The 72,089-nt window shown below is 36.3% G+C and overlaps 4 protein-coding genes across 7 annotated transcripts in view; 2 read left to right on the top strand and 2 right to left on the bottom strand.

Moving 5' to 3' along the window:
- LOC145068322 (G-type lectin S-receptor-like serine/threonine-protein kinase At4g03230) overlaps nucleotides 1-2,114 on the top strand; it is a 4,344-nt gene extending 2,230 nt beyond the window's left edge. The window contains exons 3-8 of the mRNA XM_079015273.1: nucleotides 1-137; nucleotides 276-466; nucleotides 544-754; nucleotides 872-1,109; nucleotides 1,286-1,436; nucleotides 1,519-2,114. The exon at nucleotides 1-137 is cut by the window's left edge and continues 25 nt beyond it. Of these exons, the coding sequence (XP_078871399.1) occupies nucleotides 1-137; nucleotides 276-466; nucleotides 544-754; nucleotides 872-1,109; nucleotides 1,286-1,436; nucleotides 1,519-1,830 (1,240 nt within the window). The 3' untranslated portion in view covers nucleotides 1,831-2,114. The remainder of the gene's footprint in view (nucleotides 138-275; nucleotides 467-543; nucleotides 755-871; nucleotides 1,110-1,285; nucleotides 1,437-1,518) is intronic.
- A 15,762-nt stretch (nucleotides 2,115-17,876) lies between these two features.
- On the top strand, nucleotides 17,877-22,826 carry LOC145068321 (G-type lectin S-receptor-like serine/threonine-protein kinase At4g03230). The gene is made up of 8 exons (XM_079015272.1): nucleotides 17,877-18,351; nucleotides 19,510-20,478; nucleotides 20,687-20,848; nucleotides 20,987-21,177; nucleotides 21,255-21,465; nucleotides 21,583-21,820; nucleotides 21,998-22,148; nucleotides 22,231-22,826. Exons 1-8 carry the CDS (start codon nucleotides 17,994-17,996, stop codon nucleotides 22,540-22,542), a joined length of 2,592 nt encoding a protein of 863 aa, XP_078871398.1. The 5' UTR covers nucleotides 17,877-17,993; the 3' UTR covers nucleotides 22,543-22,826.
- Nucleotides 22,827-32,521: 9,695 nt separating this feature from the next.
- On the bottom strand, nucleotides 32,522-38,144 carry LOC145065883 (putative alkaline/neutral invertase B). Of its 3 annotated transcripts, none has more exons than XM_079012979.1 (5): nucleotides 37,798-38,144; nucleotides 35,823-36,252; nucleotides 34,901-35,332; nucleotides 33,930-34,488; nucleotides 32,522-33,019 (listed from the first exon to the last, which is right to left on the bottom strand). In XM_079012979.1, the coding sequence occupies exons 2-5, from the start codon at nucleotides 36,213-36,215 to the stop codon at nucleotides 32,721-32,723; spliced, it is 1,683 nt and encodes a 560-aa protein (XP_078869105.1). In that variant the 5' UTR covers nucleotides 36,216-36,252; nucleotides 37,798-38,144; the 3' UTR covers nucleotides 32,522-32,720. The 3 variants fall into 3 exon arrangements, with proteins under 3 accessions (XP_078869105.1, XP_078869106.1, XP_078869107.1); XM_079012980.1 differs by lacking the exon at nucleotides 37,798-38,144 and adding an exon at nucleotides 37,611-37,765; XM_079012981.1 differs by lacking the exon at nucleotides 37,798-38,144 and adding an exon at nucleotides 36,918-37,170.
- A 17,134-nt stretch (nucleotides 38,145-55,278) lies between these two features.
- Nucleotides 55,279-59,890, bottom strand: LOC145065704 (Sec23/Sec24 protein transport family protein). Of its 2 annotated transcripts, XM_079012753.1 has the most exons (6): nucleotides 59,682-59,890; nucleotides 58,497-59,042; nucleotides 56,101-57,915; nucleotides 55,905-56,021; nucleotides 55,735-55,806; nucleotides 55,279-55,622 (listed from the first exon to the last, which is right to left on the bottom strand). In XM_079012753.1, the coding sequence occupies exons 2-6, from the start codon at nucleotides 58,986-58,988 to the stop codon at nucleotides 55,485-55,487; spliced, it is 2,634 nt and encodes an 877-aa protein (XP_078868879.1). In that variant the 5' UTR covers nucleotides 58,989-59,042; nucleotides 59,682-59,890; the 3' UTR covers nucleotides 55,279-55,484. The 2 variants fall into 2 exon arrangements, with proteins under 2 accessions (XP_078868879.1, XP_078868880.1); XM_079012754.1 differs by lacking the exon at nucleotides 59,682-59,890 and having other exon boundaries at nucleotides 58,502-58,626.
- Nucleotides 59,891-72,089: the final 12,199 nt, after the last annotated feature.

Genomic DNA, 72,089 nt, shown 5'->3' with positions numbered 1-72,089 from the left:
ATCGGAGCCAAAGCCAACAGAAAAATCATCATTTGTGAAACGTGTTCTTGCTATTGTTATCATTGTTTCAACGCTGGTGCTTTTGTCATTGTGTGGCATTAGCTATATTTTATACAAAAGATTAATGAATAGAAGAGGTAAGTCATTATGCATACTCCAGATCGATGTAGACAATTACTTTTCTTTGAAACACTCTATGTATAATTATTTATCATGTGAAACTTAAAATCTGAATTTAAGGCTTACCCTTCACTTGTCCTATCATGAAAGCACAGAAAACAACGAATTGCATTCGAATGATACACGGAGACGTATGAAGGAGTTACTCGATCCAGATCACTCAAAAGAAGATGACAGAGAAGGCATTGATGTGCCATATTTTGAGCTGGAAAGCATAATAGCTGCTACTGATGACTTTTCAGAGAAAAATATGCTTGGACAAGGTGGTTTTGGGCCTGTTTACAAGGTAACAAATTAAGAAACTATATTTTCAAGTTAATTTTCTTCCAATTCAACCAATTATAATTAAGTACTTTATTATAGGGTAAGCTTCCTGGAGGCGAAGAAATTGCAGTGAAGAGGTTGTCAAGCCTCTCTGGACAAGGTTTGCAAGAGTTCAAAAATGAGGTTATGCTTATTGCTAAACTTCAGCATCGAAATCTTGTTAGACTATTGGGATATTGCATCAAGGGAGAAGAACAGATTCTTCTTTATGAGTACATGCCAAATAGAAGCCTAGATACATTTATATTTGGTTAGTTCATTTCTCCATTCATATGATTAATTATATCCGTAAATACATATATATAGACTGTTCAGTATAAATAGAATACAAAGAATTAATATGAAACTTTATTATTTCCTTTGCAAGATCGAACGCTGTGCGCATCACTGGACTGGAAAATGAGATTTGAAATCATTATGGGAATTGCTAGAGGACTTAACTATCTTCACCATGATTCTAGGTTAAGGGTTATTCACAGAGATTTGAAAACAAGTAACATTTTGTTAGATGAGGATATGAATCCAAAAATTTCGGATTTTGGCTTGGCCAAGATAGTTAAAGGTAAAGATATGGAAGCTATGACCAACAGAGTTATCGGAACCTTGTAAGTATTTTAATACTAGCACTCCTTTTTATTAAACAGGATTCCAACTTGATGTTGGAGATAGAAGTGGTTATCTTTCAAATTTAAAATTGCTATGGATTTTCCCCGTTTATGTCAATCCAGAACTTTACACATCGGGCTCTTCTAATTGGCAATATTCTTTCTTTGTTTCTCAGTGGCTATATGTCTCCAGAGTACGCACTAGATGGGCTGTTCTCAGTTAAATCGGATGTTTTTAGCTTTGGAGTAGTGATGCTTGAGATTGTAAGTGGAACAAAAAATACAGGATTCTATCAATCACAGAGAAGTCTAAGTCTTTTAGGACATGTAAGTTCTATAAGAACTTCGAAGTTGCTACCTACATTAATTAATTAGTAGTTATATATCTTTATGTCTACAAATATCTCAGGCATGGAATTTATGGAGAGAAGATAAGCCATTTGAGTTGATGGATAAAGTACTAATAGAATCATGCAATTCGAGTGAGGTATTGAAATGTATAAATATTGGACTCCTATGTGTACAAGGAGACCCTGATGATCGTCCTACCATGACCAAAGTTGTTTTGATGCTTGGAGGTGATATTGTCACACTCCCAACTCCAAAAGAACCAGCCTTCATTGCAAGAAAGGACAATGCTACTTCCTCTTCCTCTAGTTCTTATAAAACAGATACGCAATCCAAAAATATGTTGACAATCACTAAGTTGGATGGACGCTGAAAGGGTAATTAATTTGTCAATGGCCTGTGTTTTGGTTTATCGATTGATACTCACTTTTCTAGTATTCTACTGTGATCCTCAACTGTACAAAGGTATCTCTTGCATAAAGCATGTTGTTAAGTTGTTTTTCTGGGGTTAAATTTTTTAGGTCATTCCTTTTCTATCTAATGTACTTAATCACAATATGTACTTTAGTAAAAATGTTTAGTTTGTTGGAAGTTAATAGGATCAAATGTATATATGCTAATTATTAAAGGTAAATTAAATGCACAAATTATGAGCTATCTGATTGTGGAAAACTATATATAATTAAAGGGACAAAGTCTTGATATAACTTTCTACTCCTCACTAGGAGTGAAAACAAACTGTTACAATTGAGACCGCTTGGAGACTACTTCTATTTATAACCTACAATTCCTAATGTCAAATTGATATACCTACAATACATTATTTCATTGCAAAGTAACACAAGACATATCTCCTTATATCTTGGAAACATGAAAAATATTTAGAATAATATAAAAAGTACAAAGATATGTTAATTCTTTATTCAAAAAAAAAAGCTATCATTCCATAAAAGTATCATTCCTTATCCTTACTAAATTTATCATTCCTTAACTTATCCTTCCTAAAGCTATTCATTCCTAAGTTATCCTTCATTGAGCCATCATTACAAGGTTTAAACAAATGTTTTCGGTTTAATGTCACGTTCTCTCTCTCTTAAACTGGACCAAGCTCGATCCGTCACTTTGAGTACATTCACATGTGTATTCTTCACATGCATCAATGATAATGTGAAATATTCGTCTTTTGCTTTTTCAAAAAACTTTATAGTAATTTTATTCATTCCAATTGACATTTGATGATTAAATAAAAGTTATTGTTTATTTATAAGTAAAGTGTTGCTATCTTCTGTCAATTGTTTACTATTGTTTCAATTTTGCATGTTTGGACTTCCAGAATAATTACTTTATTCAAACTCTCCACAATCAGTCATATGTTGGAAGTAGGTATGAATCAAGACTGCCATGAATTGAGCTTGTAGATGTCTAAGATGTTAGACATAGAAAAAGTTGCTACAACATTCATGAGTGCTCATAAGTTCTAAGTATTGGATTCAACCCATGTTCACTTGTATCACTTCATGGAATTTATCTCGAGTGATCATGAGACGGTAATAACATATAACTCTTCAAACCTAGAGATATGAGTTGTGGATTATGAGTTGGTTGTGCATTGATTGTACGAAAACGCATCGGTAACTCGATGTTATAAAACGTGCTTTTGTGTATGATTCAACAAGTAGTTAGTACAAGCATATTAGTCGAAGTTTATATGTTCCTTTTAATCCTTGGAGGATTAAAAGCGGTATTTGGGCCCCTCGATGGTTTTGTTTTGACCTATGTACCGGGCCCGGTCAGAACCAAATTGATGTGTTCAGTTTAGTTCTATGTCAAACAAATCGGAAATCGGGAAACAAACTTCTGGACAATAAGTATGACATTGTTCATGTATTTGTCTGGATGGTATCTAGAATAGAGGATTATATGATCACTTATCTTAAATGGCAGGTCATCTTAGTTCCGCGAGACTTTGAAAGTGCTACGATTACTAGTCGGATCCTGAAGTCATACCTGTAACTATAGTTATTAGACTTATCCAAGTGGGAGACTATTGGATAAGGTGTCTAATTCCATAACTATATTTAGTATGTACTTGACCCGGCTTGGCATGGTTGGGTTGCAATGCATCTCAACAATTGGATAGATAAAATGAGAATAAGGACACTTGTGGTTTGTTAATATATTATAAGTTCTAACATATTAATATGAAATCATATTATTTAATTAGTATTGATCAAGAATTAATTTGGAATTAATGTTGTGATCAAAAGAGACTAATTAAATATGTCACGATTGACTATGTAAATCATTCATTCTTATATAGTAGGCTTAAGGTCCATGATTCACTAGATTGAGCTAGGACCCATTGGGTGCTCCATGGAGGTTGAAACCCATAGATCAGGGGGGGGGGGGGAATGAAAAGCTATGCACTTTAGGGTTTACATGGTGTAACCCTACATATGACACACTATATAAAGAACCTCATGGTAAGCAAAATCGGCCACTAAGACAAGAACAAGGAGGGCTAGCCGATTTTGAGTGAAAGTGTTCTTCTCTAAAGTTATTCTAAGAGTTGTGGTGTTGTTTGAACCATTTGAGGCATCACATTTGGGGTGCTAGGCTCACAAGGTCTTAAGGAATCCACACTACAAGAAAGGTATGTCATTCTACTAGCTTTTATATTACAAGTACCCATGCCATGCTAGTTAGGATGAGAACCTTGGAAAAATCAAATTTGCATGAATATTAGAGAAAACATAGATCCAAGGTTTCTAGGGTTGCACGTACACCATATGAGTGTTAGAATGCTCAAAACCCATCAGGGATATGGTTCTCCTGATGGTGTCACCTTGGAAAGGTGTCCTCCGATTCAGGAAGTGAGGCAAGTTGGGCCCCAGGTACGTTGGCCCTTTCAGAGTTGCAGCCCCAGTGGACAAGGTGGCGTATAGGCTGGATCTACCAGCCGAGCTTACCCAGATTCACAGTACTTTCCATGTCTCCCAGCTGCGGAAGTACCTGGTAGACGACTCGGCGGTGGTACCTCTCGAGGATATTCAGGTGGATGACAGTCTGAACTACATCGAGCGACTGATAACCATTCTAGATAGGAAGATGAAGGTGTTGAGGAACAAGGAGGTAGATCTGGTGAACGTGCAATTGCAGCACCGCAAGGGTTCGGAATGGACGTGGGAGTCGGAGGACGAGATGAGGGAGCATTACCTCAAGTTATTTTCAGCAGCAGCAACAAACTTCGAGGACGAAGTCTAATTCAAGTGAGGGAGATTTGTAACATCCAGGATTTGTAGGTATTAATATTATTTATTTTATTGATTAATGGGCTATTTTTGGTTTGGTCCAGGATTGTTGGGCCTTAAGTTTTAGGCTAAGAAAGGCAATACGCGCGGCGTACCATGCCTGGTACGCACAACGTACTCAAGAGGTTGGGGCAGGGAGGCCATGCACGTACGTCTAACATACCAAAGGATATGTGCAGCGTACATGCACAGGTTCTAAAACGCTAACTTTTAGGGTTGGACCCCTATAAAAGGATCTTATGCCTTTGGTCCAGCCTCCCTCTCATCTCTATACAGCCACCACGAAAACCATAACCCCTATTTGTGTATCTTTGTTATTTGAAAGCCATTTGATAGTACCTTGGTGTAGTTTTGGTGCTTTGGAAGAGAAATGAGCTTGAAGAAGAAGCAAGGATCGACCAAGAGCTTGTAGATCTAGGAGATTGGCATCATTTCTGACTCTTTTGAGGTATCAAGTTCCATAATTGGCCATTGTATGCTTAGATTTGTTTATGGGAGTGTTTAAGGTCACTTTTGGACTCCATTGTTGAGGCTTCTTGCATCTTTATGATTTCATACCATAATAGCTATCCTTTTGGGCGCTTAGAGGCACTATAAGTCATAACAATTAGACCTTGATGGTTAAGCCACAACCATGCAAGTGTTTGATGATCATAAAGCTTGTTAAAAAAACCAAAATCATGTTTTGGCCCCAACCATGCATGCAAGCACATAAAGTTTGTGACTTTATGGATTAAAAGGTCTTAAAGGACCTAGATCTACATTTTGCACGTAAAGACTTAATGGATTAAGTCACAAATGAAGTCCCAAGAAAGCTGGCCAGTACGCTAAGTGTACACCCTGGTACGCTACGCGTATTGGGTCAACTCTATGTTTTGGTCAAAGGCCAGCGTACGTTAGGCGTACGTGCCAGGTATGCCACACATACGCATGTAGAGTGGCTATATTGGACTTTTCGGCCTTAATGGACTGGGTTGGACTGTTGGGCCCCGTGGCCCACTATGGAGTATAGTTTTGGGCCTGGGAATTTGGAATTAGAAGCATTTGGCCTTTTGGGCCATATTGGGCCACTCAAGATTATTTCATTTTGGGCTAAGGACTTATGAGAATTATAAAAAGACCCATTTGAAGGGTTGGGCCAAATTTTGAAAATTGAGCCATTAGCGGACCCTTAGGGAGCCTTGATGGCCCATGGGTGGATTTGATTTAATAAGTTAGAATTAGGCCTTAAGAATATTTTAAGTTATGCCCAGGGGGTAAAATGGTCATTTTACCCTAAGTAATGTTATAAATTCTGATTGAGTGTTATTATGATTACGGTAGCCGGGAGTCATCGGAGCAGCTGTTAGAGATTACTTTCCATGAGATTTGACACTCAGCTTTACGAGGTGAGTTACCTTCCAGTAGAAGTGGGCCAAAGGCACCAATGCCCGCCCACTAGTAGTTGATTGTAGTTGAGATAATTGTCTTCGTGATAATTGTTTGGTTTGTCAATATCTGTTATGTTTTATTTGCTAGAATGATATAATGTATGTGATAATGGTAGTAGGGGGAATAGTCCCCTTATCCGGTCGATAAAAAGGGGGTAGGTTAGGCACCACGGTATGCCTGACAACAAGATTATGTTATGATTTTATGTGGTAGTAATAGGAGGTGAAATAGTCCCCATAACCGGTTGTGATAGACCAGAGGGGTAGGTTGGACACTCCGGTATGTCTGACATGGGTAAGTTAGGCACCCCGATATGCCTAGCAGGGGTAGCTTGAGCACCCCGGTATGCTCAGCAGTGGAGGTCGGGCACCTAAATATGCCTGGCAATATGTGTTATGCATGGTATGTGGTATGATGGGGGAACTCACTATGATTTGTGCTTACAGTTTTCAGTTTTGTTTAAGGTGCCTCTTCAACAAAGGGGAAGGAGTTGGCGCAGTAGCTGCACATCAGACGCACACCAGATTTCAACATTATGAGATTCTTGGGATTGTACCCTGACATTATTATTATTCCACGACATGTTTTATGACATTTTCCTTATGGGATTATGGATTGATATGATATTGATGATGTTTTTCAGTAAACTGTTTTACATGTAACATAATTAAAACAAAATTTTTGGCCTTGAAAATTGGGATGTTACAACTACCCATTCCCATGTGGAAGTGGGAAGAGATCACCATGGACTTCATCACGAAGTTACCGAGGACAGAAAGGGGTGTGGATGCCATATGGGTTATTGTGGATAGATTAACAAAGAGTGCCCACTTTATTCTGATCTTCGAGAGCATCTCCGCAGAGAAATTAGCAGATATTTACATGCGGGAGGTGGTGGTCAGGCACGGGGTGACAGTGTCAGTAGTCTTTGACCGGGATGTTCGATTCATATCTTGATTCTGGAAGAAGTTCCACAAGGAACTGGGCACTCAATTGCATTTCATGACGCATACCACCCCTAGACAAACTGCCAGAGTGAGAGGACGATCCAGACACTCGAGGATATGCTTCGGGCATGCGTGTTGGATTTTGGAGGAAGTTGGGATACTTAGCTCCCACTAGCAGAGTTTTCATATAACAATAGTTATCATGCTAGTATCGACGACCTCCGTTTGAGATTTTTTATGGTCGAAGATGTAGGACCCCGTTTGTTAGGGCGAGGTTGGACACAGATTCATGGGGAGCACCGAGGTAGTGCTCAAGACTACCAGGTTGATTCAGTAGGTATGCGACCGGTTGCGAGTCGTGCAGAGCCGTCAGAAAAGTTATGCTGACCGGCGTCAATCGGACCATGAGTTTCAGGCGGGAGACTTCGTGTTATTGAAGGTGACACCATGGAAGGGAGTCATCAGGTTCCGGAAGAGGGGCAAGTTAGGGCCCCGATATATTGGTCCGTTTAGGATTATCGCCTGAGTGGGCAAGGTGGCTTATTGTGACCTTTGTAACACTCGTTTCAGGTATCAAATTGCTTTTTGATTTTTAGGGTTTTAGTCTAGAACTCGGCAATTTGGGAAGCTCTAAGTCGTCGAGTAGAGTTCATTTATTAGACGCGAAATTTAGGACCTACTCGACGAGTTGGAAGGCCCAATTCGACGTGTAGGCGCTGTAAAGGGAAACCCTAATTTTAGGGTTTACATCCTATATAATCTCCTTAAAACCTTGAGGCTGACCTTCCATCAGCCTCCAAACCCTAAGAACGTCTATCCTAAACCCTAATCTCCATTTTCTCTCATATTGTGAGCTAAAGTGACTTTTAGAGCTTAAGAAGAAGAAGACAGTGAGAAGAAGGAGAAGATCCAACAAACAAAGGCCTCACTCTTGAGGTTGACCATCTTGTGGACTGTTGTAAGCATTCAAGATTCGATTTTTATCTTAGAGTACGGCTAGATCTTGAGTTTCCTCTTCATTCCTTATCATTCTTGTTGATTGCATGCATGAGGTTCATAAGGTTTGCAAATTTATGAATCTCCGGGGCAAAATGGTCCCATAGTGGGCTAGATCTAGCTTTTGGTCAAGCATGGATGCCATGCATGGGTTTTAGGGTACATTTGCCCTCTTTGGCCACTTTAACTTCAAGACATGCATTGGACATGCATGTCCATAAAGTCTCCATCTTTGCAACGTTTTGAGGATTAGAAACTCTTCTGGAAAGGAGGGATTCCAGATCCCTAAAGGCATTCAAAGTGGTTCTAGATGATAAAGTTGGAAACTTTATCCTTATAGACACCTTAAGATCTTAGATCTAAGCCCTAGCGTCCCTGCAATCGACGTATCATCCGAATGTGTAAACAGGGGAAAAAGTCGACGAGTTGCTCTGGTAACTCGACGAGTTGGATCAGGTTTTCCCGTCTACTGGATATTGAGTGAACTAGACAAGTTGATGAGACAACTCGGCGAGTTGGCTAGGGTTTGTCCCGGGTTTTTGGATACTGAAGGAACTCGACGAGTTGCTAGATGCACTAAACGAGTTGGGGTTAACATGGACTGTTGACCTTGACTGTTGACTTGGATATTGACCAGGGTTAACCAAGTTTAACCTTAATGGTATTTCTAGTATTTCGGGATTTTGACAAGTTGTCACATGATGATTGTAGACACTTGAGTTAGAGCTGCAAGTTGGGACTTATCTTATCAGCTTTGCATTTATTGAGAGGTGAGTCTTCTCACCATACCACACTACTAGAAAAACAGCCTTTTACGACGCGCAATCAATGACACGCGCTGATAGAGGACACGCATTTGTACGTGCCCTAAAAATTGTTGTTAGTTTTCCAAAATATGAAGCATAGAAGACATGCATTTATGTGTGCCCTACAATTAGTGTCCAACAAAAAAATTAAAAACACGGAGGGCACCTACAATAAAAAAGTGCGTCGTGTAGAATTGTCGCTTTATAATTTTTTTCATTAACGCGCGTTCTTCAATTCTTTAATTGCAAAGGGGGGAATGAAATACCAAAAAATTGAAAACCCCGCCTGATACTCTCCTCCTTCTTCTTTGTATGTTGTGAAATCCTCTTCGATCAATAGAAACCCTAAAAGCATTGTGTGGGTTCCTCATATGCGATTTTTAGTTGTGAAGTTCCTGAAATCATATTTTTGACTTCGATATGCGATTTTTCTGAATTGGTATTTGGTGTGTAGAAGATCGATATTCTCATATTTTTGAAGTTCTTAAAATAATCTTCCATCAAATGAAACCCTAAAACCCCGCCTAATACCCACCTCCACTGCCTCTAACCCACACCGAATCTTCAAACCTCGCATGATGACGATGTACAGGCGGTGGGGATTGTCATTCAATGCGGCGAATGAATCAGGAGCGAGGGGTCCTCGCTCTTAATGGCTGGTTTCCAGTTGCAATTGACTTGGCAAACGAGTTTGTTGTTGAAGAAACGAAAGAACGATCCTCCATTAGGGTTCAAGAATCTCGGTAATACCTGCTACCTCAACGCCGTTCTCCAGTGCTTAACCTATACTCCTTAATAGAGGGAAAAAGGAAATCCCCAAAAAATTAGAAAACCCCGCTCGTTTCTCCTCCACCTTTGTTTCCCTCTTTCATCTCACTCACAACGCCGCTGATTGAGGATTATGCGAATCCTCAATTTCCTCATTCGCTCCTCGCCGTTTCCATCTGCCGCCATCCCTTGCCGTCTCCTTCCATCTCCAGTCATGTCCTCACCAAATCGACAAAAGAATGCGTGCTTTGAACTGCACCTCAAAAAATTAGGTCATGTCCTCTCGCTCACAAAGCCGACGATTGAGGATTTTGCTACTCCTCAATCGCCTCCTTCTCTCCTCGCATTTTCCGTGTGTAAGCCTCCTTCAACGTCTCCTTCCATTTCCGACATTCTACTTCTCCCATGTACATTCTAATTCTCCCCTGTACATTTCTGTTACTTTGATAATAATTTGATCTCGTCCATCACTCTGTACAAATTCATGGCCAAATACAATTGTAAGAAGGTATGTACCCTGTCTTGTCTTTCACATTGATCTTGGATTCAAGATATATTCACCTAATTTTAAATGTTAGCAGTTGGTATTCTCTTCATCAACAACTGTGTATAGATAGCTGAAGAAAATTCCATGTGTTGAGGACTTTGAACTCAAGGCAATGAACCCATATGGGCGCACAAAGGTAGTAGCCAATGAAGAGTTTATATAATTGATACAAATGTTTGAAATTTTATTGTTTATATGTGTGTTGGTTAGCTGTTCCTTGAAGAGATTGCTCGAGATATTCATAATGCAGATTGGGAGTGGAAAATAATACTGCTGACTTCTCTTGTGGCTTCGTTTTTTGATTGATGGAAATCAAAGATTCCATTAAAGAAGAAAGGTTTTCCAGCAGCATATGAATCAACCTTTGAAGCTGAAAAAACACCAATGTATTTATTTGGAAGGAATGGAATTTGTGATTGGAGTTGAACTCTAGGGGAATTGGAATCTGAAGAAATTGTATTTTGTCATGTCTTTGGTTTGGCAAGAAATGGAATAGAATTCATAAAAGTCTCAATTTACTTTAAATGGAATGGAATTCAATAATTAAAACTGAATAATTTTTAGGAAATGGAATAAAATCCATCAAAGGTACTTAGACACTTAACTCTTTTTTTTTCTAGGGACAAAGTCGTCTTTTTATACTTTTCCTTTCCATGTAGGTAGTTGCAAGAGTCTGGAGAGACGGGCAGAAAAAGAGAGTATACATCTATAGGTTTTTGAGCACCGGAACTATTGAAGAAAAGGTAACAGAAAAATTACAAATATTTCTACTATTTTTGCATTTTCTATTATCAGTTTAGTTAAGAAAAGGGTAAAATTTATTCAACAAACACTAGCTAAGTAACATTCAGGTATTTCAGTATTTGTTACTTCTTTTTGAACATATGAAAATGCTTCTTGATGAATAATAATAAATATCACACCTCATGAATTCAGGGGACAAATCTCTCTACTGAGGATCTACGGGATCTATTTACATTTCATGAGAATGCAAGGCAAGTTTACTTTTTATAAACTGTATTCTTCATGCATTGGAGGTGTGTGTGGCATTTGATTCAAGTAAAGATATGTAAAAAATATATAGTCAACTTATATTTTAACAAGATATTAACAATAATGGTAATATTGGTTTTATAATGTTGTTATAGAATGATTTGGTGCACGGATGGGGTTTGGATTTTGCACTTCAACCATGAAAATTAAAAACTAATACTTGCAAAACTAGTAACTAGTAACAAAAGTAAAATCTATTTTTCAAATGTTGTTATAGAATGATTTGGTGCACGGATGAGTAGCTCCAAAGAAGGTGATGGACATTGTTAGACGCCTAGAAGAAGGCCTGCTCAAGACCGCAACCACAAAAGTAAAATCTATTTTTCTTTGCATTGAATTTTGAAAAAATCCATCTAGTTGATAACCGGAAACATATCCGACTAAAATATACAAATTATTATATGTTTTAGGAGGAATACATGAATTTAGATACATTGGAAAACCATTTACATATTCTAATCAGACGCCTCCCGTTGAGCAACCAAAATCAACATTATCAGCAACAAGGCAATACTCCTGTTCCCATGGGAACAATGATTCCAAATCCAGGCATGGCACAAAGTGGGAACTCAAATATAATGGCCACATGATGCCATCACCTGTGCACACAGGAAACCTTTTACCTAATACCACCCGAATTTCCAGTGGGATGCAAAATGGTTCCTTGGGGTCGTCTGATGGTAAAATTTGTCTCTTATTATTTTATATTATCGACTTTTCTTCTACTCTGTATCAAAACATTGGATCCACTTTGGCAGGAGGTTTGATGAATGATTATCAACAGTCAACATCAAATTTTTCGAGTGGAAACAGTTTCATTTCATCAATGGGGGCACAAAGAATGGACAGCCAGATGATACCTACTCCTAGATTTAATAATAGTAATACTAATCAGTCTTACATGAACAAAGATATGTCCAACAATGTTGTTGGGCTATCGACTATTGACTCAACAATGGTATCTCATTCTCAGCCACTGAACCAGAAGTAGCAAGTCGGTGGCCAAAACATTCGCATATTACATAGCCTTGGGAGCCATATGGGTGGGGGAATCAGGTCTAGTTTACAACAGAAAGCTTATGGCTTTTCAAATGGCTCAATAAACAACGGATTAGGAATGATGCCCAATAATTCACCTATGATGAATGCTTCAGGAACCTCAGAAAGCTATGTAACACCTTCTCATTATGGGAACATGAATGTCCATCAACAACAGATGTTACAGGGTACTCTCTCTTTCTATCTCTCTCTCTCTCTCTCTCTCTCTCTCTCTCTCTCTCTCTCTCTCTCTCTTTTCTTTTGGCATTGTAGTATCCTCTTTAATGTTGATGGGGTACTTAATATGTATACTTTGCAGGTGATGGTTATGGGAGTAGCACCACTGATTCTTCTCGAATAGGAAACTTTTATGTTCCCACAACCTCAAATACATCAATGATGAATAATCAAAACATGAATCCAGTAAGCTTGCATGCACTACATACACGAGTGCTCCTTTGATGGTCAATCAGTCAAATTTCGTCAATACTCAGCAGGCAGAAAAGATGAATTTCAGGTCTCAGCATTCACTACATGAGACTCCTATGCAATCTCAGCAGCATGTTCATTTTCAACAACTTGTTCAAAATCAAAGTCAACAGATGCAACAGAATCGACATTTGTCATATGGTTAGTCTCAGTTGTTGGCTTTCAATGGCATGTTTAAAATTTTAGTTTGTAAACAATTATTTTTTTCAGTAATTATAGTAAAATAATATACAAAGTAGAGCTACAGATATACATTGTTTTTATATTATAATCTTATTTCGGTTTTAATGAGCTTTCAGTGTCTTATTTGTATTTTTAACTAAATTACAATTTTATTTTCTAAAAATAACTAGAAAATACATTTTTTTTATTAATCTTATTTGGATTTTAGTGAGCTTTTAGTATGTTTAATTTTTTTAGTTTGTAAATAAAAGTTCCATTAATTATATTTACATAATTAATGAAATTACATCACTTGTTAGTCGCAAAAGGAAAAATGAAATTACATCACTTGTTGAGGTAATCTTTATCTGGATTCTTGTAAAATTAAGTCAACTCTAATTTAACTTTTGATTCTAAAGACTAAAACAAGTTTAAATTTTGATGTGAATATGTTAAGATACACTAACTCAATCAAACTTTGAGAATTATAGCTCAAAAGCTCGTGATTCTCTAAGTAAGTTACCTTTTTACCTTTTGATGCCTTGAAAAACACTCCTTGTTTGTTTCCTTCATGCATATCACAAGCATCTGCTCGCCAAGTAAGTTACCTTTTTACCCTTTGACTTTCTTGGTCAAGGTAGTTGACTAATTTCTGTGTTGCATGGAAAAGAGTATTGACTATTGAACCCTATTGATTTTAAATCAAATTATCAAATCATATATAAACTACCCAAACAATATTCAAATTTTATTTTATCGCCTCAATTTTGCAGACGAGCATTGTGTTTACATTAGAAGAAGGCCCTAGGGTCTTGTTCAATGCTTTAGCTGTGTTTGCTCTAAAGGAGATCAACTTATCAAAAGTAAGTTATTTTTTCACCCTTTTATTTAATATTTTTGTGATTGAATAAAAGTCTTAATGAAAGTAATTAACAATCCTTTTTCTGTAAATGATGTTGTGATTGTGGGAGAGGTGTTGTGTTTTTCTCTGTTGCTAGGTAACCTTCTCAACAACAACATTCTACTTAAGCAGGTGAGTAATCAAGATTAAGGGAGACTTGTAATCATGTTTGGCATTCCTTTCCAGCACACATTAAGCAGGTGGTACGCACACAAGGCATTGGCAGAAACAAATAACATGAAATGTTTCCAGTAAGAAACAGAGTTGTATGATTATTTGTTAGTTTTATAGGAATGTATAACCCATCTTAGCAATGTATTATTTTTGTTTAACATTTGAATGATTTTTTGTATGACATTATAATTTGTTCAATTTACTTTATTTTTTGAGTATGAAATTTTATTTTATATTATGCAAATTTATAAAAATTAACAAATATATAAATTTTTTTTAAACATTTAAATTTACGATACGCAAAAATATGTGTCATCTTCATTTATGACATGGCCTTTCTTGACAGGGGCTTTCTTGATACACACTGCGTGTCATTAACACGTGTGTCGTAAGGTTACGACACGCGAATGCGTGTCATCTTCCTTTATGACACGACCTTCCTTGATAGGCATTGCGTGTTGTAAACGTGCGTCGTAATTACGCGTCGTAAATGAGCGTCGTTAAGCGCGTCGTCTCTCTTTATGACAGGGCCTTCCTTGACGCGCTTTTACGCATCGTCTGAGCCTTTTACGACGCGCAATGAGCATCGTAAAAGGCTATTTTTCTAGTAGTGCCAATGGGTCCAAGGCACCAAGGCTGACCCATTTCATGATATATGGACTGATAGTTGATTATGTGATATGTCACTATGACATTTGTATGGAAGTCCCCAGGGGTTTCCCGTGGAAGTATATTAAGACCATGAGGAGGTTCCTATGGTATTTGGTATAAGTCCTTGGAGGGTTTCCACGAATTCCTAGTATGTTTACATGTTTAGCTCGTATTATATTTCTATGGTTGTTGTAGACCGTGTGGAGGTTCCCACGACAGTTAGCCAAGACCACTTGGAGGTTCCAATGGCGACTAGCAAAGACCATTTGGGGGTTCCCATGGTAGATAGTTAAGTCCACGTGGGGGTTTCCAGTGGCACTTGGTGTAAGACCTTGGATGGTTTCCATTACATCCTTATATGTTTGCATACATGGATTATATGTTGTATGTAGCTTATAAAGCTATTATGGATTATATGATTATGTGGTTGTGTGTGGTATGCTCTGAGGAACTCACTAAGCATTAGCTTACAGTTTGTTAATTTTTTTCAGATACATCTGAGCCTAAGGGAAAGCGCAAGGCTTGATGGCGCAACATGCACTCTCCGCCATTTGATTTGATGGGACACTATGATGTTTGAAATAAAATGTTAATGTTATGGATTTTTAAAACAATTGTCATTTTTACTTCATATTTTATGAGAATGTTTTGGTTAATTAAAAATCAAATTTTTATTTGACAATTTGGGCGTTACAATCCTGGTCCTTAGTTTTTCTCCATGCATGGTCTTAGATGTCTTAATGGGTTAAGAAGTTAGGGTTTTTGGATGATGAAGATTTAATAGCCATGCAAGATTATAAAGTTAGAAACTTTATGGTTACAGATATCATTTGAGGGTTAGATCTGGATTTTGGATGAAAGAGCTTAAAGGATTAAGCTCTTGATGGATTGGGAGGATGGCAGTCGTGTACGTTGGGTGTACCAAAGGGTATGCTGCGCATACGTGGTTAACCTCTCGACTTATGGTCAACACATAGTATGCCCCACGTACATGTTAAGTGCGTCGAACATACTCAACTGAGCTAAGTCGGTCAACTCGGTTGACTTTTGACTTTGTCCAGGATTTTGACCAAGTTTGAACTAAGGGCATTTCGGGTATTTTGACTTCTAATTTGATATTTGGGTTCCTTTTAATTGTATAAGTGACCAGTAGAGATAAATTTTAGATCAATGATCAGTGCAACTATTCTTTCAGACTGTGAGGTGAGTTTTCTCACTATATCCATGGGTCGAGGGCACTAATGTCCGCCCATTACTTGTTATGTGGAATGCTAGTTGTCTCTGTGATGCTTGCATAAAAGACTAGGATCTAGACCCTGGCAATTGTATGAATAACCAGGATCTGGCCCCTGAAACTTGTATGTAAGACCAGAATTTGTCCCTCAACATTGCAAGGAAAGACCATGGGGGTAGCCCATGGCACTTTTATGTAAGATCGAGATTTGGCCCTCGACATTGCAAGGAAAGACCATGGGGGTAGCCCATGACACTTGTATATTATGGTATGTGGTATTTTAGGGAACTCACTAAGCTTTGTGCTTATGGTTTAATATTTATGGTTTCAAGTACTTTCAGTTCGAAAGAGAAGGGCCCAACGTGACCCGACCTAGGACTTTTCTCTTTCTACCCTTCGGCCCAAAACACAATTCAAGGGTAAAATTTGTTAACTATCATTACCTCCTTCCACAAGAACTAAACTTTGCCTCCTTAAGGCCCAAAACCTTACACAATCGACTTGCGGTCCATGGCTCAGAAATGGTAAGAAATAGGATGTTACACACCAAATTTTCTTTCGTTTTCCCATTTGTCAAGTTTCTCCGTAAAGTGCTCGATTGTGGTTGCCAAATGATTAACAATGCCCATTAACTTGTCTATTTTACTGTCTTGTGAGGTGATGTGGTCTGCTTCCAGAACATGAGAGGGTGAGATGATGTAATCTGCTTGCTGAAACTGATACGGTTGAGGTGATGGGGACCGATGTTTAAGGGGACTCTATTGTATTGGTGGAGACTGCACTCTGTGCAAAGCCCAAGTCAGATAACATGTATAGAATGGCAATTAGATCTCAAAATTTGTTGCTTCAACAGCACGTGAAATGTTGTTTTCCTACAAAATAAAAACATTAACTTTAACTGCATATAACTTTTGTGATTTTTAACTATATATAACTTTATAAGGAATGTATAACTATACCAGTAACAAGTCTAATATATGTAAACATTGCTCGGCAATTAATTATGTTTTTATTCTCCATGCCCTCATTATTGGAAATTCATTTGCGGTGTGATGCGTATACCTTAAAGCTTCTGAAATGTCTCCAAAATCCATACCTAGTATAACTTTAAAATGTTATGATTTGTCGATAATTATAAACCTTTTAAAATGTAAATGCATAATATTAACTGCACTTAAAACTCACCTTAAACGGAAGTTGAAAACCGATCACTGTATACTTAAATGTCTTCGGGGAACCCACATTGTCCTGATCTCATAAATATCTGTGGATTTTTCCAAACACGAGTCATAATTGTGTTGACTATACATTCACAAAGACTTACTACATTCAAACCTATCATACTCATTTTAATTAATATAAATCATTTTGTGTTTGACTTCAACAACACGTGGAATGTTGTTTTCCTATGAACCACCCATAGAACATTTGATGACTTATTTAAGTTTTGGTCATTTTAAATAATATCCTTAAAAGATAATGGCTTAAAGCGATCATCATTATGGCTTACACTGCGACAAAAAATTATTTAATAAATTATATAAATTTATTTTTTCATTTTTTTTTAAACAACAAATGTATTCCTAAATTACTTATATCTAATTCCCACATAAGACCTCAAGGAAAGTCTTTTCATTTATAATTATATTTATCACACATTGTCGCTATATTTAAGGGTCTCTTTGCAATAAACTTTTTGGTGTAGGTTTGCCGTCATAATGATTGAAAATTAATTTTATTATAATAGATTAGTTATTAATGTCATTTCTTATAGCATATAGCCATCTCTCGTAAAAGTTAGTGGAATAAGAATGATAGTATCCAATCACAAGCCTGTAGCTTTAATAAGCGACAAAAACCACTAACCATCAGTGCAATAGTAAAGTTGGACGTACTTTTTATTAATCGATTACTTTGACACAAATAATTGAGCTCTTTCTTCTCTGCATACGCACCTCACAGTCCTCACTATCGCATCATTATCCATTTATCAAACAGTTGCTACAAACTAAATATTCAGAAACTACGATGATATCTTTAGTCACGAATACAGAATTCATCTCCTTGTATATATTAATTCTGGTGTGTTGTTGCTACTGTATTTCAGCTAAAGACAACATAACGACTGGGGAATTTATCAATGATGGTCCTGATTACTTAGAATCTTCTGGGAAGAAGTTTCAAATGGGCTTCTTTCCACATGGAAAAACAGAAATAAGAAGATATGTGGGGATATGGTATACGAGGGATCCAAAGACTGTTGTGTGGGTTGCTAACCGTGATAACCCATTGATGGATTCCACTGGAATTCTTACTGTTGCGGAAGATGGTAGTGCTAAGCTGTTAAATGGAAAACAAGTTGAATACTTCTCTACAGACATTTCAGGTAAATTTAATTGGACCAATTAATTAGTTTTGTAAAAGTGAAGTTAGGGGTTGTTTGATAGCACAAAAACCGAGTCAACCAACCCAGTAAGAAGTACATTTGTTGTGGAATTTACCCTGGAATATCATATTAATTAATCACTTGCACTTAATTGTTATCGCATTTCGCATACAATGTTTGGCCTCCAAAATCCTTAGTGGTTCATGATAATTGAACATTCTCGTGTATTTAGAACCAACCAATTCCAAAAAAGTTATAAGTTCGCTGGATAAAAAGTAATCCATCAAAACTGACGTATTCTATGATATAATTAAGTCTGCGCTTGTTATGTCATCCAATATTCGCATATTCTCCTACGTATCATGCTTATGGCATATATACTGTGATCGAGTTATACTTTATATATATGGTCATAAGAGCTCCTAAACCACATAAAAGTATAAGGATGGTTACTATTTGGATAAAGTTGAATCGTGCAAATGGACAATTTGGATTGGACTATTTGGTTTGGATATTTGGATTGATTTTCAACAAAACCGAATTATTATTTTTTTATTTCGGATTGGTTTTGGTTTATAAAATAATAACCGAATAAATATTTATTATTTATTTATTTATAATATATATCTATAGTTATTTATTAATTTTGTAATTTGTTTCTTCAAAATGGTTCAAAACGTTTCACCCGATAAAAAAAAACATTAATATGCATTTTCTCTCAAAAGTTTTCTATCTATAAAATATTTAACTATAATATATCTTCTTAGTAGTTGTTTATAAGTTTTAAATCACAATTAAATACTTTTTTTTCATTTCTTCTGTAAAGTTGGATAATATTATAATTATGTATTGTTTTAAAATGTTTTGGTTTTTGAAAACCGAATTGTAAAAAACAGATCCGACCGAATTGTAATCGGATGAGGTCAGATCGGATTTGAATTTAGTTTGAACTATTCGGATCTATGTTTTGAAAAAACCGAAATCAATTTGGATTCACCTGATTGAATTGGATCAAACTGATCCATCCAAATCAACACCCCTATAAAAGTAAGTAGATACATTCATTGATCACCTATATATCTAATACAATTTCCATGATATTATGCCTTCAATTTAATTTTATGGGAATTTGACGAACTTTCACCGTGGGGTTGCCAGTTGGAGCTTCTTCAACGGCACTGAAGTTGTTGGATGACGGAAATGCCATATTAATAAATGTTATATCAGGAAACATATTATGGCAGAGCTTTCAAACTCCAACAGATACTCTTCTTCCTGGAATGAAGATGGTCGATAATAACTTAAAGTTGACATCATGGAAAAGTCGAGAAGACCCAGGGTCTGGAAGCTTCGAGTTTCAGCAAGACCCTGGTACAAACCGATACTTCATTTTGGAGGAATCAACCAAGCTTCGATGGAAAAGTGGGAACAAGTCGACGAAAAGTTTTGATGAGAATCAAATTTTCACTCAGGCATTCTTGTTGCTGTCAAACAGTACTACCACAAAAACACGATCCATCATTGGGAAAAAATGTTACACGTATTCTTCCTGCATAAAGGATGAAAGTTATCTGGTGATCGAACCTTACTCAAGGTTGTTAATGAACCATACAGGGCATATACAATATCTTAGCTGGCCTCAAAATTCAACTCAATGGGTTTTGGATTGGCAAGAGCCCAAAGATAACTGTAGCGTGTATAAAGTGTGTGGCTCATTTGGGATTTGCAGCGAAAATAAGGACACATTCAAATGTAGTTGCTTACCTGGATTTGAACCAACTAATTATAATTCACCTGATGATTATAGTGCTGGATGCAAAAGATCGTCTGAAATCAGCTGTCTCCCAGGAAGTAATGACGCATTCCTGACAAGAACTATGATTAGTATGGATGATACAACTTTGCCCTTCTATAAATCAGAGAATGAATCAGCATGCAAGAAGAAGTGCCTTAAAGACTGTCAGTGCCTAGCTTATTCTTATATTTCTCAAAACGAGCTGGTAGGCTTAGTGGATAAAAGTCGCAATGTGGAGAGCTCTGGTTGCTGGTTCTGGAACTCTGAACCAGATAATCTTAGAGAGAACGGTGTACATACTATCTCCTTTCGTGTTTCTAAGTTATCAAAAGGTATTTCCTTCATTCTTGCACAGAAACTATTAATGTTTCTAACTAACTCTATCTATCATAGTATTTACAATTGCAGAAGAACGATGCAGACAAAAAAAAGAGTTCATTATATATCTCTGCATTTGAAATTATGTATGTATGTATGTATGTATGTATGTATGTATGTATGCGTTCTATATAAACTCATATTGCGTCATTTCATATGCAGCACCTATAATTAGTCAACCACCCGAATCGGAGCCAAAGCCAACAGAAAAATCATCATTTGTGAAACGTGTTCTTGCTATTGTTATCATTGTTTCAACGCTGGTGCTTTTGTCATTGTGTGGCATTAGCTATATTTTATACAAAAGATTAATGAATAGAAGAGGTAAGTCATTATGCATACTCCAGATCGATGTAGACAATTACTTTTCTTTGAAACACTCTATGTATAATTATTTATCATGTGAAACTTAAAATCTGAATTTAAGGCTTACCCTTCACTTGTCCTATCATGAAAGCACAGAAAACAACGAATTGCATTCGAATGATACACGGAGACGTATGAAGGAGTTACTCGATCCAGATCACTCAAAAGAAGATGACAGAGAAGGCATTGATGTGCCATATTTTGAGCTGGAAAGCATAATAGCTGCTACTGATGACTTTTCAGAGAAAAATATGCTTGGACAAGGTGGTTTTGGGCCTGTTTACAAGGTAACAAATTAAGAAACTATATTTTCAAGTTAATTTTCTTCCAATTCAACCAATTATAATTAAGTACTTTATTATAGGGTAAGCTTCCTGGAGGCGAAGAAATTGCAGTGAAGAGGTTGTCAAGCCTCTCTGGACAAGGTTTGCAAGAGTTCAAAAATGAGGTTATGCTTATTGCTAAACTTCAGCATCGAAATCTTGTTAGACTATTGGGATATTGCATCAAGGGAGAAGAACAGATTCTTCTTTATGAGTACATGCCAAATAGAAGCCTAGATACATTTATATTTGGTTAGTTCATTTCTCCATTCATATGATTAATTATATCCGTAAATACATATATATAGACTGTTCAGTATAAATAGAATACAACGAATTAATATGAAACTTTATTATTTCCTTTGCAAGATCGAACGCTGTGCGCATCACTGGACTGGAAAATGAGATTTGAAATCATTATGGGAATTGCTAGAGGACTTAACTATCTTCACCATGATTCTAGGTTAAGGGTTATTCACAGGGATTTGAAAACAAGTAACATTTTGTTAGATGAGGATATGAATCCAAAAATTTCGGATTTTGGCTTGGCCAAGATAGTTAAAGGTAAAGATATGGAAGCTATGACCAACAGAGTTATCGGAACCTTGTAAGTATTTTAATACTAGCACTCCTTTTTATTAAACAGGATTCCAACTTGATGTTGGAGATAGAAGTGGTTATCTTTCAAATTTAAAATTGCTATGGATTTTCCCCGTTTATGTCAATCCAGAACTTTACACATCGGGCTCTTCTAGTTGACAATTTATTTTTTTTTGTTTCTCAGTGGCTATATGTCTCCAGAGTACGCACTAGATGGGTTGTTCTCAGTTAAATCAGATGTTTTTAGCTTTGGAGTAGTGATGCTTGAGATTGTAAGTGGAACAAAAAATACAGGATTCTATCAATCACAGAGAAGTCTAAGTCTTTTAGGACATGTAAGTTCTATAAGAACTTCGAAGTTGCTACCTACATTAATTAATTAGTAGTTATATATCTTTATGTCTACAAATATCTCAGGCATGGAATTTATGGAGAGAAGATAAGCCATTTGAGTTGATGGATAAAGTACTAATAGAATCATGCAATTCGAGTGAGGTATTGAAATGTATAAATATTGGGCTCCTATGTGTACAAGGAGACCCTGATGATCGTCCTACCATGACCAAAGTTGTTTTGATGCTTGGAGGTGATATTGTCACACTCCCAACTCCAAAAGAACCAGCCTTCATTGCAAGAAAGGACAATGCTACTTCCTCTTCCTCTAGTTCTTATAAAACAGATACGCAATCCAAAAATATGTTGACAATCACTAAGTTGGATGGACGCTGAAAGGGTAATTAATTTGTCAATGGCCTGTGTTTTGGTTTATCGATTGATACTCACTTTTCTAGTATTCTACTGTGATCCTCAACTGTACAAAGGTGTCTCTTGCATAAAGCATGTTGTTAAGTGGTTTTTCCGGGGTTAAATTTTTTAGGTCATTCCTTTTCTATCTAATGTACTTAATCACAATATGTACTTTAGTAAAACTGTTTAGTTTGTTGGAAGTTAGTAGGATCAAATGTATATATGCTAATTATTAAAGGTAAATTAAATGCACAAATTATGAGCTATGTGATTGTGGAAAACTATATATAATTAAAGGGACAAAGTATTGATATAACTTTCTACTCCTCACTAGGAGTGAAAACAAACTGTTACAATTGAGACCGCTTGGAGACTACTTCTATTTATAACCTACAATTCCTAATGTCAAATTGATATAGCTACAATACATTATTTCATTGCAAAGTAACACAAGACATATCTCCTTATATCTTGGAAACATGAAAAATATTTAGAATAATATAAAAAGTACAAAGATATGTTAATTCTTTATTCAAAAAAAAAGTTATCATTCCATAAAAGTATCATTCCTTATCCTTAATAAAGTTATCATTCATTATCTTATCCTTCCTAATGCTATTCATTCCTAAGTTATCCTTCATTGATCCATCATTCCAAGGTTTAAACAAATGTTTTCGGTTTAATATCACGTTCTCTCTCTTAAACTGGACCAAACTCGATCTGTCACTTTGAGTACATTCACATGTGTATTCTTCACATGCATCAATGATAGTGTGAAATATTCGTCTTTTGCTTCTTCAAAAAACTTTATAGTAATTTTTCATTCGTCTATTCATTCCAATTGAAATGGAACTTTGTGGCGATGTACTTTCTTTTTCAACGGATTATCGAGTTCTTCATCAATGTAATTGCCAATTTGTTTTCAATAAAAGGTTTAACCGATCCTTTGTGTCACCATTATCCTTTTTGCTAGGAAATTTTGTACTTTGTAAACATCATTTATTGTGACACCTGTAACTCTAATTTGATACGACGCACTATGGTTATTCAATGACTACAAACTTAATCAAGATCCACATGTGAAGTCCAAAACTCTATACAAAACATTCCAATTAGTCAATCATGAGTTGAAAACCCTAGAAATCCCGGTTCAAGTTCACTATGGACTAGGATACTCTTACTATGCCTAATGGACCAATAAACTTTCAATTTGACTACTTTGGGCCTAGAAACCCTAATTAGGTTCTAATTGGACCCACATTCATAAAACTTAACATTTTGGGCCAAGTGAGCCTAAAATGATTCATTTTATTCCTAATGGGCCAAGTTGGGCCAAAATGATTACATTTGCCCTAATGGGCCGTAAACCCTCTTAATTGGGCTTCATTGGGCCGTGAACTCTCCTAAGGGCCCAATGCGCCAAAAAAAAATTTGGGCTTCATAAATTCGAGCAAGCCAAGAATGGGCCTAAAGTATTGATTCCCCATCCCTCTTAAGCCCAATTCTCAGCCCACTATGCTTATTAGACAAAAAAAAAAAGGAAAAGTGAGGAAATTTGTGCATTAGCCACCTCATGTTTGCATGGTGGTCTTCCATGCAAACATCACCTCAATCTCTTCTCCCCCCCCCCCCCTCTTCTACTACCCTCGGCCGAAACCCTCATCACACACTTCCCATTTTTCTTTCAAACACCTCCAAACACTCTCAAGAACCTCTCCATCTTTCTCTAAAATTTTCGAGCTTTGTGGGTGCTTTCAAGAGGATTCTTCATCAATATCACCATCTTTGGTAAGTTCTTTCTTAGATCTATGATTTAACTTCTTGATCTCCTCAAAAATCTCTTCTTAATTCATGTCATTTCGTGATCTTGCTTCTTAGAACCCATCTAAATCCAAAAACTTCTCAAGGAGCTTGCTAGGGTCGAGAATCACACCATCTCTTTCCATTTCTTCTTCAAACTGAGAACAACAAATCAAGGTGAGTTCATACCCCCTTGTTTTCGGTTTTATAAGGTTTTAGGGGAGAATACAAGTTGTTATGTGCTATATCTATGTATTTGTGCATGTCTATGTATGTTTTCTTGGTTTATGTTGTAAAAATGTGATGAAATGATATATATATCTCGAAATCTCTAACAAAATGGGTGAGATATGTGAACTAAAGACACTTCATACAACTTACTATAAAGATAAATGTGTTAAACATGTGAAGATTCATAAGAAACTAAATAAAATCTTGAAAAAGGGCCATTTTTGACAAATGACCATAAAGATGAGACTTTCTTGGCATTTACGATTTTACAAGGACTAAAGGAGTCATTTTCATAAAAGAAATGGGTTTTTACGATATTTTTGGTGATTAAGGGGCCAAGAACGTAAATTTGGTATAATGGGCCTTAAAAATGGGCTTTTCGGTTTTAGTGGGTCAAAGCTGTAAAAATTCCGATTTTCATGGATTAATTTGCTATTTTACACAATTTTGAGGCTAAAATGGAAAAAGTACGGTTTTATGGGCTAAAAATGACACTTTATTCAAATTTGGGCCAAAAATGTCATTTATACAAAATTTGGGCCGAAAATGTAATTTTTATCAAAAATGGGTCAAAGTTTTCATTTTATCTAAAAAGGGGTTGAAAATGTAAAAAAATTTATATTATTGGGCCAAAAACATGCATTTTTATTCACTTGGGCTAAAAATGTAAATTTTCATGCAATTAGACTAAAGGTGTAAATCCTCATGTTATTGGGCCTTATTGGTCCATGTACATGTTTATTGGGCCTTATTGGCCCATATACATGCTTTTGGGTCTAAACTATATATTACATATCTATTGGGCCTTAATGGCCCATATACATGTTAATTAGACCTAAAACTATACATTATTGGGCCTTGGTGGTCTTTCATCATGTCTATGAGATTTCATACATACTCATACATAATCATTGGATTTTTCAAACATAAAACGTACACATAAAACATTATATAGCGTAAGACAATATTCGTGTAATATACTACTCGTGAACAACTTGAGGATCTAGCGAGACTTGTCGGTTGACACCTTTGAGTGTATGATCGTAGCCTCTAGTTATAACCAGAGTCTCCTGGAGGGAGAGCGGGAGTTTGTATATAGATCTATACGGGGTGACACCCCACACCTAAGTTGTTCGCTACAGCTAGACTAGGCAAGTCTAGGGTGACAAACCTTACCAAATCAAAATCGGCGTCTGAAAACGCCAAGATAGGCGAATTAGTCATTATCAAGCATGGTTGTAACGGCTCACATAGAGACTAACTCCATCAAAGATTCGGTATACTTATACTAATCTTGACGATACTAAAAACATACATACATCCATACTCGGTCTTGGGATTTTATGACTGCAATACTTATATAAGCAGAAAATATTGGATTTTCTGTGATAAATACAATTATACATTACCTTCTACTCACATAGAAAACACAGGATTCTTATCTGGATTACATTTTTGTTATTTATATATTTTAACAGCAGCAAATACACATGCATTAATACTTGATTTGATACATCGTTTTAAAACTAATTTACAGAAAATAACGGATTTTCTGGTGTTTTACAAACCGTTACAAAACTTGTTATTCAAATATGCTTATAAACTCACCATCATTATAAATGTTGACGTTTTAAAATAAATTGTATTCTCAGGGAATCGGTAAGCGGAAGAATCAACAAGATTTTGAAATTTGTGTTGTGTACTGTTAAACACTATACCTTGAATGTTTTGGTCATGTAATTTGAAAATATTGTACTTGATGTAAACAAGGGCATTTGTATGATTATATGCGTGGTAATGATAATGTTATGTTTCATTTATATTCATTGTGATGATATTTCAAGATGAAGTCATGCATAAGCCCCCGAGCATTTCTGCCGTCTGGTTCGGGGTGTGACAGATTGGTATCAGAGCATTGTTTATAGTGAACTGGCACTATAAATACAATGGGAATAAAAAAACTCTGAATAAATACACACCTAGGTAAACATTAAAAACAATAACACTAAAAGCCTTTGGAGGAAATTGAACAATATGATTAAACCCGAACAATTATGTAGTCATATTGGGTATAAATGTAGCCTGATTAACTATATTTGTTCAAAATATGACCAACATGTGTTTGGGAGTAATCACAGCGGGAAATGGATCTTGAAACTTACCGCGTTTCCAAATAACTTTAAGGAACTCCAACTTAAAATACTATAGGATTAATTCTAGTGTAATTTATTCTTAGTATGTATCATTTTTTGGGCAGACGCTATGGCCAGATTCCATCACCCAGGAGATCCTTATTTCCCCAATCATGGAAATAATGGATGGTTGGAAGAGCTAGAGGAGGAACCTGGAGAGGACCCTGTAATGGGTCAGGAAGCAAGACCAGGAGTGGAGCCAGAAGAGTATATGGAGACATATTACGAGTTTGGGGAGTCCGATGAAATTATGGAGGAAGAGGGAAACACTGATGAAGTTTCTAGTGAGCCTCCCACTCCGGAGACAGTACAGGAGCACATTGCGATACCACAGAATCACATCGATAGGACACACGCCCTAGAGGAGGAGGTTGCCACTCTTCGGCAACAGTTGCTGGCAACAGAGGCACAAGTCGTACGAGCTGAACAAGAGAGGGACGAAATTACCAGGGAGATAACTGAGATGGCAAACTTTATGGCACAACATTTCGACATATGATTACGCCACCCGACACATCTTGTCACAATTAGGATAAGCCATGTCTCTTACTAGTATTATGTATCTGCTATGTATCACTCTATGTACTATCGACCTTATGTTTAAGTGAAAACACTACTGATAAGGTCGCCATGCTAACGGGTCATATGTTTCCTATGTACTGTATGCCTTTTGGCAAATTTTCATGTATTAAAAACGATTATTATTAATGGAAATGCTCTATGTTTTATCGTGACGTTGTTATCTACTATGTGTTTTACTTTCTTGTTTTATGTTAATACATGAAATCACTTAGATGCACAAATCGATACTCCGAGTCAGTGGAATTCTAATCTGGGAATGCAATATATACTCATCATTTCTCTGTTCCATGACAGAAAGATGCCTCAAAGACCAAACCGTGGGAATAACGCGACACCAATGCCACCAGAAATAAACTCAGTCGCATTTCAAGCAGCAGTTTCCGTTGCGGTCACTGCAGCGCTTGCACAGATTCGCAACGGGAACAACGGAGAAGGCAACGGGCAGGGAACCGGAAGCACAAATCAAGGGACAAACCAAGGAACCGTAAGAACCTGCACCTACAAGGATTTCACCAACGCCAAGCCTCGGACCTTCAACAGGATGGGAGGTGTAATAACCCTAAAACGATGGATTGAGAAGGTGGAATCAGTGTTTGAAATTTACGAATGTACGGATGAGTCTAAGGTCAAGTTTGCGGTCTGCACGTTCGTTGATCAAGCCCTCTCTTGTTGGAATGGTCACATAGAGGCCATGCCACTCCCGGTGGCGAACGCAATACCATGGGAGGAACTTAAGGAGATGTTGTTAGCTGAGTACTGTCCCAGGGGAGAAATTCAGAAATTGGAACAAGAACTGTGGAACATCACGGTTCAAAACTCTGACATTGATGTGTGCATAACAAGGTTTAGTGAGCTGTCTCTTTTGTGTCCCGGAATGATCACATCTGAAAAGAAGAAGATCGAGAGATTTATCTGGGGATTGACCGCACCAATCCAAGGAAATGTAATTGCAGCAAACCCGACCACGTATGATAGCGCAAAGAGGCTAGCCAAGAAATTGTATGATCATGGCAACAAAAGGGGCGCCACACCACATGCTCCAGCCTCATCCACACAAAATAACCCAAGACAATACTAAAAAATGGAGGTTCTATAATTGGGTTTCTTTTTATTAACGGAGTAGTTATTATTAATTGAAATTTAGTTTCACTAAAAATTCTATTATTAGTCATATTTGGTGATTCAAGTGATAATAAATGGATAAATAATTTATCGATATAAATTCTATCATCTGTTTTAAACGTAATACTATTATGAGAGTTTGTTAATGCATAATTTATTTGATATGTAATAGTAAATGGATGATTACCTTTTAACATACAATTTTGTCTTAATAATTTATATCGTATGGTAATACTATTATTTAGATTTTTATTTTTAAGACTTAATCCTAGTTGAATATTAATGTAAAGTTTTATTTTTCCTTCAATTAAATTACATTTTCCTTTTGCAATAATACTTTCTTGATTATTAATTATACGAGCATCTCTAATTTCTAATTCTAATGGTGTATCTAAATTACTAAAAGTACTTTTTAAAATTACTTGAATAGTTGATATATGAATATAAGTAATTTTTATTCTATCTACTCCTTTTAATATTATATAATCTATTTCTAATTTGTTGTTTATTTATTATAGGTATAACAACATTTCCTTGAGTTGATTCAATGGGTATCGGTTCTTCTCCTATAATTTTTCCATAATATATAATATTTTTCTAGAAAAGAAGTTTTTTAATGTGTTATTTCTAAACTTATGTTTTTCGGATAGTGTAAATTTTGATTTTCTTATAGCAACTTTATTGATATTATTTTTATTAATTAAAGCGTCAAAAGTATATCCAGATTCATTTTCTTCATTGTTAATAATTATTGGTGAATTTTCTATTTTTTGAGACATATTTAATAGTTTATAGCTTTAAAGATAATAGTGAAGTTTATTATATCTACTATTTTTTATGATGAGTATGACAAATGATAACATTTATAATGATGCTTGATGAATATTTTTTCTTATGAACGAGCGGATGAATACTTATATTTATAATAAAAATGATAAGAACGAAACTTAGCTCTGATACCAAAGTTTTCAACATAATATTATTGACGATTATAACAATAAAAGTGGATGATTATATACCTGAATGATGCGTCGGAATAATCTTGATGATGGATTATGTTGGTTAATTTTCAACATAATATTAACGACGATTATAACGATAAAAATGGATGATTATACCTGAATTATGCATCGGAATAATCTTGATGATGGATTATGTTGGGTATATGAATGATTATATGGATGGTTTTGGATAATATGGATAGACGCTCTACTATTCAGAAATAGAACAACTATTTCAACAGAGGAAGAACTTTGAGATCAACTAAAGTCTAAAAACTCTCAAACTTAACTTGTTTATTTCATATGGGCAAAGGCCCTATTTATAGGCTCAAGAGAGCTGATTATATAATTGAATTGCAATCGTATGATTGCAATACGACAACACATTTACAATATAACCCACTAGACTATTGAGGGTTACACATTTTATCTCACATCTTACAAACGTTATGTCTTATTCTAGATATCACTTTCAAACTATAAGTCATATTCGATAGATGACATATAACCTATCGACACATGACACTTATTCTACCGATAACGAAAAAACCAACTAATAAAAATAAGATACAAATTATAATTACATCCTTCCAAATAAAAAAGACACGTGTCTTCAATAATGTTTTCAATAATAATGGAGTAATACGTCATTGTATGCGTCATTCCTCCCGCCTCCGAAAGGATAGATATTTCTGAATAATGTTTGCTTATGTCATGGCTGACGTTAATCCCCCATGAATGGTGTTTCTTTCATTTTTGTTCTTGTTTGAACTGTTGTTGTTGTTGCTTCACGATGGCTTTCATTCTCTCCTTAATGTGTCTGCTATATGATTGTTGGCGCTTTTGATGTATCTAGGATATGGATGAAATTGGTGTAATCGTAATTGCCAACGAATCAATCGCCCACAACAATAATCTTCTTGTAATTTATAACGCCAAAAGCCAAGTAGATACTTGGAATCGGTTCGTAACTCGAATCTACTTTGTAATAGCTCGACTTTCCATTTCATCAATGTTCTAAGACATGCCAGTGTTTCTCGTTCATGTGTACTACAATTTTGCTTTGTTTGGGAAAATGTTTCCGATATATACTTCCATAATTTTTTCTCATATTTATCTGTTTTTAATACTTCAGATGATACATCCGTATCATTGTATGCTTTTGATGATATTTTCATATCGCTGTATACTTCATTATTGTATGTTTCGGATGGTATTTTCATACTAGTGTATACTTTATCAATGTATGTTTTATCATTGTATACTTTAAATGGGTCAGATATAAGGTTTCCCTCATTATCTAATCTCAATAATAATTTTCCATGTATAATTGCTTTTAGGCATACTGCCTAAGTGTCTTGTGATGTATCTGTTTCTACAATTAAAAAAATCGTCGATTTTTGCATTATATAAATTAGGGAGAACTTGAATTTTTTGTTTTATATTTTGTACCAAAATAGTATCTGTATTGGTCCAAGACCAAGGTATTTTTTCTGATAATTTCTTTTATAAAACATTTCTTTCTTTTGCTAAATTTTTCAAAAATCCTTGTTTTGCAATATAGGTTAAACATCCAAGAAATCACTGTATTTGTTTTCTATTTTCAAATTTATCAAGAAACATATTTAATTTTTCTCGTATGTTGTCTGTTAAAGATAGTTGTCCATTTTCTCTAATTTTTAAACCAAGATATTCAACTGTAGTTTGAAAATGTTTTGATTTCTTTTTTTATAAAACTAAACATTTTTCTTTGATTCTATGTAAAACTTTGATAACTGCATCGATATGTGTTTGTTTATTTCCTTTTGTAAAAACAATTATATCGTCAATGTATGCAAGACAAATATGATCTAAACAATTTAAGGTTTCATCCATGAATCGTTGATATATTGCTAGTGCCTGCTTTAAACCAAATGGAAAGACATTGCATTCATAATGCTTCTGAGGAGGACATGAAAAAGCAATTGGTGGTTTCGTATTTTCATGTAAGCGTAATTGTCAATATCCGGATTTTGCATCAAATGTACTAAAATGTGTATATCCTTTTAATTTTTCCAAAATATATTCTTTCCGTGGTAATTTATATGAGTCTCCAATAGTAGCATCATTCATCTTTTTGTAATTAATTACCATCCTTCTCTTACCTCGTTTTATTTCATTATTATTTTCTACATAAAATGCAGGTGCAGAATGAGGACTCGTACTAAGTCGAATGATTCCTTTTTTTAGTAATTCAGTACATTCTTGTTTAAATTCTGAAACATCTTTTATACTATATGGAATTTTGTTTGGGACATTGACTTCATCATCATGATTTTTTAATAATACTATTATTTCTTGATTATTTCTATTTTTTAAATGATCTAGTGGGTTTTCACTGCATACTTCTTCATGTTGTTTTTCAGCAATTTCTTTAGCAAACGTTAGTAATATACGTAATTGAAAACCAACTTCTTGTTTAATTATTTTAATAATATCAAAATGTTTGATAATTGCAGTTTTTATAACACTTTTTGTCGGGTGATTGAAACTTATACGATCATTTGTTTGTATAAATGGCTGATATAATTTAAGAAAATTATTTCCTATTATTAAATCTATTCCCAAATAATGGTAAGTCTGTACACATATGTAGGAGACACAATACCATTAGATAAATACTCGCTAGTGTCGTTATCTCTAGCTACTATATAATGATTTGTTTCCTTTTTGGTATGATGCAATCATGTTTGAGTCCAATGCACACATTCATATTTAACAAACTAATTCTATTACTCTATCTGCATAGAATATAGATAGAATTATAACTCAAACATCCAAAAATCATGTGTTATAAAAAGAGTTAATCCCTAAAATAACCAAAATGGGAGGGTGTCAAAAACACAAAACGATCACCTTTTAAGAAAAAAAATATCCGATACTTCGCAAAGGTGTTCATTTTGTGTTTTAACTCCTCCCAATTTGGTCACCATAGTGATTGACCCTTCTATAATTCTAAAAACTTGGATGCTCACGAACGATACCATAAGCAAATGAACTTGCAACATATTTCCTAAATTAGACTCTTAAACGAACCAAGACGAATAAGTTTTGCATCTATTTCTAGTTCTACAAACCACAATCAAATTCTCTACCGAAAAATCTAAAACCTGAAATCCCCATATGTCTACACAAACCCTAACGAAAGTACCCCGAATCTTACAAATACGATAAAAATACGAAAAAATTGACATCAACAAGTCCACGAGGATGATCTTTTCACAGCGGGTTTCATCATCTGTCTGTCTTCTTCAAGTGATATCATACCTAAATGTGAAGGATCTTCAAGCATCATTTTGGCCACCAAATAACCAGCAACTGACCATGTTTGATGCTTTCGAGCCTGTTTTCCAACATAGCGGCCGCTCTTTCCATCATAATATTCCGGCCACCCGTCTTTCGCCAGCCGGAGCTCCGCCACCTCAATGGCCCGCCTTGCAATTTGGGGGCGGCCCACCTTGATACATGCCGCCGTGAGCAACCATAAGAGGACTGCACCCAAAAAAAAATCATCAGAAGATGTATATTTTTTACCCATAATAGCAACGTACTTTCATTTTTATCAATATTAGCAGTATTGTTATATTTATTATCTATAACAGCAATGTATTTATATTTTGCTACCTTTTATGAGTACATTGTTAATTATGTGTAACAATGAAAAATATAAGTATGTTATTATGGGTTACAGATTGCTATTGTCTGTATAAAAAAATAAAAAAAATAAAAAGAAAAAGATATAAGTAAGTTATTATTATGGGTAAAGAAATGTAAGTACATTGCTAAAAATTTGGTGTAGTGCCTATCTTGTTGAAAAGGCAAAAGTACATTGCTATTTTATGCAAATTAACATTAAGATTCTCATTTTAGAAAAAAAAAAAAAAAAAAAAAAAAAAAAAAAAAAAACATGAGTATATGAGTTTGGAAGGTGAACTATCATTAAAAAAAATCGATAATTTTTGTAGCTAAAAGACTAAAATATGAGCATGAATCCAACAATTTAAATTACTAGCTTTGACTTCCAGAAGTCAAACATGGAGGAGGTACTCTTCCAAGGGAAACATAAAGAAAAATCAGTTGTACTTTCACCATTTTATTAAGAATTTAACTATTTTCTATAGTGATTAACAATTATACTTTTTTGTCTACTTAAAAAGATCATTTCACCATTTTATTATACTATTAAGGTACACATTAGTCTAATTGTACACACCAAATCAATAAACTTTAAATCAATTTGTACAATTAGAAGATGAGTGACCTAAAGTGCAAAATTGCATACCAATATACCATAATATAACATTAACCCTTACAAAAATCAATAAAAAGATAACATTTCAATCACTAAATCGATAAAACAGTAAACAAAAACACATAAACAAAGACCATTTCTACAACATACCTGGCCAAGATCCACCATTATGGTAACTCCATCTTGTGTTCTTGGGATCACATCCTGTAATAATCCTCCAATCATGGCTTTCAATAGCTGGATAACAAACTTTCAAAGGCATATCTCCAACCAACTCTTCCCATCTTGCTTCAATAAGATCCATAATTGCCATTGATTGTTCTGGAGTTGCTAAAGATGAAAGAATAGCAATGCAATTCCCCAAACAAAACCACCTGAAATCCATGTTTGAGGGCCCCACATTTCCAAGAAAGTATCCTCCAAAAGTTGGCATGAAGTCAAAAACCCATTCAGGAAGTGAATCGGGTATCACATTGAACTTATTCACTGCAGTGTGAGAATACTCTTCGGTTTTGTAACGATAAATGTCATTTAGTTGCTTTAAATCCAACCAAAAATAGCTTCTCATGTGAAAACTCAAGGCATGAAGACGTTTTGTGATTCGATCAATAAGTTCTTTTCCTTGAGCATCTTGTTTGAGTAAAACTAAAGCACATCTTAATGCCATGAAGAAAAGAGCTTGTATTTCTATTGGGTATCCGTATACACCCTGTATATATAAATGAAAATATGTTAACATTTTATCAGTTTAACCATTATACTATATTTTTTTCACCATTTAAAATAACCACATGATTTTGGAAAAGGGAAAAGTACAAAAGACAATAATGTACATTCACTATTTTATTGATGTAACCACACTTAACTATCATCTCTAGTGAATTATACCTTTTTGACCATTTACAAAAATCATAATTCAGTATTACACGGTTTTCAATAAAAAAACACAAGGTGTACTTTCACTTTTTTTTTTTTAAATTTAACCATTGAATCAATGACTAAATCAATAAAATGATTAAATCAGTGAAATATGCTTATGTTTTTAACATACTTAATAAGACAAAAAAAAAAAAAAAAAAAAAAAAAAAAAAAAAAAAAGTTGAAAATATTTACAAACTCACCATTCTTCGATCAATCATGGAGCATCCATCAGCACAAAGAAGAGTAGGAAAAGTATCAAAACCTTCTGAAAGGCATAATGCAAGAATCAACCTCATACCCTTTTGGCAATCAGGTGTTTCAGCTAAAGAACTATCTCCAGTTGATTTTGTATAAGCTCTAAGCAATATGATCCACCAAAACCCTGAGTCAACCGGGGCAACTCGGCCTATTGCACTCTCACCAAAATCCGCCATTAAAGTCTCTGTGTTGCGAATCGGATCATGAAGAACTTTGAAACTTGCAGGCATGACACCTTCCCCTAGTTGAAATCTATCGATTTTTTTCTCCCATGATTGAAGGCGAAGAGTCTTTAGAAGAAAGTTTTTGACAATTTCGGGTTCTCCATTCATCAAGAAAGCTAATGCACTTGGAACAAAATCTCTCACAAAAACCTATACAAGAAGAAAGTTGTTCACAATATTCACAACATGGGGATTTAAAAAGTGGAAAACTTCTAACCAAACAAGAAGAAAGTTGTTCACAATAGGCACAAAAGGGTAAAATGGTCATCTTTATCATTCAACACAACAATTCAAAGGTTCTAACCAAACAACATGCTAAAAATTCAGACCCTGTTAGAAATTCAGACCTCTTAAAAATTCAAATATTAACAATTCTGACACCGACTAAAATTGAATTTTTTTTGTCAAAACCAAAAAGATTGAACAAGGTCAGACAGGGACTTGCCCTCGACCTCTCACCTGTGCAAAAGACAAAAACACCCTCCTCATCCTCAACACCAAAAAAATAGCCATAAAAAGTTTGTCAAGTCTCATCCTGTGTAACAAATACAACCCTAAGGTCTTGATTTAAGCTAATTCATTCCCTATAACACCCTACAAGATTGGCTTAAACTAACTATCATGAAGAACAACAACATACCTGATCATAATTTAATTTCTCATCAGAATTATCAAGAGCTGCAATAGTCCCAACTGGTCTACCACGAAAATACACCATGGTTTTCCTCAAAGACTCCCAAGCTTCAGCAAACATTGGGTGTGGTTCAAACCCATAAAGTGATCTTGGTGTATTGAAGGATGATCTTCTACTTGGTGAAAAAACACTCTCATTGTCTATATGTCTTTGCCCATTTTCTGCCCATGTGTATCGAGGTGATGCTTCAACAAGTGATCTCTCATCAAAAGATCTTTGTCTCTCCATATTCAAGTTTCTTGGCTTATGTGGCAGCTTTGAGAAATCAAAATCATTTTCACAATCACTACTTTTCACATTATCGTTGTTTTGCGTCAAATCAGCTGACGCTGTAGACATTCTTGAATGTGATAATGATCTTGAAAAGTTCAGTTATCTGCATTTTGGTTGAGGCATTTTATCAAACACATCACGTATGAAAAAATTTGAATGTTGTTAACTACTACAAGGTGAAAAGTTAAGAGGATAGTATGATGAAATGTGTGACATGCCTAACTTTCAAGTTTCTCCAAAAGGGTTATTTGACACTGCTTTTATATTGTAAGTTGAAAACACATCAAGATTCAAGATATCATTCGATTTTACTAAAGAAAAGACATTTCATCAAACACATTGTGTAACTGAACGTTTTTGAATTAGTACACAAAAAAGTGACACAAGCACAAACCATTAAAAATGAAACTCATATGATGTTCACATAATAACTTGGAAATACATTGAAATTAAACACTTGTTTGTTGGATCATATTCACAAATTGCAGAAGCATTTCATCACCCATGTTGATGACAAAAAGTATAACATCGAAATTACTCTACAGCAAAGATTGCAGTGCTGCTTACACTTAAATGCATAACATGCCTCAAAGTCTACTTAAAAACTTGGAAATACATCAAGATTTGTTGTGGGTTTCAATTATTTATGCGTAAAACTCAGTGTACAATCATAGATTTAGAACCCTCAAATTCATTATTACAAGTACTTTTACTATCCCATAGTTAGATAAACACACAACCTTAAATGGGCCCCCAAAAAAATGGTACCTTTAGGGTTCTTTAAGATTCAAGTATTGCCAGCGTATAACCAAATTAGCTCACAGTACCACTGATAACTGAATGCGTAGTACTGGAAATAAATCAAGATTCAACACCCATACCATTTAATTTATGTGAAGATACTATAATTAAAATTAATCATGAGGAAAGAATTGTTTCGATTAATGGCAGTTGAAGAAATAGAATTCCTATGAATTACGAAAACATCCGAATCAAGGAAAACAATCCCAACAAACTCAGATCGAGAAACTTCGAATCCATCAAAAAGAGAGAAAATTGTTGGATTCTTGATCAAAATTGACATTAATGCCGTTCTAAAAAACGTAACACTAACAGAGATCGGATGAAGAAGAATGACAAAACACAATCCAGAGTGGGAAGCTTCAAATTCATCAAAATTAACGTCAAAAACAAAAGAAGATTATAGATAATTCGATCATATGAAACACGAATGAGTACAGTACAAGTGACTAATGCATTCCGTCCAAAACCCTTAACCCTCGCCGATTTGTTGAAGAATGAACTTATAATCGATCAACAAAGAATCGAACGTAGAAAAAAGAAATGCATAACAAAACACAAAATCCAGATCAGGAAACTTTAAATCCATTAAAATCAACGTCTAAAAAGAGAAAATTATGGAAAATTTGATCAAAATTGTACATAAATGAGTAAACATACTAGTGACTAATGCATTCCGATCAAAACCTTCCGTCCGACATGCTTTTGAAGAATCGGACTTACAATCGATCAACAACGAAAAATAAACGCATGACAGCACACACAATCCAGATCGGATAATTCAAATCCATAACAAAAACCCACGTCGTAAAAGAGAAAATCAATCGGATAGAGAGCTGAAACTTACTATAAAGCGCGAGAGACAAAGACCAACAGATGATTCTCAATTTTACACAAAATGTGCAGTTCGGTCACGTCAGACGGTGAATCCGATGTGTAAATAGATATTCATACATGAGAACAGGCTTAATAGCTACAAAAATTTGTACGTATATGAAGGTGGAGCACACCAGGGATGAAAGATTGAAGGGGGAATCTCCACGAGATTCCTATGTGTAGAGTGGGGTTTTAGGGGTGTGAATGGCTGATGGGGAGCATGGGGAGTCACGAAAGTGGTTGTGGGGCTTACAAAAGAGAAGAGAAAGAGGCCAAGAAGTACAAGAACAAAAATGGCGATGGCTCAGAGTCTGTGTGTAGCTGAGAATTGTCATGGAATGCACGTGTTGATGCGTCATCATTATAAACCCAAAAAGATACAAAAATCCTCCCCCGGCCCCATCTATACATTAAGATTTGGTTCAACTTTTTTTATTTTATAAAAAATAAAAATATTTATAAAATGAACATTAAAATATCTAAATGGTAAAGGTTTTAAAATTTAAATTGATTAAAAATATTATCTTATTGTATGGTGTAATCCAAAAGCTCCGGTAGTTGTGAATAGAAATGTAAATGATTAATATATTACAATTTGGTGCATAATTAATACATTGTTATATATTTTTATCAAGCATCATCATGTGCCTCATACATTTAGGAATATTATAATGAATGTCATATATTTTGTTGTTATAGAACCACCATCCATATTATAACACTAACCGATAGGGTCATGTGAACATAGGATCGTGTGAACATAAACCTGATCTTTGAAATAATTCGATCACATGTACACATCAATACGATTAAAATCAAGAAATTACTAAACGTAACACTATCAACACTCTTAGATTTTGGGTCTAAAAATATCAATACACACTCAGATAATTTTAGAAACGTGATTGCAATACTTTCTAAAATGTGTGATTTCGACCCTATAGTCTAGGGTACGACGAAATCTAATTTGAGATAATCTAATAATAACAATTTAGAATTTAGATTACTTCCAAATTCGAAACACAGAAAAATACATTGTTGTTTTGTATTTTTAATTAGACAAATAGATGCAAAGAATCAATTTCGGGTATCAAAGTTGTTAACCATTTTCTAGGACATTCATATTCAAAGAATAAGGTGGTTAAAAGTGGTTACACACCAAGTTGGCGCCAAAATTAGTCGGCTGAATGGTGGTTATAGGACAAAACTGATTCTTATATCATCATGATGTTATAAACTCCTTTTAGTGGGAAATATATGTTCGGACCATTTCCTATTATAGAAATCCGTTTAGGTTTCGTGGTGTTGCCCTTTAACCTCGTACCTATGGGCGCTGCCCCGGAACCTCTATGTTCGGATAGTAAACTGAACGCAGCATGTCTCAATAGTAATTATAATTACACTAAAATATGTTGATAACACTAAATCACCAACATTCATCCCCCATTTTAGTTTAATCGTTTATTAACTAAAAACAAACTCATGCATAAATGAAAATATCTTGAAAATTGAATTTTTACATTAGTATAATACACATTTCAAATACTCGAGAATCAGTGTCCTAAGGATTGAACCTTTCAACTCATTTGGGTAACTGAAGATATTATACACATAAGTTTTACACAGATTCTAATATTTCATACTTGACACTATTACAGCCATGTGTCCTATCCATTTATGAGTACATAAAAGCCTAGCCCAAGCTTTCTGAAGCGGGAACACTTCACACTCACTTAGGTAGTTCTTCTATATCATGCACCTATTGATATAGTTTTTTCAAACAAACTATTAATAATTGTTCATCTTACCTTAACTCTATAGGTTATAAGCATATACAGTGGGATGTAGTAACATAAATGTGTTCCAATATCCATAAGCAAGATTTCCACATTGACTTCAACTTCTAACATTATATTAGAAAGGAATTGAGTATCTCACCTAAAAAGATGTCAAGTGGGCCTCAAACCTATCCATATCACTGACTTTCTTACCAAGTCTCTAGCTACCCCATTTATCAAGTGATCAAGTAAATTCTATTAAGATCGAACAAACTCAACAGAAATGATTCAATGAGTAATAAGCTTACGTATCATATTGTCCCTAACATCCAAATGTCGCGACTTTCCAATATACACTTTAATATATGCATTTTCCATGGTGGCCACAAAGGAATTTCATAGATCAAATTGCTTAACCATTATGCTTCTTTTTCAGCAACTACAAGGTGTAACACCCAGTTCAAGTAAGCATTTCATCAAGTCAACATTGGAGTTTCACCAGAAGGGTGTAATACGCTTCAGGAAGAGGGGAAAGTTGGAGCCCCGATTCATTGGTATGTTCCATGTATCAGCTAGGGTAGGCAGGGTGGTCTATCAATTGGATCTGCATGAGGAGCTCAGACATATTCACAACACCTTCCATGTTTCGCAGCTTCATAAGTATGTGGAAGATGATTTGGCAGTGGTTCATTTGGATTATATTCAGGTGGATGATCACCTGAATTATGTTGAGAGGCTAGTGGTAATTTTGGATAGAAAGATGAAGGACTTGCGCAACAAGATGGTACCTTTGTTCAAGGTCCAGTGGTAGCATCGGAAAGGTTCCGAGTGGACTTGGGAACCCGAGGCGGAGATGCGATATCATTATCCAGAGTTATTCGCAACAGCAGACTTCGAGGACGAAGTCTGATCCAATTGGAGGAGAATTTTAACACTCAGTTCAGGTAAGCATTTCATCAAGTCAACTTTGGAGTTTCATATGGCTCACGACATGAGGTCTATCTGTGAGGCAAATCCTAATTTTGGGGGTTTTGTTTCATATTTAAAGGAAGTGAGGGCTAGGGTTAGCCCACCCTAAGCCCCCATCACCTCTCTACACCCATGCCCCCTGTGTGGCGACATGGGGGCGAAAAAAGGAAAGAGAGAGATGGGGTTTCTCTCGCTTTTGGCATAGTGGGCTCCCAGTGGGGGGCTCGCACGATGGGCTATTAGCTCAGTGGGTAGAGCGCGCCCCTGATAATTGTGTCGTTGTGCCTGGGTTGTGAGGGCTCTCAACCACATGGATAGTTCAATGTGCTCATCGGCGCCTGACCCTGAGATGTGGATCATCCAAGGCACATTAGCATGGCGTACTCCTCCTGTTCGAACCGGGGTTTGAAACCAAACTTCTCCTCAGGAGGATAGATGACTCCCCTTTGAAACCCTAGCACCTTATTGTTAGTTTTTGAGCTCTTTGTGGTGATTTCTAGCAAAGAAAAAGAAGAATGAGACCATCTAGCCATCATCTTAGCATTTAAACCTCTCCATCATTCCTTTCCACACCTTATGGATCATTTTAAGTTTTCATGATCATAACTTCATGGGTTTATAAGCTTAGACCTAGCTTTTTATACATTTCTTGCATGGATTTAGTGTTATGGTTCTTGGAATCCATAAAGTTTCCAACTTTATGGATCTCCAATATCCCTTTGATAAAAATAAGTCCTAGATCTAAAGTGTGGTTTAGTTTTAAGACTCTTGCATGAGTCTTGATGCATTTCTTCCTTCTGTGTCCTAGTTTGTGTTTCGGACATGCATTGGACATACATGTCCAAAAATCCATGATTTTTAAGATATTATGGAGTAGATAAGACATTCTGGAAGTTTTGGGTGCTTATCCAAAAGGGGTTAAGAGCTTTAATGTATCTAGTTGTTTAGAGCATTTCACATGATGTGAGTATTCGTAGCTCACGGCGTGAGAATGGTCCATCTCGATTATTTTGTCCCATTAAGTCAAGATGTGACAACTAGAGGGTCACAACGTGACGGCGGGCTATGAGATTTTTGAATGAAGATTTTGACCTTTGACCGTCGACGAAGTTTAACTTAGGGGTATTGTCGGCATTTTGAGTAGTAGATTCAGTTTAGGTCACTGATTATTGTATAGGTGACTGGTAGAGTCAACAGTTGGAGTTGTGATCTGTCCAGCTACATTTCAGACTATAAGGTGAGTTTTCTTCACTGTAATTATGGTTCGAAGGCACCAATGTCGTTCCACTGGATTATGTATTCTGGTATATTGGATTGAGGTTATGTTGGTTATATGATAAACTGGTAGATCTGCATGATTACCTGTGTTCACTGAATATGTATTAGATTTGTAGATATGTATGACTACCTGTGTTCACTGAGTATGAGGTAGACTGGTAGATCTGTATGATTACTTGTACTTGTTTATTATTGATTGTTATTGTATATGTCAAAATGTTATGGTTTGTTGGGTTGAGGCGGTCCTGCTTTGTGCTGAAGACCAATATACCCAGGGCGGTCCGGATAGACTGAACGCCCAAGAGGTAGCCCAGTCAGGTCGAAGGCCCAGAGAGCGGTCCAGATAGGTTGTAGGTCCTGCAAGGAAGTCCATTCAGGTTGAAGGATCATATATGCATGTTGTTATCTGTTTGGTTGTGTGTGGTACTATGGGGGAATTCACTAATCTTTGTCTTACAGTTTGAGTTATGGTTTTAGGTACTTCAGAGGATAGGGGCAAGGCAAAGGCTTGATTGTGCACATCCTTCGGATTTTATGAGATTTGATTTTGGGAAACACTATTTTACGATTTTGACATTTGGGAATTATGTTTTGTAAACATTTATGGTTTTAGGTTGGTTTTAAAAATTGAAAATTTTACCTTGATTTTTGGGATGTTACAAGTTAGTATTAGAGCCCTTGTAACGTCCCAAAAATTAAGACCAAAATTTTCAATTTTTAGAATAATAAAACCATCTTTCACAACGTGGGTGTAACATCCTATTTTCAAGTCGTTTTCATTTCGAAACGGTGAACATTGTTTGGGTATTTGGTTGTGACTTGGAGCAAAAAGAGCAATTCGATAATTTATCAATTGGGATTTATGGGGAATAGATTTTAAATTCAAGATATCTAATGGCAAGTATGAATTGATAATAGTGTTGAGCGTCTCGATGCCTTTCTGTGGATATATGGATGGTCGAGATCGGAGTTGTATCGAGTGAGTTATGGCATTCGGAAGAGTTAGGGTTTGGGAGAAAACCCTAGTATGCGGGTCGTACCGAGAGATATACAGGGCTTACCAAGGAGAAAAGGTCTACGCGAGGCGTAGCTGGCAAGAACGCCCAGCGTAGGTGCGAGGATTGAGTCGGGGTGCGCGGCCTCGTATGTGGGGCGTACAAGAAGGTACGTGGGGCGTACGAGGGTCAGAATGAAAAAACCTAATTTTAGGGATGGACACTATATAAAGAATGTAATGCCTAAAAGAACAGCCTCCCTCTCACCCTTGGACAATTTTCACGAAACCCTAATCCTTCTTGTGTGTTCTCGGAGCATAGAAGACCATTAGAATAGTGTTTTAGTGATTTTGAAGAAGGTGCTCACTCTTGAAGATTCATTGAATAAGCTAGAGCTTTTGGATCCAGAACCTCATCAGCCTTTGGCTCTCATTTGAGGTATAAAGTCTCAAACTTGGTGGTTATTTTATTAGATATCTTTTGGGTTGAGTTTATGGACTCTTTTGGTCCCATTGATGAAGTCCCTTGAGTCCATGTCATTTTTGGAGCCTAGAGTTACCCTTCTTAGTGTTATTTGGGACCTAGAATCATAAAGTTGTTATCTTGGAAGTCTTAATGGGTTCATGCAAGAGTTAAGGCCATTTTCATGGAAGTAGAGTGCCATTTTTGGAGCTTGGCTTATGTGGGGCATGCAAAGTCACCAAGCCAGTGACTTTATGTGTTTAAACGTTATTTGGGACTCAAATCTATAGTTTGGACTTATGGCTTAAATCATTAAGTGTTGAATGGAAAAGTGGGTTTAAGAGGGATGTACGTTGGGTGTACAAGCCAGTACGCGTAACGTACAAGACATTAAGCGAGTACGCGTAGTGCACCACTGAGTATGCCATGTGTACTTTGTCTGAGTGGGTTTGTGTATTTGGGCTTCGGTTTGGGATGTCTTCTTGGGCCCTATTGTTGGTGACTGGTTGGGCCATCTGAGAAAGGGTTTTTTGGATTAGAGTTAAGTCGTGGGCTTTAGGGTAAGGACCAAGCAAGGGTTTGGGCCCAATTTGGAAAATTGGGCCATTAGTGGGCCTTTGTAGACCTTTTTAGTCTTGGGGCCTTAGTAGGCCCAATGAGTTGGGTTAGTAGTGGTTCTGGTTAGTTACGCCATCTATGGGGCATAATGTTGGGTGTAGCCTTGTATAGTCTTTGATTATAGTGTTGGGTTGTTTTTGCCCAATTCAGGAGTCAGTGTGCAGCAGCAACGACAGTGTAGGGTGCTCGCGTAGCAGTTGAGGTGAGTCTTCTCTCTATACTTACCTAAGTGGTAATACTGATTGACCAGAGGGTCTTATTTGAGTTATCGACCGGAGGGTCCTATGTGTTTTACTGAGTTATGTGATATTATGCATTTTATCTTTGTGATACATGTTATATGTGCTTTATTGAGTTAGGACCAGAGGGTCCAAACCGAGTTGTGAGACCGAAGGGTCTTCACTTTCTCACTGAGATACAGGACTGGAGGGTCCAACCCGAGTTGTGAGACCGGAGGGTCTTCACTGAGACACATGACCAGAGGGTCCACACCGAGCTTTGAGACCGGAGCGTCCTCACTGAGACACATGACCGAAGGGTCCATGCCGAGCTATAGCCATGAGAGGCTTATTATTTGTGTATATGGTATATTGGGGAACTCACTAAGCTTCATGTTTACCGTATTGTGTGATATGTGTTTCAGGTACTTTTTCAGGATCGCAGGAAGGGGTCGGCTTGATTGTACACACCAGATAAAGATCATGATTTTGAGGATTCTGGGATTTTATTAAACATTGTTGACATGTTTTTGACAACTCGGGTATTTTGTGGTTTTGGGAAATGAGATATTGAGTTTATGTGGTTTTAAAAATGAAATTTTTGTTTGAAAATTTACAGTGTTATAGTGGGCAGGGCCCATTATATGATTGATATGTATGGTATGTGGTATTTTGGGGAACTCACTAAGCTTTGTGATTATGGGTTCATTTTATGTTTCAGGTACTTCTAGTTGAAAGGGGAAGAGCTCGGGATGATTGGAGTGCACACACCACAATGTTCTGCAGTTTACATGACTCTGATGTTTTTGGATTTATTTGATATAATATGATTTCACTATGGTTTTATGATATTGTTATGGATAATGGTTTATTTAATATAAAAATAGAAATTTTTGGTCTTAACTTTTGGGACGTTACACACAGCCTGTGGCAAAGAGGTTCAAGCCCGCTCTTTCACGATATGGAGGTCGGAGGGGCCACACTTGTGGCAAGTACGGGAAGGTGCATGAGGGTCTTTTTTGATCAGATACTAGATGCCACAAATGTGGCAAGGAGGGGCATTATGTGAGGGATTGTCATCAGCATGCCCCAATACCGAGCACTAAGATTTGTTACCATTGTGATCAGGTGGGATATGTGAAGGCCCAGTTTCCCTTGCTTGCTGACAGGCCCATGAAGAAACCTATCCTGATTACTTTGACGAGTACAGATGGATGACATGGGAGAACTGAGTCCCCGAAGGCCAGGGGTCGTACTTTTTAGCTCACATTGGAGGAGGCCAGGGCGGCGCCTGATTTCATTACTATTATGTTTGTATTTATTATTTTGTCAAGTTATTTTATTGTATGCTTATGATTATGATTCTGCTAGGTAACTACTTAGTGAATTCCTTGCATGTTCTTGTGCTTTTTGACTCGGGTGCGAGTCGGTCCTTTGTGTCTCAGACCTTCAGTAGGAATTTTGATATGCCTCTTAGAGAGTTGGAATATCAGTTGCGGATTTATATTTACAACGAGCATAGTATTTTTGCATTGATCATTTTCCGGGATTGTACTTTGGAGATTTTCGAGGTGTCTTACATGGTCGTTCTAATCCCTATCCTTATGGGGGATGTATGTGTGATAGAAGGAATGGATTGGTTAAGCAGGTTTGGTGCCATGATAGATTGTGTGGGGAAACAGGTGGTGTTTCAAACCCCAAGAGGGGGAGGATTGTTTATTTATATCGAGGATACTTGAGTTGGTTCAGCTTTCTGTTTAGTCGTCGGGGCTAGTCATTATCTTCAGCATGGGTGTATGGGTTATCTTGCGTATGTGGTTGATACTTTGGTAGAGAAGGGGGTTTGGGTTTCGGATGTGTTTGTAGTCATAGAATTTCCAGATCTGTTCTCGGAGGAATTACCCAATGTGCCTCTTGTGATGCCGGTTGAGTTTAGGATCGATTTGGTTCCTGGCACGACCCCGATTGCTAAGGCATCGTATCGCTTAGCACCTCCAGAGATGCAGCAGTTATCCTCTTAGCTTCGGGAGCTATTGGGCATGCAGTTTATCAAACCGAGCAGATCGCCTTGGGGAACACTAATCTTGTTTGTGAAGAAGAAAGATGGTTCACACCGGATGTGCATTGATTACCGGGAGCTGAACAAGTTAATGATGAAGAATCATTACCCACTCTTACAGATTGATGACCTTGTCGATCAGTTGTAAGGTGCATCTTGGTTCTCCAAGATCGATTTGAGGTTAAGGTGTCATCAGATAAGAGTCAGGGAGGAGAACGTGAAGAAGACAGCGTTCCAAACTCATTATGGCCATTACGAGTTCATGGTGATGTCGTTTGGGCTCACTAATGCGTCTGCAGTATTCATGGATTTGATGAATTGAGTGTGCATGCCGATGCTCGATCGATCAATTATTATTTTCATCGATGACTTCCTGGTTTATTCCAAAACCAGGGAGCAGCATGAGGATCACCTTCGAGGCTGGGAGTTTTGAGGAGGGATAGAGTTTATGCCAAGTTCTCGAAGTGTGAGTTCTGGTTACCATAGGGTCGATTAATGGGACTGTAACATCCGTAAAATTCATAAAAATTTTAAAAATTTTCAGACACCCATAAGCCATTAGTTATTACAAAATGTTTTCAAAATCGTTTCATATCAGAGAATCCCAGAAATCAAAATCATAAAATGTGAGGAGGTGCACGATCAAGCCTTCGCCTTCCTGTGATCATCCGAAGTACCCGAAACAAAATCCAAACTGTAAGCCCGAAGCTTAGTGAGTTCCCCCAAATACACGCACGACAAATAACACACATATAATAACAGCATACTATGGGCCCAATCAACCATCGGGTTAGAATGCCCCAGGCCCTCAACCATCGGGTTGGAATGCCAACATATTATGGGTCCAATCATCCTTGGGATGGTATACCCTCGCCCAAAACCATCGGGTTGGAATGCCTACATACTATGAGTCCAATCATCCTCGAGATAAAATACTCTCGGCCTACAAACTTCAGGTTTGAATGCCCCGGTCTTTTAGCTCTCGCACAAAGCAAAAAAGCCTCAACCACCAATCAATCATGTGCACATGTATCACATAATCACATAACAGTCTACAAACAATCAAACCGATCTACAGATCACTAAGCATAGCAATATCCTATCTACAAGGATATCGATCTAACCGTTCATAACCGTATAGAAACATCCTATCTACCAGGATATCGGTCTAACAGATCATAATAATAAAGTAGGATAACAATCCAAAGGGTCGTCCTTGGTTCCTTCAACCCTTAAGCATAGTGAGGAAAACTCACCTCACAATGTCAAACTAAAATGAAAAGATCAAGCTCTCGAATCACGGCTCCAAACTCAAACACCTACAACCACCACATGACCAATTCCATCTAGCCCCAAATTACCAAAATACCCTCAGAAATCAAACTTGGTCAAGGCCAAAGTCAACAGTCAAGGTCAACAATCCATGTTAACCCAACTCATCGAGTGCAGCTAGCAATTCGTTGAGTTCCTTCATAAATCAAAAAAGCCGGGAAAAAACCCTAACTAACTCGTCAAGTCATCTCATCAACTCGCCGAGTTTATTCAGAATCTAGAAAGCGGTAAAAACCTTACTCAACTCGTTGAGTTGGCTAAGAAACTCATCGATTTCCTTCAGCCTTTTCATATTCAGTCCTTTCTAATCGAATCCAAATCCCCAAACTATAGATCTAGTCCCCTAGGGTTAAGATACCACGTAAAGTTGCTAACTTTACATCCATGCATGGCATCAAAGGGGTTAAAACGCTCATATGAAGCTTAATAATGGTTTTAGGGCTTGGAGGTTGGCCAAAGTTTGATAAATCTTGAATCTTTAGGCGAAAGGAGGCCTAGAGGTGTCCAAATCTAAAGTCACAACTTCAAATCATGCTCAACTCCAATAATGGTTCTAAAATAGGCTAAAAAGACACTAAAGTTCCATAGAAGAAGATCTGAGAAACAAGAAGTCAAGGTAAAAGACTTTTTACCTCTAAATGGTTGATACCATAGTGTAAATGTCAGATCTACAGCCTCTTCCTTTAGCTATAGACTAATCACTTCAAGATTCTTCAAGAAATGCACCAAATAACATGCTTTAAGCTCACAAACACTCAAAATGGGGAAAGAGGTGCAATTAGGGTTTCTTCTGGACTGAGGGGACGATGAGGGAGGCCACGAATGAGTTATAAGGTCTTTAAATAAGGTGAAAAACCTTGAAAATTAGTGTTTCATAAACAGTCGTCAACTCGTCGAGTTGAGGCTCCTTAACTCGTCGAGTAGGTCCATGAAAATGCACGGCCATTTTGATCTCTATACGACGAGTTGGGGCCTCCCAACTCGTCAATTTCTAAAGAGAAATGCATAGAATCCTTAAAATTTCATACCTAAATATTGGGATGTTATAGGGACACCTTGTTAGCCATAACGAGATTCTAGTCGACCCAACCAAGATTGAGGTTGTCATGCAGTGGGAGGTCCCGAAGTCTCCTTCGGAGATCAGGAGTTTTTTGGGTTTGGCAGGGTATTATAGGAACCGGTTTCGGTTCGGTTCCGGGTACAGTACCAGGTAAAGTGGGTCTAGAACCGGAAAACTCGGAAACATCAAAGTGGGTAGGTTGGAACCGAATAAAGTGAGTTTAGAACCAGAAAAAACCGGATTTTTTTTGGTAATTACTTACTACTTAGTGGGTTGAACTTTGAAAATTTTCATATTGATATCCCGACTTTGGGGGACTATAACTCATTGAATATGAAACCAAAATTAACAAAATTATAGTCTAAAATCATGTACAAACTCTAAAATACACTCTGGAAAAAACCGCATGTCAATCCGACTTTAAACAAATGAGATATGCTTGTATTAATATTTTCACATAATACAAAGTACAAAAACAAATAGCTGAAAAGTTGAAAATTTTCAGTTTTGATATCCCGACTTCGAAGGACTGTGAATTATTGTTGAAAAAAACCACATGTCAATCCGACTTCAAACGAATTAGATATGCATGTTTTAAAACTGTCACCGAATACAAAAAAACTGAAAAACTAAAAACTTCCCGCTTTAATATCTCGACTTTGGGGGCTGTAAGTCAATGAATATAAAACTACAAATGTCAAACTTATAGTCTAAAATCATGTACAAACTCTTAACGACGTGTTGGAAAAAATCACATGTCAATCGAAGTTTAAACGAATGAGATATGCATCTTTTAAACGTTTCACAAAAATCAGTTCCGGCCCTAAAGTGGTTCCGGTTCCTAACACCGGTTTCAGTTTTTAGATCCGGTTTACCCGGACCCGATGGACCCAAACCCGGATTACCCGGAACCCGGATAAAGCTAATTTTTAAACCCGGAACCTGAACCGGTTCTACATATTCCGGTTCTAACGGTTCCGGTTCAGGTTTGATTCTGGTTCCGGTCTGGTTTTCTAGTTCTAAATCTCATCCCTAGTGCATAGTGTTAAGCAAAGTAGATGGGATGCTGTGAAGGTGGTCAACAAGTTCTTGTAGTTCAACTATTATTTGTTGATGAATTTCATCTCTTTCACATTTGATGTATTATATTTGCCTACTATTGGAATGATTATTTGTATGACATTAAATTTTGTACAATGGATTGTATTTTTTGTATATGATATTTTAATTTTTATTATGAGACATTAAATGCAAATTTAATTTGAAAATTAGTAAATCTATAAATAGTATTTTTTTTAACATTTAAAATTACGATACGCAAAAATGTGTGTCATCATCATTTATGACATGGCCTTCCTTGATAGGATCTTTAATGATACGCATTGTGTGTCATAAATGTGTGTCGTAAGTGTGCATCATAAGGTTACGACACGCAAATGTGTGCCGTCTTCCTTTATAACATGGCCTTCCTTGACATGCATTTGCGTTTCATCTGTACCCTTTTATGACACGCAATGTATGTCATTAAAGGGTATTTTTCTAGTAGTATAATAGCCATTTAGAATTCAGGCTACTTCCAAATTTGAAACACAAAAAGTACCTTGTTGTTTTACGTTTTTGGTGAGATAGATAGATGAAAAGAATCAATTTCGGGTATGAAAGTTGTTAACCATTTTCTAGAATATTCATGTAATACAAGGAAGAAGGTGGTTAAAAGTGGTTACATGCCAAATTTGCGCCAAAATTAGTTGGTTGAATGGTGGTTATAGACAAAATCGATTCTTACAACATCATAATGTCATAACTTGTTTTTAGCGGGAAATATATGTTTACACCCTTATATGTTATGGAAATCCATTTAGGTTTTAGGGCGTTTCCTCGAGCCCTGCAAGGGTGCTGCCCCTTGACCCCATACTCAGGGGCGCTGCCCCCAAACCCTCATATACCTGAGTCCGTATTTAACACTCTGATTGTACTCCATGCACCTATAGTATCAGATAGTAAAAAATAAACTCAAATTGTCTCGATAGTAATTATAATCACACTAAAATATGTTGATAACACTAAATTACCAACAAAAATTATACAATACAACCGTTACAAATCTCCGACCACTATATAATCCAAATAAAAAGATCTAATAACATAATCTATGTATTCTATTTTTCAAAATATACTCAACTATCATCAATGCAGTGTTAATAACTAATGTTGTATTTATAAATCTGGAAGTATTTCCTTGTAGACAACAATGGTCATTGTGTTTATTAAGTTGTCTTCATCCATGATTACCACATATATTCCTTTTTTCTTGGTACTATAGACAAAGCAACATACAATTATTCATGGGTGCGCGTGAATACAGGTCTTCGCAAGAATTAAGCATATACCCTTTTATGTGAGCTACTTCTTCATGTGTATGTGCCAAACTAGCATGTTGATGGAAATAGGTGTTACTTTCTAATTTTGATAAGAAAAAAAGGATACATAAAATCAATAATAGGATCACAAACATCTTGAATCAACATGTGTTCAGGAATTTCAACCTCTACTTTGTAACATCCCACACTTAGGGCTAGAATTTTCATTTTAAATAATTAATTAGATAATAAATAAATAAAATAATTTGAAGAACAAAAACTAATCATATTTTAATAAAGTAAAAGTTATAAGATTAAATGTTAAAATTACAACATTTTAAAGTTAAGGATTAATAGTGTCAAAGGGGTAAAAGTGTGTTTGACTAAAGGGTTGACTCACTTAAATGACTTTTGGACCATTAAATTCGTGAAATTTTTGTGACGTCCCAAAACCACGATAAAAAATTTCATTTTCAAGAGACATTTTCATAAATCCATAAATGATCAAACGTCGTTTTCGAAACAAAACCATAGAAATCAGAGTATAAATAATCATCTCTCAAAACATAAACTACCAGGATGACGTGTACGATCACATTCGCCTTGCCCCGATTATCTAAAGTACATGAAAGCATTTAAATCCACAACTGTAAGCCAAAAACTAGTGAGTTCCCCCAAGATACCCCACACAACAATACATATATAATGTATACACACCGTACCAACAATATAACACTAGATTGCCCCGGGCCAATAGTTATTGGGCTGGATTTCCCCAGTCCCACAATCCTCATATTGGAATGCCCCTAGCCCACAGCACAAGGTTGGATTCCCTCGGGTTTGTTAGCATACAACACAAAGTCCTACCGCCTCAACCCAACTACATTATATCGATATATGCAACATATAAACAATAACCAGAAAATACAAGTAATCAAACATATCTACCAATATAACATATCACTACATTATACCAACATCCTACACACAAGAATACATATTGCAGTACAAGGTATAGTGAGAAAACTCACCTTGCATAACTAGAGAAGCATGACAGCGCTCTAGCTCCTTGCATCGATCAATCACTCGAACTGACTAACACCCAGAATAGATAAATTCTCAATTAACACCTAACTTCCTCCAAGTTTGACGCAAGGTCAAATTGGTCAAAAGTCAACGATTAAAGGTCCACAAGGTCAACGGTCAACTTAGTCAAAGTCAACGTCACATCGTGACCATTCCTTAGTCACATTGTGGTGATGCAAAGACAAAAAAAAATCATGATTATGGGCACCTTCACATTGTGACACATCCTATGCCACGTCGTGACATCTAGTCAGAAAGCCATATATTCTTTAAGTGCTTAAGCTCTTAAGGCCAAGGCCCATAACCTCAGATCTAGTTCCTAAATAGCTTCTTAATGGATAAAGTTTCCAACTTTATCCATTAGGATGGTCCAAACAACCAAGATCTAGTTTTTAAGTCTCAAAAGGAGCCAATAATGCATCTTTCTCAACTTAATCCATTAAGTCCAAGTCTCCAACCTCCATATCCGAATCAACATGATGTTTAGATGGATAAAGTTGGATAAAGTTTCCAACTTTATCCATAATAATGTCTCAAACTTTCAAGATCTAAACTTTAATACACCAAAATGACCTAAAGGACCAATATAACTTGCATGGCTAAAAGGGAAGGCAAAAGTTCATAACTTTCCTAGTCCATGAGGTCCAAGAAGCATTCTTAACTGATTAAAAGATATTGGAGTGCACTCAACTCCAAGATCACCTATAAAATGGACCAAAAGTGCCAAAACCACAAATGAAGAGATCTAAAGAACTAAAGAGCAAGATATGATCTTTATACTCACAATAGTCCAGAAATGGAGTGACTTTGGTGTATCCAAACTTGAAACAACATTCCTGGAAACCAAAAGAACGTTGTTGATCTTCAAGCTTCATCAAAATATCACCAAGAGCATCCAAAAAGGAGATAGGAGAGGGGTAGAGCTCAAATCTTGAAGATTGAGGCTAGGGTTGCTCCCACTAAGTTCTAGATGTAATGGAGGCTAAGAAAATACCCTAAAACATCAATCATGACCTTTAAATACATTGAAAACCCTAAAATCAATGGGCTTGGGTTGCACAATGATCACCTCATGACAGCCTGTTTGTCACCTCGTGACAACATGCTTGTCACCTCATGACGACGGGTTTTCACCCAATTCTACTCCAACTTCAAACAGTCATAACTTCTTCGTTTTAACTCAGTTTTTGGCGATCTTTATATGCACATAAAGGTATTGACGAGCCCCACAAATTTATGTAACTACTTTTAACTTAATACATGTCGAGCTAAAACCATAATTCGTGCAAGAAACCCGAATATTACTTTTCCCATTTTACCCTTTGCTTCAAAGCTCAAATCGGGGGCTTAAATCACCCAATCCAACATTATCAACATCTGAAAGGATTTGGACTCTATTCCATTGAAGCCCAAGACCTTTACTCGATCCATTTACGGTCCGCTATCCTGATATTAGAAACATCCTAAAACTAGGTGTTACGGTTTTTTTTTAACTTGTAGTTATTAATTGATACTTATGATATCGTGTGTATATATTTCACAAGCATAGTTGAAGTTATTAAGGTTTAAAGAATAAGATGGAGAAAAAACGACTTGAATGAGATACATAAAAAAGGAGGATATGAGAATACATTAAGCTCTATTTTTTGTACATTTATTCATATTGAATGATAAAGGAGAAATATTTTATTTTGGAAGATACAAAACTATATAAGCAATCTCATTTTTTGGTAATTTTAAAGTGATATTCTTTATATTGTTAGAAGTTATACTAAGTTATATAATAATTTGATATTATTATTATATATGTATATATGTGTATATGTGATCTTTTGATATAGTCAAAAATTAAACTTTGTTGTACATATGAAGTTTTTATGTATCAAAATATCTGATTGTATTTTACTTAAATTGATAATGGATTCAATTTCCAATCAATTATATTATAAATTTTATATATTAATATATTAATTTTCGATACTATTTTATGTTCCATATGAAAATTGAATTAAACATAATATGGAAAGTGTTTTTTGAATAAACATTGACGACGCACATTGAGTAAAGAAAAATTATAAAAGTAGTGTATAGCAAAATCATTGTTAAGAAAATTTTATTTGTTGGCACGATTTGAAGTCACAAACAAAAAACGTGGATATAGTTACTATTTGTTATTTGTATTTTTATTTGATGATTTTTCCCAATTACCAAAACGGAAAAAAGATATATAATATAAACTAAATTTACTATTTATTTGTAATTTTAAAATAAAACGAATATAGTCGGATGGTAAACTTCTATATATCTAATTATAAAAAGACAATTTTTTACTAATTATAAAATTTGTATATACCTTAATCAAAATCTATATATCTAGTTATAAAAGAGACAATTTTTTACTAATGATGATTAATTGATTCATTGACATATGATAATTATAAGGATTACACCAGTTTATATTTAAATATAAAACTTAAATTGAAATGGTAAATTAACCAAAAAAAATATTTTATATATTCGAAAAAGGTGGTTTTTTAATTTTAAAATAATAATAGTTTGATTAAATATAAAATCTAAATCAAAATTATATCTACTATAAAAAGATGATTTTTTCGTATTTGAAATTTGCAATGATTTTTCACTTTGCAATAAATTTGCCATTTAAAGTCATGTACCTTAGTTGATTAATTATTAATAGTTAAAATTGTTATCAATAAAAAAAATAAAAAATAGATTTATTTTTATTTTTCTGTTGTAGTTAACAGTCAGTTGCTATTGAAATCATAGTTTTTATAAGTACATAATTTTATCATATTATATTAAATAATTAGAATATATTATAACAAATTAGTATAAACAATTATTAACTTATTTCTAATACCATACACATCAACATTTGATTATATTATTATATTTTACGTAATAGATTTATATTTGCTATAATTTAAATTAGCATTGTTTTATTTATATTTGCTATAATTTAAATTAGCATTGTTTTAACGTTGAGGCACCGGAATTGTATATAAGTGCCTTTTGAGTTAGTACTTACACTGTGATATCTATTTATAACCATTATTACTAATAAAGTGACGAGTCTTATTGGTTTACTTCCACGACATGTCTTCAATGAGCTATTTAAACATATCAAATTTTGTTACACAATAATGTCTTTCCTTTTGTTGTTAATCGGAATAATAGTATAATACCAATCAAACATCATAAACCAAAAGGAACCCATGAAGAAAAAAAGCCATAATTTTTATCATCAAAAGTACCTTGTGTTTCTTTTTTCCGCTATGTTCTTACTTATTTCCTCCACTTCTGCTGCTTTTCAGCATATCGAAATCAAATGTAAACAAAAAATAAAACAAATCCTCAACTGCTCCCAAAAGAAAAACCAAAAAACAAAAAACAAAAGAGAAATTTCAATCAGAACCACCCGGTTAACTCGGTTCAGGTGCCAATACTTTGAGACTACGCATCCATTCACAAAAGCTCGGTTCATCAAAGTGAATAAAACTGCTTTTCAACTTTGTCCTTTGCTCTGTACTCAATGTCCTAAGCTGTGGAAACCTCGCTTCCTATTCACAAAAAAACATTCAACTTTACTTTTAAAAGAATTAAAAAAAAAAAAGTAAATTTTCAAAGTACAATATCCAAATAAGAAAAAAAAATAACAAAAACTCAACTTACTTGCTCATATGGAGGATCCTTATGTGCAGGTATTAACCGAGATACAAAATACCTCGCTTGAGAGCTTCCCTCCTGTTAAAAAAAAAAAAAAACAATCACATAAAATGTCAAAATCCCTTTTTTGTAATATAAAAAAAACATAAATACAAATTATCAGATTAAAATATTACTTTGAACGCAAGAATTCGAGGAGCTGGAAACCTCAATTCTGTCAACTCTTCAGCCAATGTTCTGCATGCTGCTAATGCTGCTGCACTTCTTCCTTCTTGAGCAGACAGTTCAGCACCCTAAGTTTAATAAAAGATTAGAAGATTCTTTTATTTTATTTTACACATTTTCAGATAAATGGATAGAAATGTATCTTACCAACCAAATGAAGACATCTGTCCCATGATCAAGCACAACCGCAGCATCCGACTGCATGACAAGATCATGAGCTGGCAACTCCTCAAAAGTGCCGCCTTCCCGATGCATAAGACACCTAGGCGCCACCATCCGAAGAGACAAATCAAAACACGCGTTCAAAAAAATATCCCGCAAAACCGACCTCTCATCCTCATGTCCCAAAATACTCCCCAAAAGCGGGCCCCGCCTAAGATGAAACAAAAGCTCCGGTAAATTACACAACTCTTTTGGAAACTGATAAAGCTTCGATTTCGGCATTTGAGATCCAAATTTCGAAGTAATATCTTTAATCCTTTCATCAACCGTTTTCCTAACATCAACCGCATCATTAAAATTCTTCGCCCGCAAAAGACTTCTCTTCGCGATAAGTACCGCCGCCACCTCATCGTTGACACTATCGAGATACGCTTGGACGCTATCCACCGCTTGCAACCTCACCGTAATCACCCGCGTGATATCCGCTTGGTATAAATTCGAAAACAAAATCCCGAATTGTAAATACACGAAATCGCTCTTCAAATTCCCGCGTGTCTCCATGGAAACCGCGAAACACTGCGTCTCCTCAACGCTCAACATTTGAATCGCGACCGCGTTGTCGTTCTTAAACGCTTCGTGGTTATCCGTAACCGCTTCTTCTCCCGGTCCGATAACTTGCGTAACCGAAATATCGTCCGAACACCGAATCTCCATCAACCCGTGGGACCCGCCCGCACGAGTAGACGCGCGTTGCAAATTCACACCAAACGCTTCGCCGAAATCGTCGTGAAGGACCAAAACGCCCCCGGAGGATTTCGCGAGTGGTTGTAGAATCGGGACTCGTACCGGACACGTCCCCGCACATAAAACATCGATAACTGTGTTTCGCCTGTGAGCTTCCCGGCCCAAATGCTCCATCCATTTCAACGCGGTTTTCTCCATGTGCGGATAATTCGGATGGGAAAACGAGTGTGGGACCGACCCGGGACCGTACGTGTTCGGCCCGCCCGCGCATACTATCACCCGACTACTCCCTCCGGGCTTTTTCGTCATTTCGCCAGACGGACTCGGACCTTGGATGACCGCTAACGCGACTTCAATCGCAACCCCCATCGCGCGGTCTCTAGAACTTTCCGGAACGTTCATCTTATACGGTCTTAAAGACGAAAAAATCGAGTGCGCGACGGGTAACGCGGTGTGGATCGGGGAAAGATAAATCCCCGTTCCGTACACAAGTTGTTTCAACGCGTCTTGGCTCGGTGACACGTGTCCCGGTAACAAATCGGCAGACGCGATCGACGGTTCGGAGAGGTCGTAAACGGAGACCGTTCGACCATAGGATACGATTCCGATTCTTGTGGTCGGGGAAAGGGAATCGATGAAAGCGTGTAGGGAAGACTGTAGATGTTGGAGGTGGGGTTCGTCGAGGGAATCGTCGATTACAATGACAATAGGGGCGGAGACACGGGAATCGGAAACGGGAATGAAACCGGGACGACGGTTTGTGGTTTGGATGAAATCGACCAATGGGAAAGCGAGTTCCGGGAGGTTAAGGAGCTGGTCTTTGGTGGAGGCGATGTATTCGCCTTCACTTCCGTTTAGGTTTCTACAAATTATGCATTGCCATTGGCCGGATCCGAGTAAGATGTTGCAGTAGAGATTTGCGTAGGCCCCGCAATTTTGGCAACGGTGTGGGTCCCGTTGGATTATTTGAGGACCGTGGAGGACTTCTCGACCTGGGGACACGAGTGCCCCAAAACCTAGGCTTGGTACATTCATGAGTTTCTTTTGTTTTAGTACCTGGATGTAACAAAGAGAAGGGGTAATTCGGTAAATAAGTAAAATCATTATGGATAATAATAATAATTAAATGTTAGGACCGAGACTCAGACCGATGTCAATAGCATTCTTTTGTCCCACTTGAAAGGCTTAAATGTGAGAAATAGCAATGTATTTTGATTGATTTGTGTATTATAGCATCTTGCTTTCATTTCTTTCTATTACAACATTCTACTTTCAATTCTTTTTCTTATTGAGGCATTGCAGTTTGAAATATCTACCCAATTATAGCAATAAAATATTGCTATAATTGGTAACAGTTTTTGAAGTACAATGTTGTAATATGAAGAAATGAAAGTAGGATGTTATAAGAAGTGATCAATGAAAGTATGTTGCTAATTCTTGCATTGAACCCCACCTAAAAAGGTGGGATAGGGACTCGTTCTTGCACTCATGTTTATGCAAAAGACGTGAATGCCCTTATACCAAAACCATACAACCAGGAAAATGTGTTTTTAAATGTTCATATAAAATGTAATGCTTTTAAAAGAAGAAATGTACAAAAATTAAATCAAGAAAAAATACGGATATAACAGAGATACCTTACGTGCTGAAAGTAAAACATTTGGAGCATCAGAAAGAGCCGCCATGTCATCTCCATCAGTCGACACCTGGCGCTGATACTCATTATTCCCATCTGAAAAACCAGAAGGTGGTGGTGAAGCTGACGAAGATGACATGGAAGAGTATGCAACTGGCTGAGGAGTCGCCGGAGATGTTCGGAAAGGGACGGCGGCAGGTTGCACCGGTGAAGAAAACACCGGTGGTCCTGGCGGCGTGCTCATATGTGGAGGAGGGCCGCCTGTTCTGACTCCATTTGCAGATAATTGTGAGGACTTAATGGAAGGGGAGGGGGAGAGTATCTGGTTTGGTGGTGGTTGTATGGTGGGTGGTGCAAAAATGGGACCCGGTGGTGGTGTGAAAGGTGGTGGACTTATTTTGGGGTCGGGTCTCCGGGATGGTGGTGGCTCGGGGGTGGAGGGGGCAATTCCGACTGAGTATCCGGCGGGAAAGTTAGGCTGATGATCGGCCATTGCCACTCATATGTGAGAACCTCTACACCTTAGAAAATCAAGATTTCTTGAAACCTGTTTTGATAAAAGTGTAAGTGGAATTAGTGTTGAATAAAGTAAGTGTTATGTAAGTATACTAAATCAATCATCTAAAGAGTCCAAATTTGAAGCATTGTCAGTAGTTGATTAGCAAATTGGAAACAAGATTTACACAGTAGCTACACAAATTTATAAATGGTGTTTTAAAGATATTTGAGAAAACAATAGCATACTTGGGAAATGGAAGGAGAAAAATGTGGTATAAAAATTGAGACTTAAATGGTGAAAACCCGTCTTTCCATGAGTAGTACTGTATGCATAATTAGGGTAGGATTATAGTCAAACGAAGCATGTAACAGCTAATTCTCTCAAAATTCCGACGATCAAGAATGTGCAGGTGATAATCATCAAATCAATTAACGAATAATCAAGTAACAGATCTTCATTAGTCTATACTCAAAACCCTAAATAAAATTAGGATCTTCAAAGAGAGCCCCAGATCAAGCATTAAAATAGGCGCAAATTAGGGGGGAATGAACGAGATCAAAAGTACAAATCGATCCATCTGTTACGAGAAGCAAAACCCTTCTTGTCTTGTAAGTAAAGCAGAAATTGAAAACAAATGATACCCTTAAAACGAATTCAAAGCTTGAGAATTGAAAAAAAGAATCTTACTTGAAGATTCGAGGATGATGAATCGAAGAATTGTGGGCGTAAGGGTCGTTGAAAAGATGAAACCTTCGGAGAATCAAGGGAATCAAGAGGTTCTTGGAGTTCTTGAATTACGCCGATGATGAGAGAAATGAGGAAATCGGAGGGTAATTTGGTAAAACAGAAGCTCTGAGTTCATCAGACCCGATTTGAAATGTACAAAAGTTGGTCTGGACCAAAACAGAAATGGCACGGGCCTCAATTGGTTTTACAATTTTCAGAAACTCTCGTTTTGGCTGTATTTTTATATTTTTAGTATCGGATAATGATTTGAAAGGGTAACAAACTTTCGATTTTTTTCACATTTAGTCATTAAATTTTTTTTCGTTATCTATTTGTCATTGAGCTATTGAAACTGTTCACATTTTACCCTTATGACTGGCTGTTACCGGTCATAAGGGTAAAATGTGAACAATTTCAATAGTTTAGTGGCAAATAGATAACGAAAAAAAGTTTAGTGACTAAATATGAACAAAATCGAAAGTTCGTTTCCCTCTAAAAAGTTCAATAACTAAATGTGAACAAACTTCCTCTTGTATTATGTTTTAGCAAATTATTTATTTTTGTTAAATTGTATCAACATTTGTTGATGAAGAAATCTATGAAATAAAAAAAAAACCTGAAAATATATTTAAAAAAAAACAAAAAACCGAAAACGAAATAAAAAACCAATGGTTTGACATTTTCCAAAATAAAAAATCAAAATTTCCAATCTGATTTTGGTTTTACAAAAAAAATGAACCATTCTCACTGATGTGAATTATGACCATTGGTTTGGCATGCGGAATTTGTGACATCCCATGAATACGTAGTTACAACATTGTTTGAACTCGTAATTCATAATAAGGGGTTAGTATCATCGCATGAATACGTAGTTACAACATCGCCTGAACTCGTAATTCATCACCTACAGGTTATGGGTCTATTGGTGTTTCCACTGGGTTGTCTAGAATAGTCCGTGGTCGCCATCTATACTCTGATAGATTACTACATCGCCACATTGCCGGTTAAGGTTATGGTATCTCCTTTCATCCTATATCACTTATTCATCATCATCTATTTACCTAATTATCATCACCTTTCTATCATCACATATCTCTCATCATTTTATTTCATTACACACCACCTATTTCATCTACCCATGTTTCATCCGCAACATATTTGTAGATATAAAATAAATATACCGTTTAAATCTTTTAAAACATGTATAAAATCGTTCATCCAACATAGACATCAAGTATTCAAATAATATGCACACATAACACGTAATTTATATAAAATACTTCATATCTATGTGTAAGATGAAAGTAACTATATATACCATAAAAATTCCATAAATGCTTCCTAACTTCAAACCTCAAGGTTTACTCTACTAAAGCTTCATATTCTCGGCTCTCTGGACCTAGAAGGGTCCAGATTCTTAACTTCAAACCCCAAGGTTTACTCTACTAAAGCTTCATATTCTCGGCTCTCTAGAACTAGAAGGGTCCAGATCTATAACACAAACTTGCAAGAAGGGTTTGAGGCATTCAAAACCCCAAAGATGAAGTGATTCAAGCCCTAACCCCAAAATGGAATCTACACGATAGGGAAGGAAAGGGGTTCATTTTTGTACCTCAGAATGAAGCTCCTTGCTTGAATAACTCTGAACAATAACCTTCCTTGGTCCCTCTTGTTGGAACTCTTCTCCTTTCTTGCAAAATCACACCAAAAAGCTCAAGATAGCTCTTCCTCTCACTCTACATACTCAAGCTCGCTAGGGTTCTCACTTATGGGAAAGGTAGTCGCAATTGAAGGCCATAAGTGCCTTTAAATATGGCTCGGGCCCAAAGATTTAGGGTTTCTACCAACAGCGCGGACTCGTCGAGTCGCCTCACCGACTCGTCGGGTCCATTCATTAATCCGAGTCATCAGTTGCGACCTTACTCGATGAGTTGAGGCGTCAACTTGTCGAGTCTCTCTTCTTAACTCAAAAGAAAAATACTTAAATTATGATACCTGGAAATCCGGATGTTACATTTTGTTTTTTTATTTCATAGATTTCTTCATCAACAAATGTTGCTACAATTTTTTTTAAAGATTTATATATATATTTCAAAGTTCAATACATATCGATTGAAGGCAAACGGGCAACAAGCTGCGCCGCCAGCCCTTTCTGGATGGCAAAACCAATTCTTTTGAAAACAACATTTGTGGATCTAGGAGATATGACATTAGAATGCATGACCCGTTGGACTCTATTAAGGAGCTCCACCGCCTATGGTGCGAGAAAACCAAATGTATCGAATGCAAAATGAACAAACACATGTTGATTTTCTCTACATGCATTCTTGTGCTTTACCACTTTGCACGCAGCGGCATGCCCAGCTGCGAAACCTCCGCTCCCCAAACCAACGAGAGGAGAGACCCCAGTAAGATCCACGCACGCATTTTTCCCTCCTATCCATCCAAAGACCAAAATGTCAGCCGGTCTAAGTGTGGACCTGCCATCCTGCTACAATTAAACAAAAATAAATAATTTGCTAAAACATAATACAATAGGAAGTTTGTTCACATTTAGCCATTGAGCTTTTTAGAGGGAAACAAACTTTTGATTTTGTTCACATTTAGTCACTAAACTTTTTTTCGTTATCTATTTGCCACTAAACTATTGAAACTGTTCACATTTTACCCTTATGACCGATAACAGTCGGTCATAAGGGTAAAATGTGAACAGTTTCAATAGTTCAATGGCAAATAGATAACGAAAAAAAGTTTAGTGACTAAATGTGAACAAAGTCGAAAGTTCATTACCCTTTCAAGTCATTATCCCTTTTAGTATTTAAGAGTTTTCCAAAATTTGGTTTTGGTTTGTTTCAAAATCAAAATCGAATTAGTTTTTTTTTTCTAAGAGTTTTTCAAAAATTGGTTTCAGTTTGGTTTCAAAATCAAAATTGAAGTGGTTTTTTATATGAAACAAAAGTAAATATATATGAATTTCACAATTTAATTCGATAGGTTCTGTTATCTACTCTAATAAATGAATATTCATTTTGTCACATGTCAATCTCTCATAAGGTTTGACACTTTTCATTTTGTGTTATTTTTTAAATAAATAATATTGAAATGTCAATTTCTAGATTTTTTAATATTTAAAATTAAAATACCACATAATACATATAGTTATATAAGTAAAGTATTAAATGTAATAAATATGATTATAAATTGCAATAAATATTTTTTTTCCTTCCTTATTTTAAAATTTAAATTTAAAAAATACTTAATGTTTATATTTTGATATTTAATTTTTTTGAATTAACGCATGTAATACATGGGTTTCACACCTAGTTTGTTTATATTTGTTTGATTTTTCGATCATTTTATCTTTTCTAATAATAAAATTAAAAAAATAATACTTCTCAAAATACTTATATATATATATATATATATATATATATATATATATATACTTTAATTTTATCATTTTTGTTTTTAGTTTTATCCTTTAATGTGGTTAAAGATAAATATATACCGTTTCAATTTTAAAATTGTTAACTTTTATTATTAATAAAATTTTAATGGCTTAAGCACTTAAACCCATATTTCAGTTCCATCGACCAAAAGTGTCTGGGAACCATAAAGTCTTGAACTTTATCACTTGGGACGTCCAGAAAGCTCTTAATCCAAGGTCTTAATCCATTAAGACCTTTCTACTACATGCATGGGACATCTAAAGCCATTGGGACCTCATTTTTACTACTTAAGACCTCTACAAGAGTCTGAAAGGACAACTTATCTTGTCCAAAATGCAACATACACCAAAATGGGGTTTTGGGACAAGAAATGGTTCCATAAAGCTAGAATGGCTAGATCTAGAAGAAATAGGCACAAAGGTAACAACTTTATACCTTCTGGAGTTCCCAAAGCAGATGATGAACCAAAATCTACAAGCCAATCTTCCCTCATTGACTCCTTGATGCACAAGCTTCTTCTTAAAGGCACAAGAACACACTTATAAGCTCAAGAATGGTCACTAGGAAGCTAGGGTTTTCTCAAGACGGTTAAGGGAGGTGTGGAGGCTGAAAGAGATAAGAGGGAAGGGTCCATAAGGTGCTTAAATACTCCACATACCCATAAAGTTAGGGTTTCATCCTGGCATACGTACGCCTAGCGTACACATGCATACGCCCAACGTACTAGGGCGCGCCCTAGTACGCTTAGCGTACCACATGTACGCCCAGCGTACTACTTAAACTCCCAAACTTACCATTTTGCCACTAGGGCCTCCTTTTGCCACTCCCTTCTAAACCAAAGGCCAAAATGCCATAATTAAAACCTAAGGGATGAATTTGAAGCTATTGGAAAAAATGGGATGTTACAAATCTCTCCCACTTAAATTCGATTTCGTCCTTGAAATCATTCCTTACCATTCCCGACAACCCGACATCTTGAGGGCACTCCCATAACCATGACACCCGATGACTATCGAAGGAGACTGAACCCAATGGGGATCTTTTTGTTTCGGAGAAGACGAATCCACAAACCCAAGCAACACACAACCTTACTTTACCTAAAAACCCACAATCTGGAAGCCTGAATTCGGTCTGCCTCCCTGACAGATCACTCATTCTAACCATCGCTGGATCTCTTCCCAACACTACTAACAAATTAATCAACCCTGGGATCCTAAGGTTCCTACCTGAAAATAGAACCATGGATCATATCCTGCAGAACCCTTGTGCCAACTACTTACCGTTGGTCTGCACCGGGGTTGCATGCACACTATAGGAGTGTTAGAATGCTCAAAACCCATCATTGGTATCAGAGCCTAGGCTTGGTTTTCAATTATACTTGATGTAATTGCTGAAAAAACCGAAAAACTGGATTTCTTAATAGTAGACTCGCCGAGTCCAAGGCAAAATCTGACCAACTCGCCGAATTTGTTCATACACTCGACGAGTAGGAGGCTCGGAGTGCATATTTTCGACTTTTAAGACTGGAATTGGACTAGAATCATTACCCTAAGCTGTTTTTGAACTTATAAACTTGTTTTTGATGTGGTAATGATCATTCTAATCCAATTCCAAAGATAATTGTCAAAAGTTTCATGTTTTGTATTAGTTTAATGGTTAGTCTAATTACATGAAAATTGTTTGATATGAATTGTCTTGTTCATATGAGTTTAATCTAGATCATAGTTTTCCTTGACATGTTTGCTTGTTTATTAGATGATCTAGATGGACTTTAATGAATTCCATAACTTGTCCTCAAGTTATGAAAAACCAAAAGTCTTTCTTGTTAATGAGTCTTTAAAAGTCATGAGTTATGTTTTTGAAGAGTTTTTTCCCATAAATTGTTTTATGACATCCATAATTTGTCCTCAAGTTATGGATTTTCAAGAGTCTTGCCATTAAAAGCCATATTAAACTCATATGTTATAGATTCCAAAAGTTTTTGAATTGTTCAAAACTTGCCCTCAGTTTTTGGAATTTGTGAAGTTACACTTTTGAATACTTTAGTTCAAAACCCTAGAATTTTATATAGTTTAAAGTTCAACCCTTATACTATTATAATATTATAGGTTTAATATATATATATATATATATATATATATATATATATATAAGAGTAAAAGTCAGTCTTACCGTTAGTAGGCCTCATTCACGAAGTCGGTCTATATGGGGGAATAAGGTTACTGCCTATAAAATGGAAGTTTAATTGGTGTCCACTCTCACCCACCACTTCCTTGATTGGTGGAGGGCCGTTAGCCAAACAGGTAGGATAGGACTCTAGTTCTCCCTTCATTAAAAGTATAATGATAAATATAAAGTAACTAAACACTTATAAATTCTCAATCTTAGTTACTTTAGGAAAATGTGAATATGGTGCTAACCCATGAAATTACACTTTGTACCTTACCAAGTCGTTGTTGGAGCGTGTGTGGTTAACCGGCACACTAACATGGACTGGTAAGAGTGGCAAAGGGTAACTTAATGATTATCATAGATTGGTGGAGCGTGTATGGTTAACCGACACATCGATTAGGTGATAAAGTTAAGGGTAGCAAGTTAATGTGCATGGTTATTCACACCTTGTTTGTGATCCTCGGCATCCCAGTCATAAACTTGAGAGGGCACAATCGAGATTTAAACATGCCATTGAAAAGTTCAATGAATCTCAAAGGATCTAGGAGTTTCAATTCACTTAAGACCTAAAATTCTTTTTTGTTTTTCGTGGTGGAAATTGGTAAATCGCCAATTACATACCTTCAAATATTTTATAGCTTGGATTACGACATCCCTCTTCCAAGTTATAAAATAGTGTGCTGGGTCATAGCCTTAATATTTCATATTGGGTGTTATATTAAGGACTTAAATCAACTAACTTGAATTTCTCCCATTGTAGATGTATGGTTCAGACAACTATGGTCTTCCCAAATCCCTTGGAACAAGCTTTCCTAATGAAGATGATGTCTCGCGATTGGATCATGGAAATCATACTTCTCTTCCTCCACCTCCTCCAATTATTCTCCCTGACCCACAAGCTCGAAGACTTGAAAAGTTCGAGATCACTCAAGTCCTATTGGATAGAGATGAAGGCACACATTGATAGGTTGAGAATGTTGGGTGTCGTTTTCCTGAGGAAGTTGGCTATTGACTGGGTTCTCCAGTCACTTCCTGAGTCATATAGTGAGTTTACTATGTGACAGATCACGACATGACCCTAATAGATCTTACCTATTTGCTAATTGTTGTTGAATCAATAATGATTTGGCGCAATGGTCAAGCAAATTTGATTGGAAGGTCGGCCTTTCAAGCTAACATGGACATCCCAGAAATATGATTCCTTCTCCTAAAGGAAGGGAATTGGCCATGATCAAAGGTGTTGATCATAAGAGAAAGGCCAGTACTAAGATTGCACCAAATGAGCCTATGTGTCTCTATTGCCAAAGCAAGGGACATTGGAATCGAAGCTGCCCTGAACACCTGAGAACTTTAATCAGAATGTATGGTTCTGCTTCAGGTAAGTCCACTATCTAACTCTGTTAAGTTCCTAATTGTTGATTCTTAATACATGATGTGACTAGGTTACATTTTGATGTTTGGCAGGATGAAGCAAAGGGGAGGAAGCTTAAAAGAAGAGTATGTTGAATCTAATCGCGAAGATAGATTTCAATCGCATGGTTCGAAGATCGGATTTTTGAGCAACTGCTTGGGAGTTATGATAGATTGCTAGGAAATATGTAATAGCATAGTTTTTCACTTGTAATTACATTGTAAGGAAAGGTTTTTCCGCATTTTATAAATAAATAAAATTTTGTTTTTGTTTTATATCTCTATGCAGTGGCATTTATGAAAAATTGATGTTTGTATGTTTCTAGCAATATTGGAAATATGAATTTGATTCTTTCATTTGTGGTAGTGTCTAAATTTACCAAATAAGGAAAGATTCTCATCACCCAAGTTTCAATTGGACAGAAACTTGGAATCATGCAAGTTGTATTGTATGATGAATGAGAATTTTCATCTTTGGAAAATTAAGACTAATTCCTTGTTCACATGTATATGTGATTCAAATGAAGGACTAAGGGATCGAGTATACATTCTTGTGCACTGGTCAAGTCCACCACAAAGATCGATAAGACTATTCGTCATGATTTACTAAAGTTTAGTAAATATGGTTGTACTTACAAGTTTAAGTATAATTCTGAAACATTCGAAAAGTTTCAATGTATGGCAGAACGAATGAGAAGAATCAAAGTAGGCAGAAAGATAAAAGTTTCTCAAATATGAAAAGATGGGAGAGTACTTTAGTATCATGTTTTATGATCATCTTAATTATTATGAAACCATATCACAATTGATCCTCTAAGGACATCTTAGTGCATTCTTATGGCTAATAAGAGGAGTCATGAATTGTTGAAGCGGCTAAATCAAGAAGATGAGTCATACTTCGTTCCAAAACAAATTCTTAGAGTCATACTCCAAGATTGTAACTTGAGTGACATATCTTAAAGAAGGTTTATAACACTTGTCGAATTTAGAGTAAAATGTTTTCTACTCTTGTATATTTGAAATTGGTAAGTTGTGATAAAACAAAGACCTACTAAGGCCAATTGTGTGAAGTGTTTGTATTGATAAGAATCCACACTAACTCTTGAATATTTGTTGTCAAGTAATGGTATTTGAAAAAGAGAAACTTATATGTCAAGAGGTCATTGGGAGTCTTAAAGTGTTGGATTAGATGTCTAAGCCCATAACTATTATTGGTATGTACTTGACCTGAGAGTAGCATGGTCCATTTGGGTTGCATATCATCAGGACAATTAGTTAGGATGCACTCTTGAGAGAAGCTGGTTATATATGATTTATTAATATATTATAAGTACTAATATATTAATATGAAATCATATGGTTTTAATTAGTATTTATCAAGAATTAATTTAGAATTGATTTAGTGATCAAAAGGAGACTAATTAAATCTATGGGGACTAATTATGTTAATTAGTTATATTCATATGTGTTGGGCTTATGATCCATGTTGGACCAAGTTTATGTACGGATACATAAAGAATTGGGCCACATGAACCATGGATCATAAGACCCATGGGTATGGATTTGGGTTATATCCATGACCCTAGAAATCCCACATTTAAATACATACTTCATTGCCCAAAATCAACACTTGTGTATTCTTGGAGTTCATGATGATTTTGGGTGCATGGAGATTCTATCTCAAGTTCCTCCTTTGTCCATGATGTGTTGTGATTCCGCTTGAGGCTTCCACACTATTGGGGCTAAGCTCTTAACGCTAGATACATCAAGACTTCAATCTCCACCATAAGGTATGTTATCCTAACTAGATTCTCGTGTGGTATGTGACAATTGTATGCTAGTCATAGGTTTAATACCTTGGAAACACCATTGCATGTAAAGTTAGTGAAAACATAGATCTAAGGTATTTAGGGTTGCAGGAACACCTTATGAGTGTTAGAATGCTCAAAACCCTTCAGTGGTATCAGAGCCTAGGCTTGTTTTCAATTATACTTGATGCAAATTGTTGAAAAATGCTGAAAAAATCGATTTTCTGATGTCCTGGACAGTGGACTCGCCGAGTCCACTGATGGACTCGCTGAGTGCATGCATAAAATCATTCAACTCATCGAGTTGGTTCATGCACTCGATGAGTTGGACCCCTGACAGCATATCTTCGAGTTTTAAGGTTAGGATTGGACTAGAATTATTACCCTAAGTTGTTTTTGAACCTATAAACCTGTTTTTGATGTGGTAATGATCATTCTAATCCAATTCAAAAGATAATTGTCAAAAGTTTCATGTTTTGTATTAGTTTAACGATTAGTCTAATTACATGAAAAATGTTTGATTTGAATTGTCTTGTTCATATGAGTTTAATCAAGATTATGAATATTGCTAGACATCTTTGTGATAGTTGTTTTCAATCCAAATTAATCTAAAAGTTATTCATTATATGTGTTTTTATAACTTGTCCTCAATTTATATGAAAAGTCTCATTAAAAAAGTTATTAAAACCATAGGTTAAGAAACTTAAAGAGTCTTTTCTTCATAAATAGTTTTATGAACTCCATAACTTGTCCTCAAGTTATGGATGTTCAGGAGTCTCTTCATTAAAAGTTTTAAAAAACCTATATTAAACTCATAAGTTATGAAAATCTAAGAGTTTTGAAAAGTTTCAAAACTTGCCCTCAAGTTTTGGAATTTGAAAAGTTACCTCCCCATGTATACTTTAATTCTAAATCAAACCCTAGAATTTTAATAGTTTAAAATTAAAACCTTATACTATTATAATATTAAAAGTTAATGATTATATATATATATATATATATATATATATATATATATATACATACATATATATGTGTGTGTGTATAAGAGTAAAGTCAGTCTTACCGTTAGTAGGCCTCATTCACGAAATCGGTCTATACGGGGGTATAAGGTTATTGCCTATAAAATGGCAGTTTAATGGGTGTCCACTCTCACCCACCGCTTCCTTGACTGGTGGAGGGTCGTTAGCCGAACGGGTAAGACAAGGACTATAACTCTCCATTCATTATAAGTATAATTATAAATATAAAGTAACTAAACACTTATAAATTCCCAATCTTAGTTACTTAGGAAAATGTGAATTTGGTGCTAACCCATGAAATTACACTTTGCACCCTTGTTAAGTCATTATTGGAGCGTGTGTGGTTAACCGACACACTAACATGGGATTGACAATCTGTGGCAAAGGGTGACTTAAGTTTTATCATATATCGGTGGAGTGCGTGTGGTTAACCGGCACATCGATTGGGTGATAAAATTAAGGGTACGAGGTCAATTTGCATGGCTATTCACACCTTGTTTGTGATCCTCGGCATCCCAGTCACAAACTTGAGAGGGCACAATCGAGATTTAAACATGCCATTGAAAGTTCAATGAATCTCAAAAGATCTAGGAGTTTCAAATCCAATTAAAACTTAATAATGTATTTTGTTTTTCATGGTGGAAATTAGTAAATCGTCATTTACCTACCTTCAAATATTTTGTAGCTTGGATTACGGCATCCCTCTTCCAACTTATAAAAATAGTTTGTTGGGTCCTAGCCTTAATATTTCATATTGGGTGTTATGTTAAGGACTTAAATCAACTGAAACTTGAATTTCTCCCTCATAGATGTCTAAAGTTCAGACAACAATGGTCTTCCTCATCCTTTTGGATAGAGCTTCCCTAAAGAAGATGATATCCCAAATGGAAATCAAGGTGAAAGATCAATCCCTTTGTTGTGCATTAATAGGACTAGACATCATACTTCACTTCCTCCAACTCCTCCAATAATTCTCCCTGACCCACAAGTTCAAGGTCACTCAATCCCTATTTGGCAAGCAAAGTCTATATGTGCTTACATCTTGGAGATTAAGTCACATATTGGCAAGCCGGGAGAGTTGGGTGTCAAAGTCGTAAGGAAGTTGACTGTTGACTGGGTTCCTCAATCACTTACCAAGTCATATAGTGTGAAACGACCCAAAAATCATGACTAAAAATTTCATTTGAATAACATTACTTAAACCATGATTGTCAAACCATAACATAATTCTTAACATAAAATCAGAGTATTAATTCAAAACATAATCTTATTATCAGAGTGAAACATCCCAGGCTGACTAAATATGGTGCATTCCATGCGATCATCCCGAGCTCTTCCCTCCACTACCGGAAGTACCTGAAACCAAAACTAAAAACTGTAAGCACGAAGCTTAGTGAGCTCCCCCAAACTACCACATACCATAAAATAACATATAAAGCACATACTGGGCCTTGCCCATTGCATCGGACCAAAGTCCGGACTAACTGGGGCCTTGCCCCCTGCATCGGACCGAAGCCCAGACTAACTGCATCGGACCAGAGTCCAAACTAACCGGGGCCTTGCCCCCTGCATCGGACCGATGCTCGGACGAACTGGGGCCTTTCCCCCTGCATCGGACCGAAGCCCGGACTAACTAGGGCCTTGGCGCCTTGCCCTCTACATCGGACCGAAGTCTGGACTAACTGGCTGAACATAGCATAGCATAATCATAACTACTAGCATAAATACATATACTACATACTGCGTCAGACCGAAGTCCAGAACACATAACACAAAAACATACTTGAATCACAAAGACACCAAGCACACTGAAGTACTGCATCGGACCGAAGTCCGGAAACTACTGCTAACTAGACGGGTCGGCATTATGGCCGTAGACATGTTCCTACTGGAAGGAAACTCACCTGAACTGCTGAACTTGGCCGATAATCCTATGGCTGTTAACCGACAACTCTCCAAAATGTTGCTCCTCTAGCTCCCTGAGCAACCAATACCAATAACAACACTTAGACTAAACTGTCCTCCCGGGGTCAACTAATTCAACTTTGGTCAAAGTCCCAGTCAAATTCAACCTTCCTGATTGACTCTACTCGCCGAGTCTACCCGTCGACTCGTCGAGTTCTTATACTCAAAAAACTCCCATAACACGACTCAACTCGCCGAGTCGCCCCAGGACTCGTCGAGTTGAACGATCTCTAAATTCCATCTTGACCAACTCACTGAGTCGCCAACCGACTCACAGATCCGAAGCTTAACCAAAAGAGGTTGGGGGTCTGCGACCTGACTCACCGTGTCCAAGAACAGATTCGCCGAGTCCAAGACAGTATTCATCAGACTCGCCGAGTTATTCTTCCAACTCGCCGAGTCCATGCCCATCTTCATATGACTCTCCGAGTCCACCCAAGGAACTCGCCGAGTCTCTTCAGTCCTTCATCCATACAAAGGATTTTTGAGCCATGCAGAGGCTCCAAACTGTAGATCCACTCTTCTAGGGCATAACCCCCACGT

This window comes from Lactuca serriola, chromosome 8 (genome assembly GCF_051521515.1).
Source record: "Lactuca serriola cultivar US96UC23 chromosome 8, Lser_US96UC23_V15, whole genome shotgun sequence".
NCBI classification, from domain to species: Eukaryota; Viridiplantae; Streptophyta; class Magnoliopsida; order Asterales; family Asteraceae; genus Lactuca; species Lactuca serriola.
Note: the sequence above shows the minus strand (reverse complement) of the source record. Positions and strands in the feature narration are given on the sequence as shown.

Bases quoted from the DNA above. Each gene is read 5' to 3' on its own strand.
- LOC145065704 (XM_079012753.1), bottom strand. From the start codon at position 58,988: ATGGCCGATCATCAGCCTAACTTTCCCGCCGGATACTCAGTCGGAATT. The intron at 57,916-58,496 runs GTATCTCTGTTA...TGTTACATCCAG, and splicing joins TTTTACTTTCAGCACGTAAG to GTACTAAAACAAAAGAAACT. The intron at 55,623-55,734 runs GTAAGTTGAGTT...TTTTGTGAATAG, and splicing joins AGGATCCTCCATATGAGCAA to GAAGCGAGGTTTCCACAGCT.
- LOC145065883 (XM_079012979.1), bottom strand. From the start codon at position 36,215: ATGTCTACAGCGTCAGCTGATTTGACGCAAAACAACGATAATGTGAAA. The intron at 35,333-35,822 runs GTATGTTGTTGT...CTTCTTGTATAG, and splicing joins AGAAATTAAATTATGATCAG to GTTTTTGTGAGAGATTTTGT. The intron at 33,020-33,929 runs GTATGTTGTAGA...TTTTGGGTGCAG, and splicing joins TAATGGTGGATCTTGGCCAG to TCCTCTTATGGTTGCTCACG.
- LOC145068321 (XM_079015272.1), top strand. From the start codon at position 17,994: ATGATATCTTTAGTCACGAATACAGAATTCATCTCCTTGTATATATTA. The intron at 18,352-19,509 runs GTAAATTTAATT...TGGGGTTGCCAG, and splicing joins CTTCTCTACAGACATTTCAG to TTGGAGCTTCTTCAACGGCA. The intron at 21,466-21,582 runs GTTAGTTCATTT...TTCCTTTGCAAG, and splicing joins CCTAGATACATTTATATTTG to ATCGAACGCTGTGCGCATCA.